We start from the raw sequence: 72,089 nt of genomic DNA on the forward strand, positions 1-72,089 counted from the left end.
AATATTTTTAAGTAGCTACTGCACACCAGTAGAACTCAAATACTGTATTTATCTTTTCCATGTTCTACTTCATTTAACAACAATTTTCAATCACTCCAAATTTGAAAAGATTGTCATCTCTCCACTGCCAACCCTGAAAAAAAGAGTGGTATTAAGCCCAAATTCATATCCTTAACAGCCAAATTCAGATTGCTTTTCACAGGCATCATAATTTTCTTTTTCATTGGTAGTTAAATATATATAAACACCTAAAACAGAGGTGTCCAACCTTGGCAATTTCAAAACTTGTGGATTTCAACTCCTAGAATTCCCTAGCCAGCATTGGCTAGGGAATTCTGGAAGTTGAAGTCCACAACTCTTGAAGTTGCCAAGGCTGAACACTCCTGACAAAAAAAAACCTAGATGCTCCTTACATTTACTGAAACTGACTCACAATGCTCTCATTAAAATACACAAATACACTCTTCTATCCAAATGTTGTTCCTGCTTGAAAAATGAGAGAGAGGTACATATTTCATTAAGGATTCTATTTTAACTGACAGAAAAGGAAATCTAATGGAAACTAAATGGTAATGAAGCCAGCGCAAAATGCAAACCAAAGAACGCAAATTGGTCGGCATTTCATTTATGTTTGTTTGAACTGGAAGCCCACTCAAATCCAGCAAATCAAAAAGGAGTAGCAATTCTTAAAAGTTTATACCAACTCTATGAAGAGGGCATAACAAGATATACTTAGAAAGGGTTATCATGGGACAAAAAGCATTTGCCCTATTATAGTATGAAGTAAAAATATCAAAAACTATTCCAAACAGGTTTGTTTCTTTAGAATTCATTTTATCCATGAAACTGAATATGCTGTGCTTGTTTCTGCTTCTAAGTTCATCGTTATTTCTCAATCTCATCATCAAATCTCTCAGCATGAATACCTTCATCTCTTCTTCATTTACATATTGCTAACGACTAATACAGATGGAGAATTATCTCTATTTTAGCTCTTTCCTGAAGTTTGCTGATTCCACAGTTCCCTGTCCAGTGAAGTAAAGATTGCAAGAGGTTGGAAAATAATTAAAGCTGTTGTTATTCGACAGAGGACGTAATAGAACAGATACTGAATTTCCTGTGGAAGAGTGATGATTTTTTTGCCAGAAAACAAAGCACATGTGAAGTAGATAAATAGTTGCCTCTTCGTGGGATTTCTTCCCAAAGAAACGTTAGGTCTCTCGGTCACTTCTTTAATGGCAAAAGGAAATTACCTCATTGAGGGTCTGCTGCAACACAGAAAACAAAAGGATGCATCTACTGAGGTTCCATTGACACAGACCACTTGCCACACACACATAAGAAACGGAAGAAATATCCTCCAGTTTACTCAGTCAAGGATACAGTAGAGATTCATGGCTCAGTACATTTTAGACTGGCAGTTTTTAATAGCATTCATCACAACTAGGTGGCTGGAGCTGCTCATTGTGGAATAAACAAAGGTGTGATGCTGTTTTAATCAGCTGAGAACTTAAAACTTCTCAGTCACCCATTTTCACATAGCTTTGAGTCCATGTGGGCCACATGGAGCCTTCTGAGAACTGTGGTTACCCACAAGATCTTGTGTGGGTTACGTTAAAGAGTTTTTACCAACTGGCTCGGACAGCTTCAATATCACTAACCAAGTTTTGAGCCAAGCATATGCCAAATATCTGGAAGAAAAGAAATGCACATGTTAAGCTGGAACTGACTTTCAAATGCAGAAATTTGAGTTAGCCAGACAAAAATTTAACACCCACAAAATTTAACATTGATGGCTACCATTTACCCATTAAAGTTGAAATGGCTTTCCCTTGTTAAACATGTTTCACTCAGGTTTTCTGGGACTCATAATACAAATTAACCATTGTGGCTGAGCGTGCAGAACATGTTGGCCTCAAGTATTGTATGGCTGGCCAGTCTGAAGTTGAGTGTACTATGCAAATACAATCACATTTACTGTGAAGTATTAAGTATTCCATCATGAAGTAATTGGAGGGAGGGGAGAACAATCTTTAATATGGGAGAGGAGTGTATAGTATTCTCAGAATTGTTCTGGGAACAGGAGCTCTGAAAATGCAGATGCAGGTGATACTTTTAAGTTTTTAAAATTAAGTTTTAAAGTTAAGTTTTAAGAGAGATTAGATTTCAACAGCGCAGGGTTTACAGAACAATAGAGAATACCTGGAGCAAAAGATTTTCCTACTGCTATGAATAAAAATAGGATACCAAATTGAGACTACTCACTACTCACCTAATTGGTCTTTCAGCTTACTTTGGAAGTCTACTAGAGAAACAGTCCCACTAGGTTTGGGCAAGCAAAAAGCAAGCAGCATCAGTTCCATCATAATTTGCAGCAAAATATGTATAATTTATTCTGCATTAACCAAGTTTATTACAAGGCTGAAATCAATAAAACCCAAATGTACTTTCTTTTTTAAAAAATAAATTAATTAATCAATTACTCTATACACAGAGATTCAATTTTCATTTCACCCTAGGGGGTCTTTCTTGAGTATGGATTATTCTCTGGAGTTTTTCAAAAGAACAGGTCACCTGTAATAATGCAATTCCAATGAATATGCCGGCTACTATGGTCAAGTTGTCCTGCAGCCATTTCTCAAACTGTGGGACACAGCCTTTTGTGTAAATAACAATCTGTTGATCCACTTCCTGCAACAACAACAAAAAAACATTCAACATTTTTTTAGCACTTCTTTCCCATTTCCTCTCCAAAAAGAAGTTTTGAAAACTTACTGGTTTTTGTCGGGCATCATAACCACACTGAGTATTAATGACATCTTCCTAAAAATAAAGACAAAGAATTTGCAATAGATGTCTTCTTTTATCAACAAAAATTCTATCTCCAACACAAGATTTTGTCTAAGTAGTCCTAATTGGAACTAAAAACTCTATCGCTGAGCATCACCATTGTAAAGCATGATGTCATATAACAGTGATGGCGAATCTTTTAGACACCGAGTGTCCAAAAATCGCCCCGCCCCCCTGCCTGTCACACTCTGCTGCCTGCCCCACCACTCACCCTCCCCCGCCCGCCCGCCCACAGGGCCTCCTGCTACCTGCATGGCCCACCACAGCAGTTCGCCCAGGCGGCCCTGCAGTGCCATGGCGGCCACACCCTCTTCCCGTGCCCCACAGTATCATCTGTGTGCAACGGGGCATGAGAGCAGAGTCTTGTCCCTGCTGCCTGGCTGCCATCCTTGGCTGCACTGCTCCACATGGGGCGTGCCCGGGGGCGGCTCTCCAGGGGGGCTGCTGGTGAGGGGGCCGTGGGGGGAGGTGGGGCTGGGGCGATGGCACACGTGCCCACAGAGAGGGTGTCAATGCTGCAAATACTCTGAGTGTCACCTCTGGCACGCGTGCCATAGGTTCGCCACTACTGTCATATAACCATGCCAACTTATGATGGCAGTTGCAACAGTCCCAGTTGCCATCTGTAAGTGAATCCCACAGTCTCACAAGTTCACAAATATAGATAAAAACATGATTCTTGCCAAACAGATACATTTTTCATGGATATGAAAACTAGGTATTCAAAATTAACTTTAGTTAATTAACTTTAACAGGTTTCATAATAAAAATTACATACTTTCTTCTCCATTCCAGAGGGATGGGCCAGGTTTGTCTGCCACAGCATTGGAAAAAAAAAACCTCCGTGATACCTTAAATTAAAAGCTAATATATTTTATGGTGGCACTAGCCTAGTGTAAGAGCAATCCCATTGTGATGGATGGCCTTTTCTGGATATAACAGTAGCTTTGCCAGGCTTCTGTTCTGACTTACAGCAGGATCTTTAGTGCAGCAAGAGAAAGGTACTCCACACCGTTCTCGACTAGCATTGGTGTCTGTGCAGTTGAAGTAAATGTTGAGGTTCCAGTCATCAGCCCCAAAGGCCCCACAGCACTGCCACTAGGGTAAGGAGGGGAAAAAAAGACAGAGGTATCACAGTTCTGGCAACATGGGCCAGGCCCAGCTGTTCTTCTAAGCTACCATTCCAAATCACTCTATGAATTTATTTTGTACTGGAAATACATGCAAAAGTTTTCAAGTCTTTACTGTAGTGCATGACTAGTTCCCCTACAATTAGGAATTGCAAAAAGCTCCCAAGACATTGTATCTGCCACAATGCTCCAAACAGATAGGATTTTTTCTCCTTAAACAGTGCTTTTCATTTAACCAAGTCTTTTAGAAAGTAGAGAAAATCCACCACCCTTTGTGGCAAAACATCACGTTACCAATGTGCAATATAGAGAGATATAATTAAAATGTGAGTCAATTATTTAATGCAACTTGCACATGGCGCTGATTTTGTGGGTCCTAAGGCTTGAAATAAGACTTCAGAGAGGATCCCCTCAAATCACCTTTGCTGTGCAAATTAGAAAAGCTTGTTCAAACTTTTCTGGAAATCTGTTCATACTCCTGCACCATTCAATGACACATCTTGTTCAAGCTTGTTCAGGGAGAAAAGGCTTAAGTTAACTCAGTCACAGCAGCAAAACAACTATATCAGTTCACTTATCCAAAACAGATTGTTCATTATTCTGTGTTGGCTCATGCCTTATAACTTTAGCTGAACACAAAAACTGTGGCCCCAAGATATTCAAAATGTTGTCCATTTCCTCCAGTTATGAGAATAATCATGTGAATCCATTTGCTATGAAATTTGCAAAATATTTCTCAATAAATACTGCTAATTTTTACATTAGTGATACTACAGTTCAATGAGAAACATGCCTACAATCATCCTGAAAATGTTTTCAGAAAACCTTTCAGAAATAAACAGATAAGAAATGAAACGCAAATAGTACAATGGGGAAAAGTTCTTAAGTCAAGCTGTGCTTGACTTGGAATGGCTTCATGGATAGTTTCATGTACTTTTCTTGCCAACAATGTGGTCATTGCCTTCTTCTAATCATAGACTGTATTCTAATCTACAACTCTGTATTTACTGAGGATACTTCATACAACTACTATATTGGTCTGACTTTCTTTGCCTTTCTGAAATCAGCCAAAATTAATGTTGCCACTGGCTGCAGATGAATAGCAAGAGTCACAGTCAAAGTGGGATATTTACCCTTATAGCAGAGTTGGCAGATCTGTGGTTCACCAGTTATATATTTAATTAATGGACAAATTATTTTTTTATCAAACTTATATGCCACCTATCTCAGTATCCAAATGACTAAGGGCAGCATTATAAATGGCCCATCAGATGTTGCAGAATTATAATTCCTAGTCATTCCTATCTAAATGAATAAAAGTGGCGGATGCTAGGGATTGTAGGATTTCACAACATCTGGTGGGCCGTGTAGGTTCCACAGTCATATCTTAAAGAAAGAAGAAGCTCTTACATATTCTTGGGTAAAGTCTATGAGATTTTGCAAATCAATGTCATCTCTGTATGCTCGGATATTGTTGTTGATAAAGAAATACAGCTGGTCTTTGATCCAGTCTTTGAAAACAAATGCCAGAACTCCCGCTGTGAGTTCCAGGAAGAAGATTATTCCAAGGAAGACTGAGAACTGCAAAGAAGTAAAATAATTTATTGGCTTCAATAAAACCTTGAGAACTAATGCAATTCCAAAGAATCAAATGGATAAAAACTGATAATATTACAGGTATTTTTACTCATTTTACAGCTCACTATTCTCAGTGAGGTTGGCAAAAATAACAAACCATACACATACTTTAAGCACAACACTTTCAGTTGTGCTTAAAGTATGTATGTGTATCGTTTCTTGTTTTTGCCAGCCTCATTGAGAAACAATTACAGCAAAAACCATATTAGAGGAATAATGAATTACACATGTATTATAGCAAAAAGTCTACCTTTTCAAACAGTTCCATATCCAGTTCCCTTTGGAATATCCAAGTTTTCAAACAACCAATGACTCTGTTTTACAGCAATATATTCATCTAAACCATGAGTGGCCAACTGCAGCCTTTGGTATTGCAGGGAACCAGATAGGCTTTTCAAATTTTGTTGGTTCCTTCCAAGATGATGACGACGATGACGACGATTATTATTATTATTATTATTATTATTATTATTATTATTATTATTATTATTATTATTATTATTATTATTATTATTATAATAGCAGGGAAATGGACTGCTAATGTCCTACGGCCAATTAATGGCAGAAAACTAACCAATCCATCTAACCGTTTGACCAACTGGTAGATATGAGCCAGTCTAAGATTTTTTTGCTGCCGATAAGTCATTATTGCTTTTTATACTCCCTGCAATTGTCAAAGGAAATCACTAATGACTAAAATGAACATTTACATCTCAGAATTGATGCTGAAGCATTACAAGGCTCGAGATTGTAAACACAAAGCATGAACAGAGCATGCATAAATTAACTAGAACTATAGGCAATGGCTCTATCTTCTCAGTGCCTCAGCTTGCCATAATATTAATTTATTCATGGTTGCACTTCTTATTAACAATAGATGACTTAAAATGAAGGTAAAATAGTAAGATTTAAAGAAAGAATTACCAGTGGTTCCATTTAAAGAAGAACTTATCAGTAGTTCCACTCAGCATTAAGCTAGTGAAACAAGATCATCCATTATTTTACATATGTTTAAACATCCCATTCAAGTTGATCACCCGAGCTGGATTTTAAGGTGTTTTTAAAAAATACAAATCTCTCCAAAAAAGCTTGAAGTAAATTTTTAAAAGAACTGAAGGAGCAATGTGGTAGTTACTTACAAACTTGAGAAGAAAAGTGTTCTCCCGCAGAGCACCGATGCATCCTGCAAAGCCCAATATGAACATCACTCCTCCAACCACAAGGAAGAGCCAAACTGGATCAAAGCCACCCAGGTCAGTAATGGAAGAGATGTTGGACAGCACCCCCTTTGGCAGTGAATGTAAAAGGAAGAAGAGGTGAGAGAGGACGAAACAAGAAATACAAATATATCACAGATGTATCCGGCTTTTACTGTCACTCCCCCTTCCTTTTCAAGGAAAAAATGAAAGAGTCACACTTAGCATTTGGCATTTCTGTCCAGAAGAGATTAATAACATTCTGTACAAAAGTGATTACTTCCTGTAAATTCTTTCTGCGTTGACACATATCAGTCTACCAATGCAATCAGGCCCACAGCCATATCCTTTGTGAAAAAGTCACGAAATGTCATTTAGCACACTTTTGCCAAAAATGGTTTGTCAAAAGGTTAGGAAAGCAATAACGAAGGAGAGAAACTAAGAATGGTGCAGCAAGGCTAATTTTTAGATGCTCACAGTCTGCCCTTTTATCTGCTAATTACATTCAAGTATGTCCATACAAATTGTTAAATTCCAATAAAATATTAATCTTCTGAAATACTGAAAAATGAAATAACTCTAACCCAACATGAAAGAAGGAATATTTTCTCCCTCTCATTATTATACTACACACACCAGAAGAGAACCAGGATATGCAATATCTGATAAACAGTCCCATCTGTAGTACTGTATTAATATTAACACTGTAATATTGGATCCCAGAAAAACAGGAGACATTATCTACACCCTGTGAGCCAACCTAAAGCAGAAAAACATACAAGTATTATTTAATGACTGCCTCTATATATTATCCTGGCATTCTAGGAAATAAAAGTTGATATTAGAGATTGAAAGTTGGATTTCCCCATCACACAGTGAACAACACACAGGAATATATTCAGGAATATTAAACTATATTCCAAACATTTGGATATCTTTTTATGAAAATCTTTGGATCTACTTCACCTAAATAATTACACAGTCACATGTTTTTGGAAACATGCTTCTGGACCAGATGATAAAAGTTGGCTGATTGATGAAATGTGTTTATTCTAAGTCTTTAGACTGGTTCCATATCAATTGGACCATCTGAATCTGTGTGTTTGATTTATTGTATAAAATCAGAGTTGTAGTAATTTTCATGTAGTTAAATAATTATTGCTGCATTTTATTTTTTCTATGTCTATATTTTTATTTGTATCCATGTTTTGTTTTTCTTTTTAAACTGTATTAGTACTACAGTATATAGTGTTCCAACCTAATCCCTTTTCAAAAGCCCTTTAAATTGGCTGTCATTGCTACAATTGCTGGCAGCAAATGCACTATGTAAAACAGTATTTTATTAGTCCTGAATTTCTGTATTTAATTTAATTTAAAGGAACAAAAATAACTTTTTTCTGTGCCATTAATGATTTTATGTAGTTCTTTGATCATACTGTAATAACCAGACAATTCTTAAAACAGGAATTCCTTCTCAAAAGAACGAAGCTACTATAGCTACATAAGCTATAGACCTGAACTCAACCAAATCCATTCAAGTGGCTTATTGTACTAACTGAGTCTTCTCCAACTGGTTTCTTCCAGTTTTGTTGGAGGGTGATCTCCTCTAATCCTCAAACAAGAGGATGAAAATCCATTTTGGCTAAGGATTACAGAGGAAGGTGACCTACAGGAGTTTTTAAACCTGGAAAACTTATGTATGGACTTAGTGCTAAGTCTTAGTGGGATTTGGAATCCACGCCTGTGGAAGTTGCCAGATCAAGAAACACTAATCTAGAAGGACATTAGTTGTTTAATCTATTTGGAGATTATCAATTACATCCGGGATAGACAACACAATCCCAATGTTCTCAGTTGCCACAGCATCCAACATCAGAAGGGCCACACATTGAATACCTCTAAATTAAACCAAGCCATCTTTCATACCTACTACAAGCTTTAGCATATATAAACAATTAATTACGTAATTTAAAAAATCCTGAACTGAACTCTTCCAAATTGCAAGAGAGGGATTTCAATGATACATGTAATTTTAACAGCTCCCTGCAATTCTTACTTTCTCACCAAGGACAGAACTAGGCTCTTCCCATTCTTTAAAATGTCTCTTTCCAACTTCATTTTCTCCTTTATATCTAAGACTGTCATCTCATTTACAGAAAAAAAAGGCAGCCAGGTTTTAATTATCTAAGTCTGAAAGCTGCCAAAATTAAGTGTAAAGATAAATGCATGTCATTTTTTGATAGCAGAGAAACAAGTCATAACAACCATCATTTTGAAGACGCTCCCTGTTTTCTCAAACAGGGCAGAATCACTCGGAGACACTGGCAATTTTAACCAGTTCTTTCATCTATATATTAACACTTTAAAGTATATTGCACAACATATTTCTGGAAGCAATTCAAAGTGCCAGTTTTTATTTTAAAAGCATTTTATCAACAGGACTGACTCCTCCAGCCTGTCCAAGGCAATTCTCTTGGGGTAAGTTGCAGATGATCCCCCATTTTTCTGGCATGATGAGGGATGAAGCAGAAAACCATATTTTTCTTATTTTGTGGAACAGCCAATTGTGGCTTTTCCAGAATTGAATCCTTGGGATCTTTCATTTTGTAGAGTATATTTATGTTATTTATTTTTATTACTGATTTGTTAAGAATACACTATTATTTTACATAATTTATCTGTTAAGATTTATTTATTTATTTTTGTTAGATGTATATCCTACCTTTCCTACAGGAGTTGAAACCACTACACATAATACTTCCCTCTTCCATTTTATTTCCCAACAATTATCTTGTGGACTGAGAGAGTGACTGGACCAAAGTCACTTAATTCTATTATTATGTCTGTTTTTCACTGCTGTAAACCACCAGGTGTCTAAAAGGATTTACAGTAATAAAGAAATCTAATAAAAAAATAAAGAGAAGATACAATTTGAGTAAGCCTGAGACTCTATTAAAGATGGCACTCTACATGCGTCTTCTAAAATCTTGGGTGCCTTTTCCCTACTGCAAAGATGTCAACTGGTTGCTTAGCAACCAGTTGAAGTTACAATGGACCCTCCCTCTGCAAAGACACTTAAAACCTGAATTCAAAGTTCTGATGGCCACCCCTCTCAGTCATGTGCCCACATTTCGGGTGCTAGCCAACCTGCTTGCATTTACGGCCATTTGCAACCTTGGTCAGGTGACTGCAATTTGCAACATTTTTGCCAGAAACCAGAGTTTACCTCTGGTTTCTGGCAAAACAAAAAACAAAAAAACCTGGCCATAGTGAACAATGGGTTCATTCAACAACTGCGACCCCCCCAAAAAATAATCATAAAATTGGGTGTGGTCACGTGATGACCCATTTAATGACCATTATGACTAACAACTCTAATTACAGGCTCAATCACTGTAGTAAATTGAGGACTACTTGCAGCAAAGTTTGTCAGATATAGAATATGCTTAACAAGGTATCTTTTAAAGAAGGAACTCTTTTTTTAAATATTGGGAGACCTATTTAAATGTACTTGGCTGTATAGATTGCTGTTGTCAACTTACTTTTTCATTCCATGCCCAAAGTCCTATTCCAAGAAATGCTATGCCCAGGAACTGCAAGAGAAAATGAGAAAGAGAGAGGGAAAAAACAAGAAGTAAGATTAGCAAGCATTTCAAGAGATTCCCCAAGTATATCCTCTATGAGCATCTTATAGTAAATCCAAATTAAGCTGAACCAAGACTGGTATATGTAAAACTTGAACCAACTGAAATACATTCCAATGGGCTCCCTAAAACAAGGTCTGCAACCTTGACAACTTTAAGACTTGTGGACTTCAGCTCCCAGAATTCCACAAGTCTTAAAGTTGTCAAGGTTGCAGACCCCTGCCCTAAAAGACTAAAACTGCTTCAAAAACAGATGGACCTTTACTCTTTAATTAGTAAGTTCTGATTTCTCAGTGCTCACAACTGAAGGGTAGGGACAATTTTCAAAAAGCAACATTCTGTTTTGAGTGTACAGGAAACATCTTACTAAAAATTAAGTTCATGGACATTTGTGAAAGTGAGCAAGACACCACCCAAGAAAAATACAGGGCAGCTCCCCTTCCCCAAACTGCTCCCAGCCGGCAGCTTCTCTCCCAGAAACCACATTTGGGGTACTTGGCACCAACATATGGATGGGTGTTTACTGCAGACTCTTATCCTCCAGCAGAAACCAAATCCGGCATTACTGAGTGTTCAAAATCACGAAGTGGCTTCAAGTTAGAGCTTCAGAGACAAATCCTTTGGGGAAGAATTTAAGTTCCACTTGTTGCTTTAAAGTGGAATTACAGTACTGGGAGATCCCCAGCCTCCCCTCTAATTTACTTTTTCTCATTTTCAGTGCCTAAAAAGACTTTTGATAGAGTATGGAGCCAGCAAATTAAGATCACAGAAAACATTCATGGAATATCAGATGATAAAAACGACAAAGTTGATGTACCTTCAGAAGCTGATGCTAGAAATGTTGCATTTGACTCAAAAAGAACATTTAGAAAAAATCGTATGGTTAGCCTCCAGACCTGAGGTCCCCTTTCTGCACTTGGAGAAACTTATACTGGCTTCCAGGTTCCTAATACTGTGACTATAATAAAAAAAATTACATTTATATGAGATCTGAGAAAGTTATTTGTAAATTATGGAAGCCATATTTTTAAGGAAAACTGTCAGGTTTTTTTCAAAGGATACTGTATTTTAAAATATACTTCCTGAATATGTAGTATTGATTTAGTAACAGTACAACTGAATTGAAATAAACATTCAAGCTAATTTTTCAAAAAGTATTTAAAACAAAGTGAAGTCAAAATCAGGATACTACTAGAAACCATTTGTTCAAATAATAATAGAAAGGAGCAGAAATAATAATTGTGTGAGGTCCTTGGTGCTTTCTGAGCTTTGTTGTTTTCTTGCAAACGTTTCACTGTCCAATCAGGTAACATCATTTCTTGGTGGTTCCCTGGTGGTTCCTTCCTCAGACAAATCAGCCGTCAACAGGCACACAGAGGTAACAACATGTACATATCATTCAAAAGAGACAACCATAAGCCAAAAAGGAAACAAAAAGACCAAAACACCTCCTCACCAGTAATCAACACCTAGATTAACACCAAGATTAATACCAGACCAACAATCAAGCAGTAAACAATACCCTAACTGAGGAACTACCAACTCATACAAATAAGCTATTGGTAGGACAAGCCACTAGTATATAAACAGAGAGCAAACACCATTCCTTTCTAGCACTTACGTTACCTAGTTGAGTAATGAAACATCTGCAAGAAAACAATCAAGAGAGTACCAAGGACCCCACAATTCAACCCTGAGCCACAAATATTTTCTTCCAATAACAACTGTAGCTATAGTAGTAAAGTATTCTTGTCCATAAAGAATTTTGTCATACAAGCTGCCCCAGGACAGATCTTGACAGCTTGCTAACAATTTCTTTTCCTAAAGTCTCAGGTTCCTCCACTTCTAACTATCTTAAGTGCAATACATAATACTTCACTATAGTTCCTATTCAGGCTGCCAAATCATCAAAATTTGGACCACCCTGAGATATTTGTGAATTCAATACACACTCTCTCTCTTTCTCTCATAGTTCTCCAAATTTTTGCAGTTAAGATCTGGAACCTTTTACCTTGATGTCCCTTAGCAAACAGCATTACAAAGCACCTACACTGAATATAATGTTTCCAGCGATAGCCAAAGAACGCCCCAAAATAAATGTATACATATGCAAATTTGCTAGTGAGAAGCAGAAATTTTTCAAGCAACTACTCTGAGCAACAGATATCCACTTCAATTCTCCTGTTGGCCTGAACAGATTTATAAATTTATTGTCAATAGTGGAACAAGCAGAAGGACAGCAAATCCTTACATTATACACTATTCTTATCTATACTCCAATACTCTGCACACCTATTACTGCTCTCTCCAAAAAGCAAAATAGTAGTGATGAAGTATTTCTTGTCACATATGTTAAATAATCACTGCAGTTGTTAAATTAAAACACAGTTGTTAAATGAATCTGGCTTCCCCATTAATTTTGCTTATCAGAAGGTCGCAAAAGGCAATCACATAATCTGGGACACTGCAATTGTCATAAATACATACCAACTGCCAACTGTCCAAATTTTGATCACGTGACCATCGGGATGCTACAACAGTAATAAGTATGAAAAATGGTCATAGGTCATTTTTTTGGGTGCTGTTATAACTTCAAATGGTCACTAAACGAATAGTAGTAAGTTGAGGACTATCTGTACTATACAGCATGACTTTCCAGAGAGGCTGGGAAGTATGACTCAGCAGCATCTAAGATAGTGTTTGACCAATCTTCCAAATATGTGAACTGGAGTCATAAAATTCTAGCAATATCATGCTACCTGAAGAATTCTGGGAAGTGAAGTCCATGTATCTGGAGGGCACCTAGCTGGGGAAGAGAAATCTAAAAAGTTACAGAACTGATCCTCCATAATGGAATCAAAGTATTTTCAGGATTAGCTTACCAAGACTGAGCATCACTCAATAAGTCAAGAATGCCTACATGGAATTAGCAACCAAAGGAAAAATATATTGATTTTATGGTATATTTAAGGTATATATATTTTCTCAGGGGCTGTATAAAATCAATCCTTTCACTAATCATTAGGTATAGTCCAGCTACTGGGAGAAGACAAGTGGCTTTCTAATCTTTTCTTTCAGATACCTTTCCTGATACTTTAACTGGTTTACCACAAGCTCAGTGGAGTTCAAATGAGTGAATTATTTTTGTTTCATTTTATATAATGTTTATAGTTTTTCAAACACATTTTTATGCCATGTTTCCTTATCCTTTTTTAAAAAAAAAAGTCAATGCCAATTTTGTATACCTTATTCCTTGATACAGCATGCTTACAAGCAATTTATATAGGCTTTTCTCTGTCCAATGGCATTTTTAGTGTAGGAATTCCAGTAAAAAATTCAGAGGAACACAAAAACAGAGGGATATAGATGTTCCTTGCCATGCATTCATTCAAAACGAACTAATGTCACTTCATTGGCAGTTCCTATTAAAGTGTAAGCTAAATAATTATGTTCTCGTCTGAGCTAGGACAATCTCAGGCCCCACAAAACGGTAGGTCTGCTTTTACCTAAGGTTAAAAAAAAATTAGTACAGTGTTAGAGCCTTCAATATCTAGTGTTGGACTGAGAGCAAAAGTATAGTTTGTAGTAATTCAGAAGCCATCATAAGTTCTAGTTCATCAACCAGAACAGGAAAGGAAAACCGTTCTGAGAAATGTTATGAATCCAGGAACATGGTTCTAGAATAACTATGATATAATAAAATGATGGGTTACTTTGAGGGTCCTCAAGTCCAGGTTGGTTTTGCTACAAATGCATAACAATGCTAGCCTCTAAAACTGTTTCAATTCAGACATCATTCTAAATTAAGTCTGTGTTTCCAAAGCTAGTCTCCCACTTAGTCACAAATCATATTTCATCAATAGATTCTGATAACATTTTCAATCAGTTTGCATTACACATGAACCAAGCTAATAGGTCTTTGCTTCAGTATTTTAATTTTCTTTTGAAGTATAAAGATGGTCTACCCTAATGTAGATTCTCTGAATTTCAATAAAAGATCTTAAGAATTACAGAGGACTCCAGAAATTCAGTATAAATCATACATTAAATAATGAGTCAACTATTACATTCAATGCAAGCAGAAAGCCAATACTGTGAAGATGAGATAGTCATGATATTAACTTTCAATTTTTTTCTATAATAATCTTTTGGAATTAAGATTAGTCCTTTAATGTAGAGGCTGCATCCATTTGCCCAGAATCTACTCTGTTCTAAAAATATATATCCTTTCCTTTTGCAATGTACTGTAAGCTCAGTTTACAATCAATAGCATCTTCCAAGTACTGAAATAAGAGAGATAGTAAGAACGTAAGAGTACCAAAGTAAAACTAATTCAGATAACTGTTTGAAAATCTGTGAAAGCACTCTTAACTAGGCACCAAAAAGATGAAAGATTGTATATTACACTCACTGACCTGGTTCACACATCACGCAATGGCACAAAATAGCCTTGTTTGATTTGACTTTGTGTATTGTACAAACCCAGCCAGCTGTGGTTTACTCAAGGAACACAATTATGCTTATTGGCTTTGCATAGTTTTTAAATTCTACAGCATTATGACCTCACCAACTGACAAGGATATTGTGTATTGTAGCTCAACAACATCAGGGAGGGCACAAACCTTGCTGACTTGCTCAACTTATGAAATGTTATTTCATTCAGGCTAGGGCTTAGCACAGAAGAAACATATTGCCCCTTGTCAGTAATTACCTTTAAGTACCTGGGCTGGATCCTTGCAAGACCACATATCAGCCTTCTCTGTGAAGACCTGACACAAATAGCAGACCTGCTCCACATGGGTATGCCACCAGTGTCCAGTACTGGACCCCTACAATATTGTACTGTATTGTGAGACCTCGTCTCTGTGCAAACAGCAATCCATTCTGGACTTCCGCAACTTGTAGGTACAATACATCAGACATTTGCCAAACTATACTTCAACCTTGCAATGGTAAATACTTGGCCAAGCAAAGAAGAAGCGAGTTCCAGCAGTCCATGCTCCCCAAAACACTTGGTTTAATCCAGGGGTAGGCAACCTTGGCTCTTTTATGACTCGTGGACTTCAACTCCCAGAATTCCTGAGCCAGCTGGCTCAGGAATTCTGGGAGTTGAAGTCCACGAGTCATAAAAGAGCCAAGGTTGCCTACCCCTGGTTTAGTCTATTATATAAACCTGTATCTATATTTACACACACACACAAACACCCAACCCATCTGATTCTTGGTAAGTATAGCTCAGGATCCTCACCACATGGAAGTACCATTTACACTATTCAGTATCCTACAAATCCTTGAACTGCTAGGAACCAATAACTGGAGTGTGTTAAGAAATTTGTACTCCCCAAATAAAAATATTTGGTATTATGCAGTAGAAATACCAAGATCTAGAAAACATGAATGTACTCTTACTGCCAGTCTGCTAATTATTGGACCATGGACAATTATTTCTTAGAAGATTGATCACAGCACTCTACCATGAAAAAACACGCTATGCATGGCATCGCTTGAATTTACAGACATTTACAAGCTAGCTTGGTATCCAGTTGTTTATCCTTGAACAGCTGCCTGTGAGAAGCCTCATTCTAGTCAATTAAGACACAGTAAGTATTTAGTTAACCCTTGCCTGAATTTATATCACCAAATAATTTTCCTAGGGAACATTAGTTTCTGGATGCTAAATCTACTCCCTGATATCATTTTATAGACATTAAAATAAATAAACATTGATTATTAGAAAAAAATATTCAAATTATTTTAATAGTAACAATTCTCACCTTGTTGAATAGCCCTTTTCAAAACCACTACATTACTGAATAACACAATTTGTTCCAGTTCTATGTAGCAAACTTTAATGTAGGGAAGCACACAGAGCATGATTTCTAAAATTCTGTGGGAAGTCAGCCCCCCAGAGAAGGAAATATTAAAAGGGCAGAAAAAATTATTTCCTCAAAAGGATTTTAAAAGCAGAAGCCAACCCTGCCCCCAAGTCTCTGTCCCAAGCAGAAGCCAGCTCTGTACAAATGCAGATGTAAATCAAAAAGGCCCCAGCTAGAAGCTTAGGAAGACAAAGACACCTAAAATCTGCATACCCCACCCAAACTCTGAGTCATTAGACCCAGCACCAGGGAAGCAGGATATGACCTTTGGGACATAATAGGACTAACCCATCACCATCAATACCAGAAAGGCACACCCAGACTCAGGTCAGAATACGTGACACAGGAAATACAAAGCCTAAAACAGGAACAAGAAACTACTCAAAACAAAAGGCTTCAGAGGGTATAAAAACCTACTCCCCACATGTGCTCAGCCCTTTTTTCTCTCCTCTTTCCTGCCAGAGCCATCTTTCTGTCTGGCTCTTCAATAAACTGCAACCTTCTTTCTAAAGCAGTCGCCATGTTGTTTATTTATCCCCGGCTTGGATGAACCAGGATGAAGACTTTTCTTCCCACAATTCTTTCCTACCCCTTTAACGTCAGTGGCCATATGTTGTGTTCATGTTGTGCATTGGGAAACATGAAACAGGCTGCATAGGCTATGCTCTGGATCACATTGATCCATTTGGCTTAGTTGGTGGAGTCGGTATCATTCTGAGACACATCCCATCTTCTTCTTCCATAGGAGTGTGTTAGAGAAAAACGGATCCAGAGAATTTTTCCTATGTGGTAGAAAAAGCACTCCAATAAATGCCAACAACAGAAGATCCAAACAATCATTTTATTAAGGGAAATAGCACTGAAACACTGGTTTCCTGCACCCAAATGATCCAAGATCAAACATCCCTACAGAGATTTTATATAAAATGCTGATCAAAGGCAATTGAAGCAGGTATGGAGCTAATTACCTCTCCTCCCAATTCTAGAGAAAACTTCTTTAAAACCAATGTAACTGTATGATAAGGGGAAGAAACAAAGGCATTCTACAAAGGCTGAAGAGACACTACAATAATCTTCTTTGAAATGCAAAATAGTAACTTTGAAATAGAAGAGGTGCCAGTGCTGTAATTATTTTATCACAGTGACCCTGAATTAACTGCAAGTAGAGAGAAGATAAAGAAACAACCTCTACACATCTTTTGAGTCTGGTATTTCTCACAAAGGACATAAACACCTTGAAGAATGCAAACAAATAATAAGACAGCTACAAAGCCCCAGAAAATAAAATTTACTCAGAATAATTTGTGGAAAGCTTATGCTATTTCTAAACCCTTATATAATTCATATAATAGTCAAGTTCTCCAAATTCTTGACCTGATCAGTCAGTCCACATATATCAAATTTGTTCCTGTTTTGTTCAGATTTTAGAAAACTGTTGTGCAGATAAGAGTCTCTCCGCACCCCCACACACAAACACCTCTTTTCATAATTTATTTGCAATATTTCAACATCACATGCCCAACCACATCCCAAAATCACAAGTCAGCTTTGTTTTATTTTGGACTCATGCAGCCAGAGGGAAAATTGGATGTGAAAGCAGAGAAGGTGTGTTTCAAACCATAAAACCTCAGAAGGTGGCCGTTTCTCCTCCTACCAATTATCTGTGTGACTTTATTTCCAGCTTCAGTGCCAAAATCAGAGTCAGATAATTTCATGTGTGATTTCTGGGTTCCTCTTCATTATCATTTGGTATATAATGACTACAAGAAGAGAGGAACTCAAACGCCGACTTCAAGACCCAAGACCGAAAGTCTCATATTTGCATTTAAATTCTTGAAGTCTGGTATAACAGAACACTGGCATTCATACTTTAAAATATAAATACAACATTCTAAATTTGCTTTAAAAACTTTGTGAAGCATTCAACATCTTATACTTTGTTACTTTGTCAGATGCGCTTACCCTGAGACAGATATATATCCTCCATGGTTGGGTGGAGGAGAAAGCAAGAGAAAAAAAAGTTAAGTTCAGCGATACGTCAAGCAGAAAGGCTTGTGGCGTCAGACTAATTCAGTTATTCCTCTGGGAACTGATTAAAAATATGTGTAATCAATTATGCTTTCTTCCTTCTTATTGTACTATAGATTAAAAACAAGTGAATTATTTAAAAAAGCAATAAAATTTGACCGGACACACACACAAATACTTAACTAATGTATGTAATAAACTTGCATGTAATTTTTAGGAATGCCAGAAGAGAGTGCAAAACTGATGGGCACTAGACTAGTGCACTGTGATAGCCATCAGATCTAGCAAACATAGCTTGCAATAAAGAGGATAGTTTAGTTTGTCAAGAGACCCCATGAATATTTTTTAAAGTATCAAAGGAATGTCTGAAGAGCACAACCATTAAGGAGGCTGGCAAGAACAAGGTCTTCCAAAAGGATATCAGAAATTCCTTTCCTTATCTGATCTTTCAACAGGGAGGGAGGGAGGGAGGGAGGGAGGGAGGGAGGAAGGAAGGAAGGAAGGAAGGAAGGAAGGAAGGAAGGAAGGAAGGAAGGAAGGAAGGAAGGAAGGAAGGAAGGAAGGAAGGAAGGAAGGAAGGAATCTTCTATTTACTTTACATCACATACCATAAAAAGTTTGCAACTGCCAAAAATGTATTTCTCCCAAGTTTCTGTAGGTTATCCTAGAGCAGGGGTCCCTAACCTGTGGGCTGGCCATCCCCTCACTTGCGCTAATGCCATGGCTGCAGGGCACAAAAACAGGATGCCGTGCCACGGGGCACAAAAATGGGCTGCCGCCGCACCTTGGGGCACAAAAATGGAACGCCAACACCACGCCTTGAGGCATAAAACGAACCGCCACCACGCAGGATGCAAAAATGGGCACTGCTGCACCACAGGGCACAAAAATGGGCCGCTGCCACACTGCAAGGCGCAGAAATGGCCACCGTGCCACAGGGCGCAGAAACAAGGCACTGCACCACGCAAGAACGGGGCAGGGCTAGTGAGTATCGCGTGGGCGCTTGTCCTGCCCTGTTTGTGGCGTGCATGTGCTCGCGGCCCCATGTACACACGTGCACACACATGTAAAATGCTTCCCCCTCCCTTTTCCTCCAGTCTGCCAACTGACAAAGGTTGGTGACCTCTGTCCTAGAGGATTCTGGAAGCTAAAGAAATGGAGCTGGGATTCCACTGCCATCTTTAAAAAAAGGGTAAAACAGTTCATATCGAAAATAGTTTTTAGGGGCAATTCATACATCCAAGCACTCAAATGGAGGGATTTGAAATATCACACAAGGACCTTAAAGAACAGATGGTTCACACTGACAACACAGAAGCAAACTAATGTACACATCAAGTAATTGGTGTCACCAAACAAAACAGCTGAAAAGGTGAAATAACCTATAGAAAGTATACATGACCAGACTGGGGATAAGCAGTTGGCTGACCAATTGCTTTCTGACATTAATATGGATAACAACAGGGACCTGACTTGATGAGGTGGGTCAATAGCAAGATTTGGCCTTTGCAACAGCTTTTTTGGGTTAGGGCCAGAATAACTAGCACTTACATCATGTTTTGTACAAGAGCATCAACAGCAAGAACAAGCGCTTGTCCTAGCTAATGAGGGGGAAAGTTACAGGAGAAATAAATGAAAGGGCATCTATTTATTATACTTGTGATTTGAAGAAACATCTTTTATTCCAGTTGGGTTAGAACTTTGCACATGCTCAAAAGGGCAAAACAAAGCAAAGGATAATGCTGCATATTGTGCTTTAAGATGAGGAGTGGAAGGAAAGAGAAATATGTATTCTGGATTCTGCACAAAGACTTTCTGCTGCTTCTGCCAGCAACGGGTTTTGTGTGCTAGTGCTTTCAATTGCTTTAATACTTTGGGAGAGAGGCTGTGCCATTTTGCCTACTGTAATTCCCTTCTCTGCACTCCACAGGTAAGCCCAGCTGCTGCTGATGGTGGACACCAGATCATAAACATGTCAGCAGATTAAACCAATTAAATTGAGATTTATTGACTTATGTATATTTAATTGAGATTGCAATCCCACTTCATTTTCAAAGCTTTCAGCTGGCATTGTAAGTTTATGTCTGTGAATGAGAGACTAATCCTGGAAATGGTTTTTCAGCCTTGAAGAGACAAGGCTGAAAAGGAGGAACCAAAAAAAAACCCAAGAAAGAAACTGTTTTCAGACTTGCTAAATATTCTGCATGACTGCACTGGTGAAGACTGCAGACTTTCATCCTTTTCCGGCTGAAGAACTGAGAAAATGATCTGATCTTATAATACAATTTACAAGGGAGACTACGGAAGTCAAGGGTCACCAACCCCCGGTCCATGGACCAGCATCAGTCCACAGCATGCCAAAATCAGGTCACACAAACAACCAAAGCCCCATTCGCAGGATGCAAGTAGCATGTGAAACCCTGCTCCCTCCGGTCCGTGGAAAAACCTCTCTCCGTGGAACCGGTCCCTGGTGCCCAAAAGGTTAAGGGCCGCTGACGTAAGTCATATAAGCTTACTTGCATATATGCATATACCACCCACATATAGATCAGACAACTTTATTCTATCACAGCTACAAGTTTTACCTTACAAATAAAAGATCTTCCATTGTACTGGTGCAAAACAGTGCCATTAAGAGCAACAACCATACATTCATTCGAGTTTAAAGTTCCAAAGGTTTGTTATTATGTATGAAATGAAAAAAAAACTGAGAAAAAGAAACTAAACTAAGAAGTCTCTAACAGCAAGGCAACAGAAGACTCCTAACGCCCTGATGATCTTTTTTGCCTTTCTCAAAACCTAGACCAGCTTCCTTTTTATTATAGTCTGATGCTCAGAACTGGACCCAAAAGCAGAGGTAAGACCTAATTAGAAGAGATCATAATGGAATGATTACTTCTTCGATTCTCAAGGCAAGAAACTCTGTCCAGAAAGTGTTTTAGACTAGAGCATAAGAAGGTGTTGTGGAAGTGGAATGGGGGAATTCTAAAATTGTGATGCCATTCTGGAAAAAGCTCTTTGGCAAATAATCAGGCAGGATGCTGACAAGGGCATTCCTAGGTAAGGTGTGGGTCAGTACTTCCAAAACACTAACAGGAAAAAGCAGCTACAGGGGGTATTTGCCAAAAGTGAATCAGAAAGCGCAGGAAGGGTGAAAAATTTTCTTTTACAGCTTGCCAAATTAAACCGGTTGTTTAAAGAAGAACAATATCAAATATGTAACCGTCAATAGAAAAGGCAAGTATTTTTAGGATACGATTGACCAACTTGCCAAATAGGATTCTATCCTTCCAGTCTCAATACCGAGGAAGAGCTTGTTGAAGATTCCACCCCTTCATGAAGTCAAGTCAAGGGGACCTGCACTAGGAAACAGGCCTTCTGACGACACGTAGTCCTCAATTTAGGACAGTAATTGAGTTCAGAATTATACGTAAGTTGTGCCACTTGTTAAATAGGTCACCATGTGACTGTGACTGATTTTATGACCTTTTCTGGTCATAAGTAGTCCTGAGGACATCTGCTGCAACTTCAGTGATTAAGCGACTGGTCGTAAGTTGAGGATTATCTATAGTAGCTGAAGCTCCCACATTGATCTCATTTAGGAAGGCCCTTAAAAGCACTCTGTTTCAAAAGGTCTCTGCATCCCAGGATGAGAAGGAATTCTTATGTATTATTTATAATAATGTTTGATTGATTACTGTATTATTTTTAACAGTTGAGATATTCTGTTTCTTGCTGTGCCCTTATAAGCTGCCCAGGATTTAGTAAACTGAAATGGTTTTTAAACACTGTGAAATAGATAAAAATAAACCTGCTGTGATTCCCTGTTATGTGAACTATCTGAATCACAGTTAACACATCTGCAGTGATAGCTTTTGATGCAATATATAGACTGGAATAAAAAGGTAACTTCACACATTGTGCTAAACCAAGAGGTTTTCACTGAAAAAGGCAAAATGCTCGGAAATGGACGAGTTATATGTGGGCAATTTGGAAATAAACCTCCGTTTGACCTTGTGTGAGAAATAAGCGGGGATAGCGACGCCCGTCCTATGGCTCTGTGCACAGTGGTTCAGTAGGCAGTTAGGAGTGGAAGAAGGTTGTGTTGTAGTTGACTCGTCCGCTAGATCAATTGAAAATGAACCCTGCCATAGAAAATCCTGCTGAATGTGAAATGCGTGCAACAGTATTCTGGGATGCCAAAGGAGTACTGCTAGTGAAGTTCATGGAGCGTGGTTCAACCATCAATTCAGAAGTCTACTGTGAAACATTACGAAAACTCAGATGAGCCATCCATAACAAGCATCGGGTCATGCTGACTTCCAGTGTGGGGTTGGTTCACGATAATGCTCGTCCACACACAGATACACACCCAAGAACTTTTGAAGCAGTTCCGTTGGGATGTTTTTGATCACCACCCTATAGCCCAGATTTGGTGCCGAGTGTCTACCACCTTTTCAGGCACATGAAACAGTGGCTTGCATCGCACCACTTCGACGGTGACAATGTCCTTCACGATGCTGTTACATGGTGGCTTCATTCCCAGGCGGGAGATTTTTTTGCAGAAGGAATAACAACAACAACAACAACAACAACAACAACAACAACAACAACAACAACAATAATAATAATAATAATAATAATAATAATAATAATAATAATAATAATAAAGATCATCTAGTCCAACCTCCTGCTCAGAGTGGAAATCCTATTCTATTTCAGACAAATGGCTGTCCAATCTCTTCTTAAAAACTTCTAGTGTTGGAGCATTCATGGCTTCTGGAGGCAGGTTGTTCCACTGATTAATTGTTCTAACTGTCAGGACATTTCTCCTTAGTTCTAGGTTGCTTGTCTCCTTGATTAGTTTCCATCCGTTACTTCTTGTCCTGCCTTCAGGTGCTTTGGAGAATAGCTTGACTCCCTCTTCTTTGTGGCAGGCCCTGAGATATTGGAACACTGCTATCATGTCCTTCTCGTCCTTCTCTTCATTAAACTAGACATACCCAATAAAAGTTCTGTATCTGTGACTGTGTGTCATTGATAACCAAACAGTGGTTTATTTTTCTATTGCCCTCGTAGCAAAATCAAATAAACTACATCATGGTTAAAGTTAAGGCTCTATATTTGGGCTGCAAGAATGTAGATGCCTACCAGATTGCAGCAAGAAGATATAAAACTAATTCCTGTAGCTCAAATAGGCATTATATATAAGGCAGTATAAAAACCCAGTCATGAAAGACAAGAATCAATAATTTCATATGATGCTCAATGGCATGCATTTTGAAAGAGATAACATCAAAATATATAGAAGACAAATATATAATATTTGGTGTCCTCCAAATGTGTTTGGCCAGCAACTGGCAGAATCTCCAAGAGCCAAGGTCTTTGGATATGTTGTCTGAAAAACTCTGGGAGTTGCAACTCCAAAACATCTGGACCCCACGTTAGGAAAACTTTTCATAAGGCTCATATTTATGACAGTTGCAATATCCGGAGTTCATATGATCACCTTTTGCGACAAGCAAAGTCAATGGGGAAGCCAGATTCACTTAAAAACCATGTTACTAATTTAACTATAATGATTCACTTAACAACTGTGACAAGAAAGATTGTAAAATGGGGCAAAACTCACTTAACAACTGTCTCGCTTAGCCACAGAAATTTTGGGCTCAATGGTGGTTGTAAGTCCAGGACTACCTGTATCTCTTTGTAAACCATAGATACGTATCTCCCCCCTTGTAAGTTCATTTATCATTTTCTTTTCTATTTCTCTTCACAGTTTATAAGCCAACTTTTTCCCTGTGTTTTTCACAAATTCAAATTTTCTTTGCTTTGCATAATTTAATTTTATTTCCATTTCTTTTACTGTTAACACAGATAACCGTTGCTATAAAATTTTAATGTGTTGGGAGATAACTTGTAAGAACAGGGTTAAAAGTTTTGTTTTACTACAGCTTTGTTTACAGGTACAAGTTCTTCTGCAAACTGAACAATGTGTCCATTGTCATCCACTTTCAAATGAAAACATGACTAGCAAAATATGGATTTTAATGAAGTATTTATAGCGCATTTAATTCCTATGTCACCTTCAATGGGTCAAATTGAATCACTTGAAGAGCTAATTAACAAGGGAGTTTATTAGTTTCTTTGTCAGTGAAAATCGAAAAATGATTTTTAGAAAGTGCTATAGTCTTCTATTTTAGAATATATCTTGGAACAGATTGTCTTAGAATAGATATCATCACTACATGCAATCATCTGCTTTCCAGCATATGGGAATAAAGAAAAGAATTACATTTATAGGAAGTAGAATATTTCTAATGTCATCATTTCATTGCACAGAATTTGTTCTTCTTGAAAAATAAGTGCAACATATGTAATCTTCTCTATGAAAGGCATTCTTGAAGTTTGTTCTTGTGCCCAAAAAGACACACCACGGGAATGACTGCACATTTCTGCCTAGAGGAAAATGCAGCAGTATCATCCAGAAATGGTAAGTGTAACAAATCATTCCTGAAGAACAAGGGCATGCAGTAGATAGTCCAGGAGTTAACATTCCATCCTCATAAATTAATTTGTCATGTCCTCCATCCTTTTCTCATGCTTATAATGCATAGTTGCCTTCCTTTCCCTTGGGACTCAAAGCCTTCTTTTTTACCAAGTTTAAGATCTGTATAGAAAGAAAAGAAATGCCTATTCTGATGGCCTCTAAATTCACTCCATAGTGAGATCATGGGTGGATTGGGTGGATTGACTTAACATAATTTTAAAAAAATGGTTTTACAATCCTTTATGTGTGCATGCATACACTGGTCATGAGGCTAAGAATTAATGGAGCTGTAGCTGAAAACGTCAGGCGGACGGAAGGTACCAAGCTATCTTTAATGGCACAGGTTTAAGAAGATACCATGGTTGCTCTTGATTTGACCATTTGCAATGGCAATCCTATCTCACTGCATGAGGAAGCAGTGTGACAAGCCAACATATTCATCTTAAAACAATCCAAGCACTTTGTCTTTTATCAGAGCAATACAATGGTCCTGTTGTGCAAAGGCAGGCAACTGTATGTTCAACTGCTGCTGAATGAATTTTCATGGTGTGTAAATCACATTTCCCCACCTGCCACTTGGAGACTTTTTTCTCACGAACCTTATTCCCTCCTCACAATGGCACAAACCAAAACATAGAACATTTTGAAAATAACTGAATATGATACAAGGCAAAAGCCTACTTCTTATTCTAATTTATAGCTACCATTTCCAATATATTTCTCCAGTGTAAGAATGAAATACAGGATGAAAGAGATAATTACAAAGAGTTTGGATTTAAGATATATTTCAAGCATACAGATTTCCATCTTAATGGGATAAAAGCCACAATGATTGCTTGGGATTTTCACATGTAAGTCAACCTCCCATGAAATTGTTAAAACTGGTCTTTTTGTACTTTTTCCTTCCTTACAATCATTTGCACACAATGTTTCACATAACATGGAAGAATGTCTAAATCCTTCTCTATCTTGATTTAACAAATAAGTGATTTCATAAGACAAAAATGCATGTGGAAAGTCATTTAGGTACCAGATGGGAAAGCTGAAGTGTCAATCCATGCCAAACATTTGTTACTTGATATATGCCAAATCAAGGTCCAAAACATATAATAATACAACAGCTTCCAAAAGTTTGTTTTATCCTAGTACAACAATCCTGAAAAAAATTGGGAGAGCTAAATGACTAAGCAGCTGTTCTGCAAAAACAGTTCTGCAATTGAAACTGGTTCCAAGATATACCTAACAAAATAGAATCTGTTCTTATACCAGACCATTGTATTGGTTTCTTCTCAATCAGTTCTGTTTACTTTGTTGATGCTGTTACTCTGATTCAAGCTCCAGATACAAAAGGCTGCATTTTAGACTGTGATAGTAGGGTACGATCTTGGGGACGATTGTTCCAATCTATCCAAAGTTACTGTACTTTATTAGATACACTGCAGATATAAATATAACCAGTAAAAGTATCAAAATGAAGATAAGGCAACAGAACCAAGAAGATCCAAAAGTCATGTTCACACTTAACATTGAAGTTCACTGGCTTACCTCAGGCCAGTCTGGGCACTTCCTAGATCAGGAGTCTTCAAACTTGGCAATTTTAAGACTTGTGGACTTCAACTCCCAGATTTCCTCAGCCAAGAATCTCCCAGGAACCAGGGCCGCAGTTGGGGGATCCCTGTTTTGAAAGATTCCAGGTTGGAGGATGATGTTTCAAAGGGCAGGTGCCACAGCAGGTAATGCTCATCTCCAGGTCCCTCATATAATGTGTTCCCAGACCATCTATTGGCACCAGAAAGCTCATGCTCAGGTACACAGACTATCAACAGAATATCCAATGTCCTGCTTTAGTTTTGGTGTGAATAATGTAATTCCAGATAGCTGTAGGGAAAGATTCACATGACTCTCAAGTTTGTGGTAAAAATAGAGAGATGCTATTCATGCAGTGAGTCCTGATAAAGTAATAGTGTTCTAGAATAGTTTGAAACCAGTGTACTAGATTATTGTATTAGAAACACTGGTTCAAAGTAATTTCAACCAATGCAAAAAAGGAAAAAAAGCAACATGAAACACACAGTTGCTAAAAATGTCTTCTGTTACAACAATCTGCATGCATATATACTGCATGTTGCTAAAATCTGCAGAACATCTTGCAAAACTATGTTGTATATCATTTTAGTTTTTGGCACTTTCAATAGTGAAAAAGTGCATGGGAATGCACACCAAAACACTTAAATTCTAATGGTGTGAATTAATTACAATGTCAAAACAAAGAAAAAGTGCTAAAGGCAGGTTCAAGTGATCATCTATTGTGATCATTACACTGGTGTGCAGTCAAATTTTGACCATGCCACCACCTTTATATTTTCTGGCCTCCCTTCCAATCTGAAAACAATGGCTCAATTTTTGCCAAACACAGACCAGCTACATGTACAACAAAGGCTACTGATGAAATGTCACCAACTAGTGCATTAGGCACACAATGTTCACGCTGGTTAAAGTTAATCTGGAGAAAATTGTTAAGTTACAGTTCCGAGAACTGTTCAATTCATTCTTAGGGGCTGGGAGTAATGAGAAGATCCTTCCTTTTCTTTCTCCTAGTCAAGTTAAGTGGTTGCTGGGAACAGAGAGAGAGAGAGAGAGGAGGAGCACCAAACTCATTTGGCAATTCATGAACGACTCATTCATTTACAATCTGAGTACTTTCTGCACAAAAGGAGCAACATGATCTTAACCAATTGGCTAAAGATGAACCTGAATGTTTCTCTTTGCTGAAAAGCAACATTCATTATTGCTCTCAAAACTGTTTTTTTCCAAAGCTTATGAGACAGAGGATGCAGACACAAGGATTTCTTTTGCCATCGTATTGCTCAGGAAAGGTCTTTTATTCATTTTCATAATGTAGCCATATATTTGACTTTTGAGGGGATTCATTTTCAGAACTTCCACCGATCATTCTAATTCCACCCCAAAAATATAAACAGGTATGAATGAAGAAAGAAAACATGAAATAACATGAAATAGTATCAAACAACAATGAATCTATTATTTTCCAGAATCACTGAGCAATCAAACCAACAAACTGATCAGCAAGAGGGATACAAACTCACCAAATATTCTTTATATAGTGGTAAAGTCTCCCTAAAGTCAAACTTGAACTTCTACTGAAGTTGCCTTGGCAACAATATAAAACCAGGTTGTCGTTGCCTTTTTCCAAATTTATTTTTTAATTTCTCAGTCCAGCTACAATTCCCATATTTCCTAAGGATCACTCACCCAAGTTCTAGCCAAGACTAACCCTCTTTATTCCGAGCTCAACATTGCCACATGAGGTGAGGTTACAACTGATTTTCATGAATTGAGCACAACTTCTGATGATGGTATCAATTAAAGTCTGGAGTAGCATTTCAGAAGTAGTTTAATTTGCCTTCTTCCAAGATATTATTCTTCCAAGTTTAGTCCATAGATGTGAAATTCTCCAAAGGACTTTCATTCAAATACTAACCAGAATGAATGCTGCTTAGCTTCCAAGATCAACTAAAGTCTTTTTTGGTACAGTACTGTCACCTGCAGAAACTTATTATTAGAAGCTATCAAACATCATCTAATCCTCAAAAACAATTATCAAGTCTCACAAAGAGCCAATGCTTCTCATACATTTTGCACTACTCTTTCAAAAAACACATATTACCATGAAACAATATGGTATCCAACCTACCATTAGGCTAATATAAACTAGCAGCAAATGTTAAATATTCTTGTTAGGAGATAAAGAAAGAAGAAGAGTATTCCACCAGATTGCACAGCCCCAGGACCAACTCTTTTGTACTCCTGGTTTAAGCTCTTTCCTATCATGAAAACCATAATTTATCTTAATACCTAATTACAGCCAATTATTTATTAGGGTAGTTTCCACTTTTACTTCAGTGTCTCTGGTCTAGGGTCCTCTAGCAGCATCAAGTACTGTGCAGAAATTAAGGAAGTTCTTATTCAAAACACAGATATACTGACACACAATGTTTAAATCATCAAACTGGCTCTGAATTTAACAATGATGCAATTAATCACCAGTAATTTTTTAAAAAATAGAAATTTTGAAATAAACCATTTTGACTGGTCTGATGTGAATAAATGTGTGTGTGTGTGTATGCATGTGTGTGCACGCACAGATAGCAGCTGAAAATGTGAACATTTGCTTCAGTTCATTTAATCTCTTATATAGTTCCCCCCATTTCGAGGTGGGAGTACTTTTCCTTTATGTTCAGTTCAGCTTTAGTCTAATACCTCAATACTAAGTTGATTGTCTTTCTAAAAAGATTTGTTTTTGCAATTTATTTTGCAAAAGCGGCTTTATTAATAGCACATGGGAAAACAGGACATCTAATGTCCTAGCAAAATAAAAGCGTCAGCCTGCTTTGTTAGAAACCACCCTCCCCCCCTACTTTTTCTGCCTTTTGTCCACAAATGAACAATGCGTCACACACACAGCAGTCTCCATATAATTCCTAGCTGACATGAAGACAGGGGTTTCCTAGGAAACCAACATTTAAAAAAATAATACAAACATAGAAATGTCTGGCAGAATTAGTATGTAAATGAACTCAAGCCAGTCATATATTTTTCACTGAGATCCACATTATCCTTTGACAGGGGCTTCTACAATTTGATTTAGACTTCATATAGATGGCAATGTCATCTATATGGCTCCAGAACTTTCATGAAAAGATTTGGAAACTCTTTTGTGGAAAATATTATTGTTCTTTATTACATTAATAAACCACTTTTCTACTTCTATAAGCATTCGACTTGGCTTACAATATTAAATCAAAACAAAAATTAGAATCAAATCCATTAAAATTAGCTTAACCAGTAAAACGTTATAGAATCAGATGCATTTTGGCCCTGTTCCTAATACTGGATTTTAATATTTCAAAAAGGCAAAACAAGAAAGAGCATATAAATGGAATTTGTCATGGCTATTGTAATTACCAGAAGATTTACAATAAATACCGTGCAAAAATGAATACAGAGATCCTGAAACTCTCATCTTTCATACACATTTTTAGTGCCAAACACTAACAAGAATTGAGATGCAGGACTCACTAGTCACATTCGGTTTCCATCACTGGTTACACGTAGTGGAAAGCTCTTTTCCAAGGTTTCAGGCTCAGATTGCGGACTCAGCAATACCTTACCTGCTGCTGATCTAAAGATGGAACAAGTCCTACAGTGGATATTTTCACACATTGCATTAAGCCATTAAGAAAAACATAACATAATTGGATCAAGTGCTAGATCAAGTTGGATAGCCTCTTTAAGAAAAGGCATTTCATTGCCCACACTGACAAAACCTCATCCTTCCTCATACAGTACCATCTCCCAATCCAGCTTCATATAACCACCCAAAAGAGCCAGGTTGGTATAGGTCCAACCCAGTGATGGTAGAGCTTGTATTATATAGTACAAGTCTGTATAGACTTGATCTATATGCTTCAACTCTGTAAGATCTATCGATCTATTTCTTTCAGCTCTGTAAGATCAAAAGAATCCCAAATCACGTTGTAAGATGCTGCCCCAAGTTCTTTAATCCATTCTACCCAACTGTCATCAAAGCTCATTATCAAGACCTAAGCAAATGTGAGCCAATTTTTGTACAATCCTACATACCTCACAGTTGTCTGTACACATATGATTTCATCCTTAATTCTTTAATACATTCAGGCAATTCTAAACAGGGCAGCTGGGCAAGAATCTACAGACACAACAATAGCAGAGAAGTCTTCATGCATTATCGTTATTATGTTCAGTACAGGCACAAATCAGATCTGTTGTCAATGTCACTCTAGGAATCACTGTCTTCTTCATTTCCTGGAGTTCCCCTGTAAGTCAAGGTACCACCCTAGGATTGATGACTGGAGAAAAGGCTACACCAGCACACTCTTACAATGATGCTGTAATCTCCAGGCACCAAACAGAGATGCCTAGCATACTTCAAGATCAAACAGATGTCAAGAATGGATGATTGCCCAGGTGGTTTTCAATTTGTCGATTGTAATGGAACACATTAAAATCATAAATTGTGACAGCTATAAAGTAAGCGACCAACCTGGTTTTATGATCTTTCTTGCAGCAGTCATTAAGTGAATGCCATGGTTGTTATGCAAACCTATTGTTTGCTATGGGGTGTTTTTGCCCAAAACCAGATGACTGGTTTTCAGCAAAATCATCATAAATCAAGGTCATGTGATAACAAGACTCTGCAAATGGCTGTAAATGGAAGTCAGATACCAAGCATCTGAAATGCAGTCATGTCACTGTTGAGGGGACAGCTGTTGGACATTTGGAACTAAGTTATAAGTAGCTTTCGGAGGGTCTGTTGTAATTTCAGTCATTAAGTGACCAGTGGTAAGTTGAGGACTGTTTAAGTTGCCTCCTCCACAAAGGCCAAAGGAATCAATTATCCAGAGTTTGCCTAGAAAGTGATCTGGGCACGATAAAAAAACTGGTAATTCTTCCCTCCATCTTCAGTTCACACACCATGTACTTCAAAGTACAATCATATGCAAAAACAATTTACCGTGCAGAAGATAACAATTCAGAGCTGTTGAAATCACAGATGGCATTTTTATAGAACTTCCACTAAAAAATATAAAATTCTGGCAGACCACAAAATAAGGCTGATTTGCTTCTAGTTACTGCCTAGAAGCAAAGCAAAGAGGTAGCAAGCTGCACAAAAACACAGTACGGTCAGTGAGCTGTATAGAGAGACTGGGAACAATAAAACATTCACTAATAGACAAAAAAAAAAAACAAGACAAAATTGTTAGGTAGTTTTTTCATTCTCTTCTAGAGAACAGATGACTGTTGGAATAGTATCTATTCTAAATGTTACTCAGAGCCAATGTGTTACCTGGGAAATATTTCTTCCTGCAAATTCCAGTTTAAATATGAGGCTGAGGGGAGATGTTAAATCCCACTAGTTCTCACATTTCAGCCAACATCTGCTTTGTTTTTAAAAAGAGCAAAAGATGTCCTAACTAGCAGAAAAGGAGAAGTTAGGGAGGGATCTACTTATTGCATATATGCTAATATTTTATGCTTCTGCCTGACATATACGTGTGTCTTTGCTGTTTGAAGATACCCCTCAATCTTGAGAATGCCTGGCAATATCACAAGAAGGATTTTGATTTGACAGCAACTCAAACTAACAAGTCGTCGAAAAAGGAAACTTCAAAATTCTAAAAAAAGAAATGTGACAATTATTTCCTAGGCAAGAAACATAACATGGGACAGAATAATCCATGCAATTCCTAATATTCTGTGATGAACCAGTATTGTATTTATAACAATATATGTTTTTAAAACAGATTCGAAATTGCCTGTTGGACCTTGTCAGGTCTTGTACTGCATATAATAAGGCACAATCAAGGAAATCAGAATCACATGCAGTCCAATAAGTAATGGTATTAATCTCTTGCCTTCTTTTATCAATTAGTTTATTGGAGCAGAGTATCTTTGAGCATATTGAATCTCTTCTTCCGGAGGTTTTTTCACCTTGGACCAAGTTACTGCTTATGAGATAAGATGCTAAGAAACTCCCATCAAATGGTGGTTTATATCTCTCACCCTCCTCACTGTCCTTCAAAACCACCTGTGAAACTCTCTATATTCCTGGTCCTTGTAAGTCCTGGATATCTCATCGAGATAAAGTTTGCCCTGGTAAGGGTAAAAATCCCCTCAATATAAGATGCTGGTGGGAAGGATCAGGAAAAAAACCTTCTCAGTAGCAGCCCTTTTGCTCAGGAACAACCTGGGTTCACAAAATTATGATGGCTCTGTTCATACTAAGATTTCAAAAGACAATGAGTTTTCCAGGGCAGAAAGTGCCACTTAAGTAAGAAGAACTGTTCAAGAAGATCATAATTAGGCAACTTTGCATACTATGTAGTCTATTGCTTTGTTTTTACTGTTTGGAATGTACGCAACCTGAAATCCATGGAATAGGCAACATACAGATGTACAAATAAATATAAATAAATCCAACCCACCAAATCTATGGCTTAGCATTTGACAGGGCCTCCCCCACCCACATGCATGTAATCAATCTAAGAATGTCCTACTACAGTATGATGTTACCTTCATCTTAACCATAGTCCACGAGTGACATAGACGTAAGTCACTCTTAGTTGTACCCGAGTTGTATTTTTCCTATAGTCTAATACTATCAAAGGGCAGTCTAAAAATGTATAAAATCTGTTATGCTTTGTTGCTCATTACTTTGTTGATTGCAATTGCTTGAAAGAAGCAAATTAGAAAGACAGGGATCAGGAGTGGGGATAGCAAATATGGCATTTAGAAATTCAACATACCTTGTTACATGTGAACCAAGTTGCATATATTATTCTGGATGTACAGATGTTATGTCCTATAATTTAACTTGCATTCATTTCTTCCTGGATGACACATTTATTTAAAGAACATTTCCTCCAGGTTGCTTTTCTTCCTTTTCTCATTGTTACAGGGGTGTTTATAGCCAAAGTGTTCCAGGTTCTCTGCTTTTCTTTTACTTACTACCATTGCCAACCCCAGCAAACCTTTGATCTTGGACAACAGAATCTCAGTTCTGATGTGTTATGTTTATACAATTATGAAGAGGAAAAAGGATACTTATGCACATCTCTAGCCATATCATTTCCTTCCATTCATCCTCTGAACAAAAGGCATGTTTGCCAGAAACTAAGATAAATGCTTAAGCAAATGAGGTGATGATTGCAATTATATTTTTAAAGAGCGGGAGACTCACTCTTGGAAGATATCCATGACAGCTACATGGTATTAAATGATCCAAGATATTCCTGAATATCAGATGGGAAGAGCAATAATACAGTATTATTTGGGGGAATCTTGATGGTGCCTCCAGAGACACCTGACTGCAATAAACGGCTAAACTAAATTGATGTCCTGTTGAGTCAGCATTATACTTATATTTCCTCAATGTGTTATTCAGCTAAGTTTGTTGAAATGTTTAAAAAGAAATTAGAACAAAATATGAATTCAGGATTTATAATGATAGATAATCTTATCCAAGTGGCATATATTCTTGTGGATCAGCCAAGTTCCAAAACATATCCCAAAATTGGATTCGGCTTATCCATAGATGGGCATCAATTTATTACATTCATTTATTTATTATATTTTTATCTTGACTTTATTATTTTATAAGTCAAAATGGCCAATATACCTAACTCCTCCTTCTATTTTCCCCATAACGATAACCGGATGAGGGGCGTTGGGCTGAGAGAAACCGGCCCAAAGTCACCCAGTCAGCTTTCATGCCTCACAGTCTCCTGGTTTCTAGGCAGTGGTGGGATTCAGCTGGTTTGCACCACTTCGGAAGAAACGGTAGCTAATTTTTTGTTGCCCAGGCCCAGAATGGAATTCCGGAAGCGGCACCCACACAGAGAACCGGTTATTCACATATTTGAATCCCACCACTGTTTCTAGGTCAGCATCTTAACCATTATACCAAACTGCATATACATACAAACATACACATATCCAGCTATATATGTGATAATACTTTCTAAAAGCACCATATATACTCATGGATGTCCATCCACAGATAAACTGACCTTCACATTTTTAAGTACAATGAAAAAGTACCACCCACAAATAAGCAAATTGTGAAAATTAAAACATATGACAATCTGGAGAGTCAGTTTATCAATAGGTTGCACATTTATCCATAAAAACAGTTAACATATTACCCAGCTGATTCATTAGATTATTTGCTTTATATGTTGTGTAAAGGATTGATTAACTATTGTACTGTAGGCAAAACAACTATGCAAAATTTGGTTACTCTATGAAAGACATCAAGAAAAGATCTGTCAGCTGATATAAAACAATAGAACCAGTCTTTACTAAAGTGTTCCTAAATGATGTATATATAACAATGAGTGTGAAAAAAACAGGAGCAATAACCATAAACATGGCAATGCAATAAGATGCATTCTACTGCCTCACTTTCTCCTCATAAAACCAAAAACATCGTTCATAAGGAATTGTCAAATATTTGCATGATATTAAAATCTGCCACTGGAATTCACACAAATTATATTAAAAAGCCAAACACTTGGATAAGCATTCATTTAGAAAGCAATACTGAAGATTCTCTCTACTATAAACAATGTTTTTAGAGGGCTCATCAACATATCACTCGACCCTATTCAAGTTGATTCAAAAACAAGCCCTGTAGTGGGTTTTATTAGCAATACTCATGCATAGGATTACCGTGATAATGCGGATGCACAGGACCTTTAATCATTTGATTGTTAGCCTGAGATAATGAATACTGAAGGAATTTTTTGTGGCATGTGATTGTATTGTCACAAGGAATAGCAACAGGGAAACTGACTCAATCCAGAACTACTCAATAAATAAACATAGAACTAAACCTACAAGGAATCTATATGCCACTAGAACTCTTTATGTTTATCAACTTTAATTGGCAAAAGGGAACATCATAGGGCAAAGGTTTTTCAACCAAGGTTACCCCAAATGTGCTAACTGATAGAATGCTCCCATGGGAATGAAATCTGGGGAAGCTGTGACTGCTTCAGCACTGCCAGGCTGCTCCTGCTTTGGTGTCCCCGTGGCACTGTTGTGGTCAAGTGATTTGCCATTTTAACTTCCCTGATAGCTTCTGAGCCATTAACACAATACCTGCCCCCCCCCCAGCAGCAGCATCCACTTACCTGGCTGCTGGGAGGAGGAAGTAAAGGGAGAACAGGCTGGAGAGGGGAGGGGAAAGGGGAAAGGGAAGGGAAGGGAAGGAGAAAGGAAGATTTCTGATGCTCATTGGCAGTTTCCCACAAGAAAGTTCAATGGGGAAATCAGCCCTGTTCTCCCTGCTTTTTTGCCTGTCTGTGGTCCTTCTGTTTCTCTGCTTATTAACAAAGATTTATTATCATTTCAGAGATATTAAGGCAGTGGTTCTCAACCTGTGGGTCGGGACCCCATTTGGGGTCGATCGACCATTTCACGGGGGTCGCCAAGCAAGGCTGTCCGCCATTTGTTTTGTCCGCCATTTGTTTTGTCCGCCATTTTTTTCCCCCTTTTCCGGCAGGTGCCTTACCTCCCTTGGGCTGGGCCAGCTGGTGGTCGGCCCGCTCCGTCTCTGCCGCTTGCCAGCTACGCCTCGGCCGGCGCAGGGGGCGGAACCACGCATGCGCAGAACTTCCAGACAGGGAAAGTCTTCGACTTACGGCCGGTTGGGTAGTCCTCGACTTACGACCAGTTTAGTCCTCGACTTATGACCGGTTTACTCCTCGACTTACGACCGGTTGGGGTCGCGGCATTAAAAAGGTTGAGAACCACTGTATTAAGGCAATATCTCTGAAATAATAATCCAATGGGTCACAAGTTGTCTAGTGACTTGTTAAAATTTCTCTAGCTGCAAACAGGAAAAAAAGCTACTATGGAAAACTTCTACAATTTGCATGTGTAGCCTGAGCAAGCATCTTAGCATTCTCTGTTTTTAATGTTGTTTTTGGCCAAAATTCTTTTTTATTTCTCCTAACTAGACCGATGTAAACAGTAAAGACATGGAATGACATGCTATAAGCATTGCTTGGATCCATGAATACATTATACTGGCTTCCCTGGGAAATGAATAAAGAGAGCATCTTCCATGTGGGTGTATGCATCATTCATTTATTGTGATGAAAAATAAGGTAGATCTGATGCTTCTGACTTCAGTGCTCACTTTAATTCTTAAAACACTTCTTGGACATGAAAATCAGAGGTCAAAACAAGTTCAGCTACTGTTTTTCTCTCACAATGACATTACTAAAAAAGGCCCAGACTTTCTATAGTCAATCAAAATTCAAAATGAAAATAATTCTTGTTTAATAATTTAGTGTAATATTACATTGGGATTATACTATGGGATTATCTGCAGTAAATAATCCCATTCCCTTGTCATTCTGCTTTCTGATAGCTCAGAAACATGAAACTGAGTGAAAAAAAAGTTTCCTCAGATGTATTTTTTATTCATTTGTAATTCTTTTGGGAATTACATACGTTCGGGTAGAAATTATGACCTAAACTATCATACCTATCCATGTACAAGATTGTTGAAATAAAGAGAGATAGAATAATGAACAAACATTATTTAAATTACAAACTCTGAAGCCATGTGTTAAATCTATACCTATTCACATTTCTTCAGATTCTTCTTACTGAAAAGTTAAAAGATGTTCTTCAGATTCTTCTTATTGAAAAGTGTTGTTTTTTGACACTTCCAAGTCTGAAGAAGATGGGAGTACTGTATGGCATTTACTAGAACAGATTGGAAATTTAAGCACAAGAACAAATTCAGAAATGCTGCCACAGCAAACCTTTATTACTTTCATAACTTTTGCAGGAGATGAACATTCTTCAAATACAATGCAAAAAAATCCACAGCAAATGATGTGTGGAAATGCTCCAACCCTTGATTCATTAACTCTGCTGTAACTCTGCTGTAACTCTGCTGCTGTTAAATAAATATCCTTTATTTTGTGCTCTGTCTTTTGTTAAATTAAGAGTTTCCATCCTATTTTTTTCCTTAATAGCTTTTGGACATTTTTCAAATCTCATTAAAAAGTTAATGTAAAGAGACTTGATATTTTGAAGAGGAAGGGTAAAACAACATAAGAGACATGTTGGTGAAACTTTCAGGAAGAGATTTATTGCCATGACCTGGGTGAAGTTCTGACAGGAGTCCGCTGTAATTCTTCCCTGCCCTTCGGGAACTTAGAAGAAAAGTCATCTCCTTGTCACCAAAGTCATAATTCCATGAATACGGCCCATAGATTTATAACAGCATATGTTGCCTTGTAATTCAGAAAGATTTGTATGAGGCGAGATTTGCATTAGCTTCCTATTATGTTCTAGGACATAGAATCTGAAAATCTAAATCAGTAATATGATGACTGCCAACTTCTTGATGGTGTATAACAAGTCTTTCTTCTTCCAGAAATCTTAAGAATGGCAGCTTTTCAAGCTGGCTTTAAGAACATATTGCTTAAGCCTTAGGCTACCCAACTTTAATCATCCACCATGTGTTTGGAAGAGACTGAAGGCTGCTACAAAAATCAAATATTTGAACTGTGTCAGAATCCTGTAAAAAAAAAACCTCTGTTTTCTTATCAGTGTCCAAATTAAAACATCACAATTGGCCAGAACTGCCAGGTAACTCCCATCTAAAATTTGAAAGGGAATCATATGCTTATCAAGAGCAAAGCCAGCTTTATCCTTTGAGTATGCAGACAAAGAGTTTCTGGCTTGCAGAAAGTTAATTTAAATATGAAACAGGAAGGTCCACAGGGTGCACAGAGTTGAAAGCAACAGTCTTTCTTCTAAACCATGTAATATCCAAGCAATACATTTGATTGTTTTTAAATGGAACAAGATGCTCAGTTGGTTTTATTCCATCTGGAATCTGTACAAATATATAAAGATTATCAAGATGTATAATTTTTTGTTTGAGAGAAAAATCTGCCCTATAAAATAGTTATATTTATTTACGTAGCTCATTCTTCTTTCAAACAATATAGTACTTGATTCTCTTTTCATATACTTTATTCTCAGTGAGGTAGTTTAAGAGGTGAGATATTTTAGTCAGCGTAGAAAATGATCTTGAAAGAAAGAAGATCCATTAAAAAAGGCAAAATCAGATAACCAAAACCTGAACCTAGGATGAGAAAATGGTTTATGAAAATGTCTCGACTTTGCTACTGGAAGCTGTCTGGGAAGGTCACAAATGACAATCATATGGCCTCAGGATATTGCAATCATTGTAAATACATGCCAGTTGACAAGCACCAAATTTTGATCATGTGACCACAGGAATGCTGCAATGCTTGTAAGGACCGATCCTAAGTCATTTTTTTCAGCACCACTGTCACTAAATTAATGGTCATATGTATGTTTTATAAAATGTTTGCATTAAATAATTGTATATAATTATAATTGTTTCCTGTTGTAATGACCAATTACTCTCTATTTTTTGTTGCATGTTTCTTTGCTTATTTTGCAATTATGTTATGTATTTTTTGAAATGTATGTATGTGTTTTGTTCCCTTTGTTTCCTTCTTTTTCTGTTATTATTTTCAAAGTAATTAAGAATTATTTTTAGAAATCTGCAGTGTCCTGTAAAGTTCCTAAAAGTTAGCAAAAGAGAAATAAGGGGACTGTTCAGCTTTGTTTCTAAACAGGGACACCCAACAGTGAAAAATAATAATACTGTACTAAAAAGTTAAGTTATTGAAGCTGACTTGTGACTTGAAGCTAATTGTTTTTGTATGCAGGAATTAAATCATTTGGATGTAAGAAAACAAGTTGACAGCCTTACAACTTAAAGATTCCTGCAAAATAAATTCAAGGTAATCTAAATCAAAACATGCTTTGCCTGCCAGATATGGTAACTAGGGCAAAGAAACATTTAATCTTTATGTATTAAGATGTATAAGTTACCAGAACATCAGTGTTCTCTTACTTCCAAGCAGCCATAAATCCAAATAAGTGCAACAAGAGATTCTATAATAGGGATTTTGTATTATGAACACATATTCTGCCTAGAAATAAGTTTTCTCTAGGAGAAGCAAGCTGGAGAAGACTTTGTTGGCTCATCATTCTCTCAAATCACTGTTTCTCAATCCTGGCAATTTTAAAATGAGTGGACGTCAACTCCCAGAATTCCCCAACCAGCCATTCTGACTAAGGAATTCTGGGAGTTGACGTCCATACATCTTATAGTTGTCAAGGTTAATAAACATTGTCTGAAATAATTCTTAGTAGGATTGCAAGATGGAACAGCCAGCTGAAAGCAGATCTCTTCTGTCTTTGTGAAGCACACCACATGAGACTGCCAAGCATATCCACACTTCTATGACTTGAGCCAGCCAAGAGATATGAACCCAGAAGAAAGAATGCTTGGTTCAGGGATTCTTTTACAATCATTTACTGTGAGGGTGTTTGTTAATTTTCACTGGCTCACCAGAGTGAGAAGTTAGGAATATCACCTCCTTCACCATGTCACTAGCCAAGGCCAGGAAGAGTAGCCATGGCTGGACGAGTATGGAATTGTGGGGTTGTATATGCTAACTTTCGAGAGCTATCTCAACTTGTGGTAAGAAGGCACAACCTAAAATTTAGGCTCAGCTTTCCTTGTGACTGTGACTATTCTTAGGTCTTTTATATCAGATGATCATATCCATGCTCTCAATCTTCTTCCACAACATCCAATGGTTGACTCTTCTTTTTTTGGCAGGCATACTGATCTTCATTAGGTGAGCTATATCTCCACCATAGGAGAGTAGAAATGATTGGAGAAAGGAGAATTATGAGGATGATGGTCTGGAAGTGAAGGAGAAAACTATCATGCCTAAGACATGGTCATACCATTACCATTTTTAGTTTTTCAGGCCTAGGTTTTTTCCCCCTGGAATTTGTAGGTTTATTTTGTAGATAAGTCTTCTACACTCACATTTTAAACTATAATTTAAGTGTTGTTTTTTACTATTTTTTCTCATACTTTTTGTTCTCCCAAAGAGGTTCAAAATGATTGAATGAAAGAAGAGTTTGCTGGATCAGACTAAAAATAAATTTAGTCCAGCAATCTGTATTTGCTGCTCCTAAGCAGTATTACTAGGCCTTCATTGTTCTTTCATCTATCCTATTAATGGCTTTTTAATGAATTTTTATAACAGTCCCAAGGCTGATAAGTAATGGGCTGACTCCCATATATCCCACTGTGCCAGTATCAAACTACCAGTTTTTGGAGATAGCAGTAGTTCCATCATCATGAAGACTACTCTCCCGCCAAAGTACTAGAGCAGGCATGTCAAACTGCTGGCCCGCAGGCCAGATGCGTCACGCCGAAACTGCACCCACTGCGTTGCCGGCAATGGGGAAAAAGTCCCGATATGTCACCCGATGTCACGTGATGTTGTGAGTTTGAAATGTCTGTACTAGAGGGTCACCAGAAATATTTGGAGTACATTATTTGAATTCCATATCTGAAGGGGGGAAAACAGAATATTAGTTGTTTGACAATTGTTCTGTTTTTTTAAATTGGTATGCTTGGTGCCATAGAATTTAGAAAAATTAGGCTTCAGTTCTTTCATTTCAAACAAAAACCTCTTTAAAGAACATCCTTCATTGGAATTTCAAACAATGGCACAAAAGCCCCAAGTTATTTTTTTTTCCAATTAACATTCATTTTGTTTAGACTTAGAAGGCAGACTTTCAATATAGCTTATTTGTAGTTTACTTTATATGGTCAGCAAGCTTGAATGTCTCCCGCTTGCCAACATCTGCCTATTTCTGAAGCTTTTGTAGTCTTTATTTCACTGGATTATATAACATGTTTTGCTACACACAACAAATGGGCATTAGTCCTATGAATATCTGGGGGTCAGTTCTAAAATCAGCCCTACTTCAAAGAAAAGAAAAGAGAATAAATCAAAGTACTGGGAATACTTTATAGGGCAGACATGTCAAACACAAGGCCCGGGGGCCGAATGAGGCCTTCAAAGTGGTTTCATGTGGCCCACAAAGCCATCCTGGAAACAGTGAGGGAACGGCCCCTGCTGCCTTGGCCCTGGCCCAGGCCAGCCGGGAGCCAATGTACAATTTTATGGTGGCCATCTATGCTGAAACGCATTCAGTCTTAGCTCCACAAGGCCGTCTGGAAACAGGAGGAACCAGCCCCTGCTGCGTCAGCCCCACCCCCTGGGTGCATGCTGGGGAGGTGTCGCCCTTTGTGAGGAATGAAGAAATGCACCATCGCCTGGAAGTGGCCAGCAAATGGCCCTCGCCTACTTCACATATCCGGCTTGATGGGCTCGGGGGGGAGGTGTTTGTCAGGCAACGGGGCGCTCTCCTCACAGGGTCGAGAGGCTGAGCTGGGCGGTGCAAATCCAAAAAGAAACATGAGGCTGCCCAGTTCCCACCCTGCCCGGTTTCAGCAGGCAGCAGGGCGCTCTCCTCACAGCGCCAAGAGCTGAGCTGGGTGGCGCAAATCTGATGAGAAGTGCAATGTTGCCTAGCCCCCAGTCTGCTCAGTTTCAGCAGGCAGCAAGGTGCAAAGCTGACAAGCTTCGCACTGCTCGGCTCAATCTCTCGACGCTCTGAGGAGAGCGCCCCGCTGCCTGCTGAAACCAGGCAGGCTGGGGGCTGGGCGGCATCACGCTTCTTTTGGATTTGCGCCACCCAGTTCAGCCTCTTGGCGTTGTGAGGAAAGCGTCCTGCTGCCTGCCGAAATCGGGCAGGCTGTGGGCTGGGCAGCATTGCGCAGGTAACGTTGACTCTCACGCTGCTCATGGCATCCCCTCCCCCAGAGCCTGCCAAGCCAGATATGTGAAGTAGGTGAAACCATGTGCTGGCCACTTCCAGGCAATGGTGCATTTCTTCATTCCTCACGAAGGGTGACACCTCCCCAGCTGCGTTTCTTGCCTATTTTTCTCCCTCCCTCATCTCAAATATTTTCCCACCACTCTGTACCTAGGAAGGAAGGAAGGAAGGAAGGAAGGAAGGAAGGAAGGAAAGGAAAGAAGGAGAGGGAGGGTCTGAGGGAAGTCCTGCCTTAGTCCTGCCCTGCTGCCCTTTCACCATCCCCTTGCCCCCTCCTCCTGCCTATCCTGGGGGTCTCCCATCCTATTCCTATTATAGGGGAAGGAGTTTTACGTATTTGCTGCTGCTGTGATTCCTATCTCAAATTCGTTTCCCACCCTGACTCCCAAAAAATATTTTGATTTCTTTCGCATAGCACCCAGTCCCTATTTAATTCGTTTATTTATATGTGATATGGTACTTTATCAAATGCTTTTCTGAAATCAAGATATATTAAGTCCATAATACTGTAGTCCCAAAATCTACTAAGAAAGTTATTTGATCAAATAATGAAGCATGAGTAGCTTAGCAAGGCTTGTTCCTGGAAAATTCATACAGGTTGTTACAATAGTTCTAAATTACTGGTAAATCGTTGTCTATAAAACCCGAATTAACACCAACATTCAGTTCCTGATGAACATAATGAAGACCATTATGTCGTAACAGTTCCACGAAGGTTATTAACGAAATATAAGGCAGAACCTTATAAGGGTCTATGGTAACGTTCCGATTAACCAAGATCGAAGAACCCGGGTAGAAAAAAAAAAGTGGACATATTATGTTTGCTCTCCTCTGATCTATTGCTAGTTCTCGAAGATTTTTAAAAAATAAATAGTTTGATAAGTAGACCATATCTGCAAATCCTTTTACTACCCAGACTGCAATCTATCTCACACTGGAGACTGAAATTCATACAACAGCAGTAAATATTCTTTATGTTTTTCTCAAACCTAAATTGTACTTCTTTAATCAGCTCTTTAACAACTGGCAAGAGGATTGTATATCCTCCTCCCTAATAGAAACAAAGAAGAAAATTAGCAGTTCAGCTTTTGTTTATTTGTTGCCCTTTGCCTCCTTCACTAAACTTTGGCATACTATTATTCTTTTTTCACCCAGTCTTTTCTACTCTTTTAAACATCCTTCATTAACCTCAATTCATTCTCAATATTAGTTTTCCTGATACCATCTCTACAAATGTAGGCTATCGCATTTTCTCCTCCTCAGTGATTTCCATCTTCTGTGTATATCTTAAAATTTTAATAAGTTTTAGGATACCCATATTCTTCCATTTTTGACTTAACTGAAATTGTGCTTTCAAATTCCTTTTTGAAGAATTTCCACCTATCATGCTTCTCTTCTTCCTGGTTCCTTTTGAGACAGAATCCTTACACATTAGCACACCGCTTATTAACATTGATTTTACTTTTGCTTACTATCAAATTCTAATCTAGGAGTACACTGCCACTCATCTGTTCTTGGGGGAATTAGCTGAAGAAATCTGGTTCAAAGCTATAATCAACGTGTACCTTTAGTAAGAGTATCCTCTCCAAAATCATGTTATCATCCACTACACTAGAAACCTCTGAATCTATTATCAATTTCTTACTCCTGTTTACAGCAGTACACAAGTACAGCATCAAGAAAACATGCAAATTAGATTGACTAAGAACTTTTAACCCCATTAAGTTGCAGTTGGGGAAAATAAAGAGTTAAAACAAATTCTTCTTCCCTCAGTAGGCTTCTCCACGGTCATCTGACTTCTCTTGATTTATTTGTTATTCTTATTTGTAATTCCCAATTTTATTTCAATTTTTTTGCATCAACTTCTGGAAGTCATTTTGTGAGGAGAGAGTTCTCTAGGGCAAAGTATAAGAAAGAACAGATATGAGAAGCCCGGTAGTTTAGGGAGATATTAGTAAAGACACAAGAAACCTCTTAATAGTTTTCAGTCCAAGAAAACCTTCCTAACATTTAGTTAAAGCCAGTATCAGAGGCAGCATTATGCTTTTCCCCAGAGTTTATAATAGTGCCTGGCAGGAATAGAAAACAGAGGTATCTGAAGACTGGTAGGGGCTGATTGATTAGAAAGAAGACATTCTTTTCCTCCATGGATAGCCAAATTGAGACAAGAGACCTATTATGTACGGCTGCTCTCCATGTATACCATGTATGGATTTCTTAAGATACCAACAATCCTAGTTGTGTTTCTTCTCCCAGCCTTTTCCGCAAAGTATCTGGGACTCTGTAGTTTTCTAATGAAGCCCAAATGGGTTGATTTCACATGCCACACTAGGTTGGACTATGGTTGTTTGATTTTGATTTAGTACAGTCTGTGAATTCAGACCAAAATCCTGAGCCAGGATTTCTGGCTCAGCCCTATAACCTAAATCAAACAACATTCTAAATCAAATACACCGAACTAATGAAGACCATATGGTATAACACGTTTCGGTAGGTTCATAATAAAGAAGTCATGAGACACCGATCGTTTAGGTCCTAATGTTCAGTGACACATTTACATCCCTTAAAATATGGTTAAAATGTTTATAACTTGTCTCCGAGTTTCAACAGAATAATTTTCATGATCGTTTTAAGGTTTAATTTTCCTCTTCCTGATTCATAGCATTTGTGCACATTTCATTTATTGGTGGAAAAACAACTCCTTTATTGTATTTTATTTTCTTTTGGATTTCCCTTCACATCAGAAACATTAGCTGTATACAGGGCATTATCTGCCAAAGCAAACAACTGCCTCCTCCTTCAGCAAGAAAATCAAACTCATTCCACTGATTCCCAAAAAACAGGAAGATGAATCCTTTCAGGAACCCCTTATCTGGCAACACTTCTCTACTGTGCTGCCTCCACATCCACCGTTTGTTCTTCATCTATTTCAGCAAATTGTAAAGAATCGGCTATGCCACTTTTGAGGCCTTTCCACATTTTTTTCACACTGGATGAAAACTAAATCAACCTGAAAGTGTAAGCTGTCACACCAAGAAACTCACATTAACATCAGTGGGTGCTGCCTGCAAATAAAGACTGCACGGATGAGGCCCTGAATGCTACAGAAAGTGGGGAGGGTGAACTTTTTGAGAAGTAAAAGTGCTGCCAAAGCCAAGCATGAAGCACACTTATAGATTTGCACACTGCTAATATTCTTGTCTGTGGTGATTCTCAGTCATCCACATGATGGTTATTCCAAAGTTGCTTTTTTGGGGGGGGGAGGCAACTGGACTTTCTTGGGGTTTTTTTTTTGAAGACATTTTGCTTCTCATCCAGAAGCTTCTTCAGCTCTGACTGGATGGTGGGGAATGGAAGGATTAGACATTTCTTGGATGAGAAGCGAAACGTCTTCAAAGAAAAACAAGAAAGTCCATTTGCCTCTTGAAAAAGCGCCTTTGGGTGCTAATATTCTTCTGGGTTTTTTTAGGATACAGAAACAGCAGTCAAGAGATATGGAGCAAACTAGCCCTTGATAGAGTAGCAATGATGGCCTTGGAAATGATATTCAAATGCCACAGTATGTCTATACCTACAAAGAACAGGACTATGCAGATTCTTTTTTTTTAAAACACTCCATAGAAGTGAAAGTTCGATTCTGAAGCAGCAGCAGTATATATTGACTATTGGAGCTTTTGAAATCTGGTGTTTGAGGAGACTCCCAAGAGTACTGTGGACAACCAAGAAAAGAAGGATCAATCAAGACTTTGTACTTGAGGTACAAATGACTAGGCTCAAATATCATATTTTGGACAGATTATGCAAATACCTATTTCTATTGAGAAGCCTACAATGCTGGAGAACAAGAGGAGGAGAAGAAAAATAGCAGCCAGGTGAATAGACTCAATTATAGCAGTGATGGGTGCACTTCAGGTGGAAGAGCTGAAGGACAAATTTGGGAACAGTATGCCTTGAAAAATTTCTAACCCAATCAGTGTGGCTTTAAAGTTATGATTTAGTGGGTAGGAAAAACCCACTCATTTTTGTGGATATGGAAGAAGGGGAATTGGGTGGTTTATCATGAAAATGACATGCACAGGATCATTTGGGGAGAGAGTTTAAGAATTTTAATGGACAAAATCAATGTGTTAAGGATCTAAAAGGCTTTAGAATTTGTATGTCCTTTAAAATTCCCCGAACCCCACAACATGTTTAAGAAAAGAAGTCCATATTTGGTCCTACCTACTTAGGAGAAAAATACAGTAAATGCTGACAAGCCAGTAATAAACCATGACTTAATATTAATCCACCTACAAAATGTAAAAATGGTATCATTTGATCTTTAGAATCATTTCTATTAATGAAGTCATCTTTATCATAGACAGGAGCCAAACTAGGAACTTCAGATCTATACCAAGAATGTGCCTTCATACTTTTGTATACCTCCTGTGGGATCTGTGCAAGAAAATTCAAGAAAGGTAGAAGGGATTTAACTCCAGAACTTCTGCAAGATCATTTCAGAGTATTTTCCTATGCTGCCCTAAGAGTAGCAGTTGAATGTTAAAATCCTCTAAGGAAGCTTTCAATGTGCGAGAACCTAAAATCACAATAAAGAATGGCAGACAAATTAGGATATGCACTTGTAAATCTTCAGATTTCAGCCATTGCATTTCCCAGCTCTTAAAATCCAGGGCACATAAATCTTACACCAGGGAAGCTGCCAAGTAAACTGCTGTTACCATAGATTCCCATTTGCCACTAATGAATTGCCTCCAGTCGCCATCTAAGTCCAGCACGCAGTTTATAACTAGAGATAAATATACCAGCTGCCACTCCATACAACAACCAAACCAGGAGAAATTAACATGTGCATCCTCCACGATCATAACAAAGTGACAGGTTGGACCTTTCAGTATGCTTTGAATAATATAACATTGGACTGTATATATCTTGCACTAAAGAATAACATTAGTTGTTTTTCCCCACTCTCTGCATTTAAATGTTGTACCAAGAGACATTTAGCACCCTGCCCTGCTAAACTATGCACACTGCATAATTCAGTTCACTGCATGATTTAATCTTAATAATTTTGCTACTGCACTTTAAGGCTATTAAGCAAATCTCCAAAGCTATGCACACAGTGTTTTGTTATAGATCCTTAAGTTATTGACTTGGACAAACTGATGCCTTGCAGATGTGTGGTGAGGCTACATTAGAGTTTTAACCATTGTATCCTCTTTTATGGATATATTCCAGAAGTCACTATGTGCTATAACAGGTACAGAAGTTCATGAATTTATCAAAAAGACCCACTTCTTTCTAATGAGCGGTTCAGAGGATGAGCTTGGTTCCCCATAGGAATAGGAGAAGGTAGGGCTGCTAGGCTGGCAAAAGAAGACACCGCCATAGAAAACAAGGCACATCTATGAGAGAATGGAGGAAATGCAATGGCTGGCAACCTTAAAATGGATCTAGATAAGCTGTTGAAGATTAGGTGTTTTACTAATGAGCAATGCTGGCTGGTGATTCTGAGATGTGCTGAGGAATTTTGATCCATGTCAGGAATGTCAGGAGAATCTAGAGAAGCAAACTGAAGAGGACTAGCATGTCATACATCTACCTGGTGGAGTATGACCCCAGTGAATTCAAAAGAGGGAGGAGAGACCATGTTCTATCAGCAAAAAAAATACTTCTGTCAGCCTAAAGGAGGTGTGCCAGTCGATACCTTTAAATAATTTCTCAACTCAAAACAGAAAAAGTTAAGAGCAGCATACACTCATATTAAACCCAAATTACAAAGTACATACTATGCCATTAGAGATCATTCAAACTGCATAACATTAACTGAGAAATAAAGGACTCTTTACCATTCATTTTAAATTTCAAACTGTAGGGTTTTGTTTTTCTCCTTTCCTGCTGTTTATCAGTAAAACAATTATGAGAAGAGTGGACAGCTAGACTTGGCTTCTTAAATGTAAGTCACCTTGCTAAGGAATGTTACTGAAATGGAAAATAGATGCGGTTTGTCTTAACTAAACAGCAAAATATATATTCAAGAAGTGTTCTGCACTATGTCTTTCATCAAATCCTGAAAGCTAATAAAAAAAAACCTGTAACCATGTTATTTTTCACAGAAGGGCAGACAACCTATTTTCCAAAGCACCTGAGGGAAAGACAAGATGTAAAGGATGGAAATTTATCAAAGAGAGAAGCAACCTAGAACTAAGGAGAAATTTTCTGACAGAACAATTAATCAGTGGAACAACCTGCCTCCAGAAGCTGTGAATGCTCCATCAGTAGAAGTTTTTCAGAAGAGATTGGACAGCAATTTGTCTGGAATGGTATAGGGTTTCCTGCTTGAGCAGGGGGTTGGACTAGATGACCTCCAAGGTCCCTTCCAACTCTGCTATTCTGTATTCCTTATTTTTATTTCATGGTTTACGCAATTCAGCTAAAATTTACAAAGTAGGTGAGCAACTGCATTGCCACTAAGAATGTCAACTGCAACTTCCCAAATCAAATGTAATTATCATTCTAATCTCTTTTATTAAAATATATTTCAATTTAAGCAAGTACTATTATTAACTGATCTACAGAAAAGCATTAGGATTTTTTCCCAATTAGTTTCTCTAAGGTAAAGTTGTTTTTTTGCTAGAAAAGGCAGAAAGAAAACCCATATTAGCTTCTGAAAATATTTGGCTGGTACAAAAATGCAAGTCTTCTGCAGTGACCCTTTAAAAAATTTCTAACCTTCTGCAGAGCCTCTTAAGCTAACATCCTACAAATAGTCCTTAACTTACAACCATTCAAATGGGTTGTATAGTTACAACAACACTTTAAAAAATTACTTATGAATGGTCCTCAGATTTACAACTATCGCCGCTTCCCCCAGTCATGTGATCAACATTTGGGCACTTGGCAACTGGCATGTTCTACAACAGTTGCAGTATCCCAAGGTCACATGATCAACCATTTTCAACCTTCCCAGCAAGTTTAGACAAGCAAAGTCAATGGGGGAAGCTGGGTTCACTTATCAACCACATGATTCACTTTACTGGGACAAAAAAAGGGTCATAAAGTTGGCTGTGACTCATTTAACCACCACCTTGCTTAGCAACAGAAATTCTGGTGCCAACTGTGGTTAGAAGACATGCCCGTTTTTCAGCAGTCAGCCTTGACTGACATGGGAAATGACAATTACAATTAAACTCCTCCCTTTCCCAAACAGGTCTATGCTTGGTCTTCCTCTCCATTATAAATGCAACCTTTTTCTCTAAGCAAATTTTAAACATAATGCACTAAAAATATAAAATACAAAGGTTCAAATTCTACGTTAAATATATTATGCACTTACAAAGAAAATTTAATTTAAATTAAAAGGGCAACCTACTTCAATCACTAGAAAACACGTAAACTAGAAAATGCAATTGTGATTCAATCCACACACCATGGACATGTCACCTGATTCTGCTGCCAAAATAAAACCCTTTCCTGCTTTTAGATAGGTTTCTAATCACAAAATTTATTCCTTGTACATACCAGTCTAATTTTTCTAGTAGTTGGACATACAAATAAAACCTCTAATTATGTTTTCAGCATGGAGGCAAGTAAATTGAAGTGAATGCAATCCTCTCACTAATGCAATTATTTTAAGGCTTTAAAGGGAGTATTATTAATACAAGCATAGCATGTTCCAACTTGTGAAGCCTACACAAGCATTTCAGTTTAGGATTAAATGTACCTATTCAAATGTGTCATTGCCCCTACAGATATAATCATCCTAGGATTTTCAAGACAAGCCAAATGCAGGAAGACAGCTCAGGCCACAGTCATGGCCTGAGCTGTCTCTAACTCATAAGTTACAGTGTCAGATTCATAAGTTTACATGCTAATAATGCTCAAGCAAATGATACATGTAAAAGTAAATCTAAATATTTACACTAGCCTTAGGTTAAATGCAAATAAAATTTGCATATAAAATGTGTTGTGCGTTTAGCAAGCCTGCAGAATGCAGACGAAATTTATGTTGATATAACGGAGACTCTTCGTTAACTTTGTAATTTACATTCTCATCCATTCCCTGACATGAAACAGCTAAGCCAATTAGAAAGTGATTTTGCAGCCTATCAGTAACATTTTACCAGATTAGGAACTATAAATAGCCAGATGATTTTTCCCCCCCTTCCATTCAATCATGTCTGATTCTTGGAAACCATCTGGATATATCCCTGTTTTTTTGGCAAGGTTTTTTTTGCAAGGTTTTTCAGAAATGGTTTGCTATTGCCTCATTCCCAGGACTAAGAGAGAGTGACTGGCCCAAAGTCACCCAGCTGGCTTTGTGCCTAAGACGGACTAGAACTCCATAGTCTCCCAGTTTCTAGCCTGATGCCTTAAATAAATGCTACACCAAACTGGCTCTCAGATGGTACTTGCTGATCATGTATTAATGGAGTACAAGTGTAAGATTTAGAAGTATAGGTGGTCCTTGTTTAATGTCCATTTGCTCAGTGACTGTTCCACCTTGCAACAATGCTGAATAAGTGAAAATCATGATCAGTCTTCAAAAATCCGGCCAGTGCAGAGCCCAGATTAATACTAGTTAAGGACAGGATCATCATGGAGAAAAATCCATTTCTGTGGTTGCTAAGAGTCAACAACACCAAGTTGATGACACATAATCAAAATTCAAGAGTATTTTCTCAGAATGGTCTAGGTTTCTTCTAAATTCACCACTTTCTTCAGAATGCAATTGCACAGATACATACACTTACAAGGCTACAACCAATGATCCAGATGTCCTTTAAAAATAATTTCAGACTCAATCTAGGACATTTTTAAATACAGTCATATCAGAATACTAATTTAAGGCAGGGTTGATAGCATAGCTAATACTATTCTTCAAAGCTGATGTAAACAGTAACAACAAAACTTTTACACATTTGGAAATCTTTAGATAAATCCAGTGTGGTTTTCACAAGACAAGAGTCCCAGGCTTCTAGCAAAACCACGTATTTATCTGCCTTTATAGGAGCATTAGGCTTCCTAGAAAGGACTTATACAAACTTGGCCTTTATTTTCCAGGATGAGACCACTAACAAGCAAGAATCTTGCAATATCAAAATGTTCACATTTACAAAAGCAAAAGCTTTTCTGGACAAGAGCCCAGATTGTTACATGATTGAAGGTTTTTTCTCAATGGACAGACTGAATAACAACATTAGCACCTTTCTCTTGTCTTAGGCCACTGGCCACATTTCCATTAACTTTTGACCAGAATGCCAAAACTAATCAAAGCTTGGCACTTCCTTCATTTCAATATATAATAACAGAGGGGAACGGTTTTTAATGAATTTTCTCATACAGCAGTGGAAGACTTTGTCCAGATTGCTTTCACAGTCATTCAAATGCAATTCTGTGTACCTTTACTATGTATGATTACTTAATGCAAAATCTATTTCCTTTATGTAATGCACCAACCACTAGCAGATTTCATGGAATATGGTCTTCTACAAGCCAAGTACCCTGAACAAAACAACATTATTTACTAACAATTGATTTTGGCACACATTCCCAACCTAAGGGTCTCCAGATATGGTGGTGTACATTCTTATCCCCCGCAGGAGTATTTTCAGTCCAGCCCACCCAAAATTCAAAAGCTAAAAAAATGGTCCGATATGTATACCATCAACCAACATCCAAGTTCTGACATTTTGCATGAACTGTCTCTTCTCCTAGCAACCCAATTTAGGAAACAATAATGGGAAAATATGTTTTTAATTTTATTTTTGATAAATCAAGAACAAGCAGGGGAGAAAGTAGGGAAGAAGTATTGTGGTATTTCAGCACACAGCACCAATTTATCATACAGCCAGAAAGCCAATTAAAGGAGGTCAGACAGGAGGGTAATAAGCTTGGCATACATCTAATTTCCCAACCTGGCATTCTCTAGATATACGGTAATAACACTAGTTTAAACTTATGGCTGCCCAACTCTCAATGACTCTGATCAACTACAAATCTCAGATTCACAATTTCCAACCAACATAATTTTCCAGACGTTCAATAAGATTATCCATGTGAAGTCCTTAGTGGTCTCCGAGACTGATAATGTTTGCTTGCATTATCATTATCCAACAAGGTAAGATCATCAATGCTAAGATTATCAAGCACATCTGGAGGGTGCCAGGTGGATAGATACCCCCTGCCTGAAAAAATGTTTACTCTCCAAAAAAATGCTACCTCTAATCTTGCCTTATTCTAGACACACATAAAAACATGCAGTGGCTTGGTAAGTTCCCTTCTAGGGCTCTTCCATGGAATTAGAAGAAACCCAACAAAACCTCTTTTTCACTTCTCTATGCATTGCATAATCCTTTTTTTTAAGACCACAGCTTCTGGGGCTTCTTGATAAAGTAGAACAGTTGCTTTCTACAGGCCTATTTTTAAATAAATAATAACTGGAAGCAAGGAAGGCCTAAAATTGGGGAGAAGGCCCACACCTTACCACCAGGTCTACCTGGTCAAAAGCAGGACAAAAAGCACAGCCCGGGCATTGCTTTCCCAAAAAACCTCAGGGAAGAGGAGACGAGGCAGTCAGGAAAAGCAAATCCAGGGTTTCGAAGGGAATAAAAGGCTCCACGAAACTGTCCAGATTTCCTAGGGCGACCTTAGCCCCTCTCTGCCTATAGACAAAGACCCCCCCAAACGCCTTCAACCTGCCGGGGGCGATTCATCGTGCTCCACGGCCACGCGCGTTCGCTCCCGGCTCTCCCTCCGCGCAGATCTACCCCTCCACGCAGAAACCGCACCATCACGCACAGCTGCCTCGACCCGAAGCAAAATAAAAACAAAAACAAAAACGACCGCCTTACCCAGAAGATGACGTTGAAGCCGAAGATGAAATATTTGATGCAGCAGCTCACTTCGGGGCCTTTATAATGCTTTCCGGACATCCTCGGGGCTCATGAAGACAGTTGACTGGCGAGCAGCACCGTTGGCCGGGAGGGGCGGGGAGAAAGGCGAGGGGGCAGCGCGGGCGAGGGCGCAGAGCAGCCGGGAGCGCGGGCAGCGCTGGGGGGGCAGATTAGAGGCAGCCGGCCGACGGCTGGCGTGCCCGCTCGGCTGCTCGCCGCCCGGAGCGCGCAGGCAGCGAACGAAACCCGCGTCGTGGTCGCCGCCGCCGCCGCCGCCTGCCTCCGCGCATCGAGGAGGCCGAGCAGCAGCGGGAGAGCGCGGACCTCCTCAGCCGCGGGAAGCGGCGGCCAGCGGTGCCCTCCGGCGAAGATGTTGCGAGCGGAGGCTCGACCCCCCCTCAGGAGCCGCGAAACGCTCGCCGCCCCTTTGACACCGCCGAGCCTCCTCCCACCGCGAGCGCCTCTTCCTCCTCGCCAGAAGCGGCCGCACGCCCAGGGGGAAGGGGAAGGGGGAGGCTGGCGACTGGCTGGGCCCGCTTTAATGGAGAGGCGCTCTCGCCAATCCGGCGCGGCACGGAGGTCCAGCTGGCGGCGGAGCAGCTGAATTGGGGTCTCTCCGCCCCGCGGTTGAACGAGATGGCGGCGGGAGGCGGTGGCGGGAGGCGGGGGTGGGGGGGAAAGCTGCTGGAATCCCGGGCCGGCGTAGCCTTGCTGCGGATAGGTTGGTGCAACGGGCCGAGCCGTAGCTTGCTTGAACGCGCTTGCGGTTTAAGCCAGGATTAGCTCTGTTCATTGGCACGCTGAGGCACCAAGCAGGGTTTCTCAGTTCTCAAAAAGAGGGTCCGCTCCACGCAGGGCGTTCAAAGCGACACGCACCGCAGCCTTCCGGACGGTCGCGCTCTTCCTTTCCTAGCCGAGCAACGCTACGCATGGCGCACAAAGGGAGCCAGAAACGGAATAATTAAAGGCGTGAAATGAGGAAAACGTAGCTAAAGAAGAGCCGGATCGTCTTCTATGTACCTTTTCTATCGGCAAAGGTGCTTGTTTCCAACGCGGCCATACACGCCTCATGTCCTGCATTTTATTATTTGCGTCTCGGTCCTTTTTATTTCTTCAGGATCTCATCAGTTCCATCTAGTCCAGTCGGGTTTTCGTCGAGGTCTCTTTTCTCCCGGATCGTTTAGATAGATTCGCTTTGTGATTTAATCATCATTCATTTGGTTTGTAAGTAAACCACTTCGGCGTTCTGGTAACTAGGTTTTTGTATTCAGTCCACATTTATGCGGCGTCCAATTCATTTTTGGAGAACCCCCTTCCTACAATGTTGGTTAGGCGTGTTTCTCCTGAAATCACTCCCGTGTAACAAAGTGAACAGAAGCTTGCTCTAATACACACCTATTCAGTTTATTTTAACAAATGTTCCTCTTTCGTAACATTGTATGAGGGAGAGGGGCGGTTTTAAAATTTAATAAAATGAAATAAATTATCATTAACTTGCATATTTCCCCATTTCTCCAACTTTAGTTAACATTCTAAAAATAGTTTAGCATGAAGTGCAAATAAATCCAAATCGCCCTCACCTGGACATTGTTATGTGGACAAGAGGGCCAAATCAGCTTGAAGAGTTGGGGGGACCTTTTGGGAAATAATAATTTGGGTTTTAATGATGGGATGTTCGTCCTGCCTTTTCAAAAATATTTCAAATATATTCTCAAAGCAGTTACTCTATCAAAAATAAAATCATAACATTTTGAATGCATTCAGGAGAAATGGATAGGATTGTGCTATCAGAAAATAAAAAAACACATTAAGGTCTGGAAGAAAAGAGCATGTCCAATTAAGATTACAATAGTGGTACTTACATCTCAACTTGACTCAAGTTAGTCCTGACGAAGTAAATAATAAGAAAATAATACTTTTTAGGGCATGTTGAGGCAGAAATCCCTCATCCTGGTTCAGGGAGATACTTCTAATTTGGTATGCAAACCTTACTCTTCACCAAATTATGAAGCATGTTTCCCAAATATCTAAAATATTTGTTTTGGCTCACTTATTTTTATAACTACCTTAAAATATAGACAAGTATTTTTATTTCTGTATCTAATTTACATAGCTGCCCATCTCATGATAAGTGACATAATATTATTACTGTGAAGTTTTGATTAACTAGTACAGCGGTTCTCAACCTATGGGTCGCGACCCCATTTGGGGTCGATCGACCATTTCACGGGGGTCGCCAAGCAAGGCTGTCCGCCATTTTTCCCCCTTTTCCGGCGGGTGCCTTACCTCCCTTGAGCTGGGCCAGCTGGTGGTCGGCCTGCTCCGTCTCTGCCACTTGCCAGCTACACCTCAGCCGGCACAGGGGGCGGAACCATGCATGCGCGGTGCTCCCGGGCAGGGAAAGTCCTCAACTTACGACCGGTTGGGTAGTCCTCAATTTACGACCGGTTTAGTCCTCGACTTATGACCAGTTGGGGGTCGTGGCATTAAAAAGGTTGAGAACCACTGAACTAGTAACATTAAAATATTTAAGTATTTGGTAGGGCTATCAGAGTTGGGCTGCAAAAAAGTCCAGGCAACCATTAAGTAGCATTAAAGAGAAACAAAACTTCTTTGCTTGTCTCAATATTTGTAACTGTGATCTTATAGCGTTTCTTGATAAAATATTTTTATAGTATTGTTATTAGTTTTGTTAATGTATAATATAATCAGTGACCATCTTGGTCAAAGCGGTTACATAAGATGGCTGACATGCAAATAGTTGTAGGGATTATGTCTTTGCAGAAGTCCTGCCAGGGTTGAATTCCTACATCATTAAGTGATATTGAAGTTCATTAGTTTTGGATTTAGCATGTTGTGTGAGTTCAGTCACTGTGACTTGTAAACCATGAGTTTAGCTTAGACTAAGCCAAAATTCTTTTTCAATATGCCACAGTTAGATTGTGGCTTAGTGCAGTGTGTGAACACATCAATGGCTACATTTACATAAAACACAATTTCTACTTTAAACATGATTTTTTGAATCAACCATAATGGTCTGGTTTGTACAACAGTATTGTAAGCCATATCTCTTGATGGCTGAGTGTGATACTATCAGCTGAAATATAAACAAGAATCTTCTCATACCTGTTTCTTTTAAGAACTGACTCAACTGTCACCAGTATAGCATTTGGCAATTGCACACTGAAATACATATTGAAGCTATATTCAAAATGTATTCACAAATATATTCATAAATTTAAACCATGATGCAGTGAAAAAAATCCCAGCCATCTGGTCTTGTAAATGCTAAGCTATATCCATGGTTTAAATTCACAAGGCTAGGTTTGTGCAACATACTAAGCCAAACTCAACCATCCATAGCATACATATGCCACATAAAAGCAGCCTGCAAGTCATGCTACAAAATGAGTCATTTAAATGCAGCTATTCAGCATTTGGATTTTTGTTACTCTGCTGGTACCAAGTAGTCTCTAGCTCAGGGGTAGTCAACCTTGGCTCTTTTATGACTCGTGGACTTCAATTCCCAGAATTCCTGAGCCAGCTTAGCTGGCTCAGGAATTCTGGGAGTTGAAGTCCACGAGTCATAAAAGTGCCAAGGTTGACTACCCCTGCTCTAGCTTCTATTGCCTTGTAGCAAGGAATCCTGTAATGATCATAAACAATGTTGAAAATGACTGATTCCAATATAATTCTGCAGTCCAAAACATGCTTGTTTGGAAATAACTCCATCAAGTAGGAGCAATGGAAGATGCAGTCCAACTCATCTGGAAGACACTAATAGTCAGCTACTTAAAGATGCCTTTGGTGTCTATGATTGTAAATCCCAGATATTTTACAAACAAACAGCCTACCAGATTCCCACTTTGTTAGGCTCCCATTTCTTGTTAGGCTCCCATGTTCAGTCCAGCTATTTCTGGACTGTTGGTGTTGGTGGGCAGGGTGAATATGTGAAGCATGATAGAATTATTAAATGCAATGAACTAATGCAGTGTTTCTCTACCTTGGCAACTTTAAAATGTGTGGACTTCAACTCCCAGAATTCTCCAGTCAGCATGTTGGCTACAGAATTCTGACAGTTGAGGTCCACACATCTTACAGTTGCTAAGGTTGAGAAAGACTGCACTAAAAGGTGGAGTTTTGACTCATATTGCAGCCACCATCTTGACTTTTTTTAAATGGTCCTACCCTCCACCTTTCCTCATGAATCTGCTGCAAAGCAGCTGTAACAAGGACTGCATTGGGAACAAGTGCTGGACCTCTGGAAGTATTTTCAGGGTGCAAGACTCTTCTCTGGAGACTTAAAGAAGACAACAATTAACATGTTAGAACCATATGTTCCACATGCATATATGTGATATTAAACCATCAAGCATAAAAATGCCATACCAATGCCATTAACACTGGTGGATAACAATTTCATGGACAACAAAGCTCTATATTGTGTGCTCCTTGAGATCTCTTTGCCCAAACAGTAGGGTACAAGGTCACAATAACATAATACTGCTATAATGCTATTATACTGTTGCTACTAGTACTAATACTGTAATACACTACATTGCTAAATGTAGCATAGCACAGCTATCACTGAGTTTGTTTTGTACACTTCACTTGAAAGTTCCTTTGAGAATAGTTTGTAGATTGCAGCTAGTGCTGTATGAATAGTAGAGTCCTTTACTAAAGCCAGATATTCATATGTTCCATTTTGTTTGCCTATTCACTAATAGGGCTGTGCAGTGCTTCAGATTTCAGTTGGAAAAGATGCACAGAAATATGAATGCAACTGCTACATGTGACTATCGTGACTATGTGATGTTTCATTATACCTAACATAATTATTGAAACATGCTTTGCTCTTTCATAAAGGAAATACAGTACCCCAATGTCTACAAATAAATAGTACAATTAAAAAAATAAATGATACGGGAGCCCTATCCTTACTGCAGCCGGCCAGTCAACCTCAGAAGTAAAGAAAAGTTGTTGGCTTCTGTTATCTTAGTTCCTCTTTTTCTGTTTAGTTAACAAATGCAGACCAGTTGTAAAGAGAAAAAAACTTGTCATGAAGTCATGAAGAATCCTGGGCCCCTTTCTTTATCTATTATGCATTTTGTGTATATTCTGTCCACACAAATGTTTATTAATTTTGTTGTATGTTTTACATTTTACTTTGTGATAATCCTAATAACTGAATAAATAGACAGTTTTTATAGATCAGTTGGATCTGTTAAGACCAATCCAATGAGCATAACACATAACCATGACCTTCTTTTTCAACATTCTGTAGATGATTATTGATTGATTGATTGATTGATTGATTGATTGATTGATTTTGTATAGCCACCCATTTTATCTAAGCCAGAGGTCCCCAACCTTTTGGGCACCAGGGACGGGTTACGTGGAGAGAGATTTTTCCACGGACCGGAGGGAGCGTGGTTTTGTGTGCTGCCTGTATCCCATGGATGAGGCTTTGCTTGTTTGTGCAGCCTGGTTGCTGGCATGCCGCGGCCCAGTACTGGTCCATGGACCGGGGGTTGGGGACCCCTGATCTAAGCAACTGAGCAGCTCACAACTAGTAAAAAAAGCAATTCAATAAAACAAATTAAAAACCAGCATACGAAAATATGAAAACCAATCATAAACAATTTAAATCAGAAAATCATGATCCACTACAGAAATCATCTTATATCTGTTCAACACAGCCATTGTAAGAGCTCCATTTCATTGCTGGTTGTTCACACACTATATTTTACAGCTATTTTATAGCACATGCACACACTTGCTTATATTTACTGGGGTTTTTTTCCACAATGGAAGGAGTCTTTAACCATGACAGAAATGCAACCTGTATCCCACTAGTCCCCTTTCATATATCCTCCTATAAAGGACTTTGGGTTGGGGGGTGTCAGTGGATTCCAGAGCAAATTAAAACCATTATGGAAGTAGATCACAATGGATCCTCCAAGAATCACTGTATTTCCTCATGAGCCAAGGCTACAAGAAGAGACTGCCAACAGGGCAGGACTGGTTCTATGAAACCTGGGTTGAGTAAACCATAGCAATGTTAATTGTGTGCAAGCAAATTGTGCAAATACAATCTGTGATAGTTCTGCTGCTGGTTTATTTTGTTTCATCAGTCCTGAATATATCATTTAATTGTGCCTTTAATTGTAATACATTAAATATATCATTTAATTTCAATGTGATTATAAAGTCTCATAGCAAGAGGGAACTGTGTCATTTCTATGTGGATTGTGCTTATTTAAATTATACTACTAGTTCCAGCATTTGACCAAAGACAGCAATGTGGACATGAATTGATAAAACAGTCATACAAAAAGCATTTATACAATCTTTACTATTCCTATCAATAGAAAATGAATTATATTTTTTTTCAGGTAAAAGTTGAAACAATTACTTTGTCCAAAGGCATACCAAGCGCAGATTGTTTAGTCTGTAACTGAACTGATTGCATAGAAGAATTTGTGCTGCTACGTGACAAATTGGAGTCAGTTACAGCCACAACTGGGAACATATCAATTGACTCATTCAAGGAAGTACACTGCAGTTTTATTAAATTCCATAAGCCATTCATTCTTGTACTGATGCCATGCTAAGCAAAGATGTTTGGCCAACAAGTATGTGTATTGCCATTTTATTCTCCCTTTTGCAACGTTTTAAATCAAAACTGTGGCTTGTTTGGGGACATGATAATAGCAACATCAGGAGGAACAGAGCAGGAAAAAGAGAGTGCCAGGATATGATAATGCCCTGTTTAAGTTCAAGTGGGGAGATGCCTTCAGACTTGCAAAACAATTAATTCTCTGGCCGAGTCTAAAGAATATGATCCATGGGTTCACATAACAAAACATGATACCTCTGAACATTTCATACTCTTCTTTGTCACTATATCACACTGTTTTAAAAAAATATTGTTTTCTTCAGCTTTTCTTTGGTCACTCATGAGTTACAAGAGTAGCAGTATCTGTGAAAAATCTTAGAAAAGGTATGTATTATCACAGCTCTTGTAGACTGCATACTCATATGGCAAAGGTGATTTGAGGCATCTCATCATCAAGAATATTGAGAAATGTATTTTCCGTATGGCTGTCCAGTACCAAACTATGAACTTCACTATCAATCTGACTAAGTAGCAATTGTATGGTTAAAATATCACAATAGCCCATTTGATCGAAAGATGCAATTACTGGATGCAAGTAGTTTGCTAAGCCAGAGTTTAAGCATCATCTGTTAAGTAAGTTGCAATGGTTGCTGTATGTATGGTTGCTGTATGTATAATGCAGCATGTTCAGCTATTGGGGCTTATTTAATGAACCATAGTTAGCCTAATATGATGCAGTCAGTGAATTAAGCTGGTTTTTATTATTTTTAAATGGCAGCTATGCCACTGGGATAGGTTAGGATTTAATCAAGACTATTATCTGGTTTGAGGGGATAGAAAATCGTTTCACAATTTTTAATGCAATTATATGCATCATAATTTTATGATGTGAGATTTTCAGTGCAATTGTTTGCATGTTTATAAATCTAAAATATAAATTTATCTAGAACGTTGCTGACATTTACACACAAAAATCTTATTTTTCCTTATGGATGCTTTAGAGGGGGGAGATGAGGTTCTATTCTATGGCAAATAGCTACACGAAAATCAATAAGATATGAGCAAACAGCTACACCAATTACATAGTAAACGTTAAGTAAAATTACCCAGTCTACTCTGTTCAGTATTTAATCTATTTTGACAAACATCCACATATATATATCATTATTTACACATATATTTCCTACTTCCCAGAAACCACAGGTTATTTTTTGGATGTAACAAACATGCAGGTTTATTTGTTTCATTTGTCACTAAGACCAACTCAAGAAAAACCTCCAATGCAGCTCTGCCTTCATAAAACACTCCAGATTTGAAACTGTGGGATAATCCAACCTGGTTCTTCAGGTCTTCCAAATGTACCATTGCCTACCATCCTTGTAAATAGGTCCAAATGCTTTACTGTGATTGTCATTGTGTTCTCCTTCTTGTAATGATGATTACAATTCATGTACTGTATGAAGCTAGATTACAAGTGCTCATTGTTGCATTACACTGTTAGTATTAATATACTTAGTCCTTGATTTACAAACACAACTGAGCCCAAAATTTCTATGGCTAAGTGAGACATTTGGTCAGTGAGTTTTGCCCTATTTTTTTTACCTTTCTTGCCACCGTTGTTAAGTAAATTACAGCAGGTGTAAAGCTAGTAACACAGTTGTTAAGTGAATATGGCTTCCTCATTGACTTTGCTTCTCAGAAGGCTGCAAAAGGTGATCACATGACCCCAGAACTCTGTGATTGTCATAAATCTGAGTCAGTTGGCAAGCGTCTGAATGTTGATCATGTGACCATGGGGATGCCACAACAGTTGTGTGAAATACGGTCATAAGTCATTTTTTTCAGTGCTGTTGTAACTTTGAACGGTCACTAAATAAATTGTCGAGGACTATCTGTAGTGTCATAGGAATTTTGGTTGTTATGCTCTCAGATGGTAATTCCTCAAAAGTAATGGTTATAGCATGTATTAAATCTCATTAAGTCCCAAATTTTCTCCAGTGATCAGAGTGAGAACTTAAATTACCAGCCCATTTTCTGTGATCAGTAGCTTGAATACTTCTTGTGGTTGGAACAGGACTTCGGTTCGTGCAAAGCTTTGCAATGAAGGTGCCGGTTTCCTCTTTCTTCTGAGTACAGTAGAGGTTTCTGTGTATACGATTACAAAAGCAATTAAAGAATTGGAAGGCCACCAAAGAATCATTTGTGGTTCGAGAAGGAAGACAGAATCTTTCCAAGTTTAGAAAGGTTTGTCCAAATTCCAAGGAAATGCTAAACCTTATAAGATCAGTAATTTAATTTTTTTTTTAAAGGGAAGAAGAAATACTAGGAGAAAAGAAGCGATCTAAACTGTAGTTAGCTAAATGCAAGAGCCAAGAACTTTTATTATTCTGCCATAAGTAGAGTTTACAAACAGAAAAGAAGAAACATGAGCCACCTAGTGGATAAGCTCACTGGAATGTGAAGTGCTCTGTGATCTTTTTGCTCTGTGCATGAAAAAGACAAGGAAAAATACATTTTTCTCGAACCTTCGTTTTGTTCAATATTAGAAGGGCAGTAAGACATCTGAGTCTGATTTTGTCCCTAAGCAGAGCAAAGGAAGAGGACCAAGAGAAGAATGAAAGAAAATTTCCCTGTACTAGATATAGTAGAGGCAAAAAGAAGTAAAGATGCTTCTTGTGAGATGAAAACTGTCAGAATAGAACAAATAATTAAGTATTGGTAAGTATGGGAATCTGAGGCACTCCAAATCTTACTGAATGGCAGGTCCCAGTTACTATAATGGAAAGTGAACAATGCTGGGAACTATAGTTTAGCTGTTGTGAAGGCCAAGTTTCCATCCTTACGTCTACTTGTAGTTGTACTGTACTCGGGAAGAAACCACTCTGGATGTTCAGGGAAAGCTTCATTCTCTTGAACCTATCCATAGACACAACTAATAGAGATGTGATCAGTATCATTCTGAAATTGATCTTTCTATGCCATCTGGATTTCTTCATGAGGGTGGAAGCCATAGTGAAAAGCAAGGTTCTTATTTCCCATGGAACAGAAGGCGACTAATATGTACCATCAAATGTGAGCATACAAGGTCAGAAAATACAGTACACAAATTAACTAGTTATAGTATTTAATACTGTATGTTTAATGTGATGTAATTCGGAAATATTTGATATAGGTAAAATGAAGGAATTATCAACTAAAGGTGTGCTAGGTTAATGTTACGTATAATAGTACAACAACTTTTGGTTAACCGTTACTTTCTCTTTATACTAAGATGGAATCACCCTATAGTGATTGTAAGAGTCAGTCTCCAAATTTATGCCAAGAAGTACTATCAAAAGGTAGTTACTGGAAAGCTAATTATAAATTTCTGGCAAAGTACAGAATGAAGCTTTTTTATGTAAAATAACTTTGTAAAAATAAATTACTCTCTAGTATGATAAGGTTCTTCTTGTTGTCATACAATCTGAATTGTCATCTTTTCAATATACTGAACAAATCAATAATTAGCTTGATCTGTAGCCAAAAATGACCACATAGCTACATAACTAAAGGATACACCTTTAAATCATAGGATTGAATTAGGAGAGGCACATGTGAAAAGTATCACTAATCTACAGCATTCTCAATTCTAGATGATCAAGGTTACATGGGTAAATTGGGTTGGTTGTATTATCCATTTTTTTCTGATTTGCCAGGAAAAAAAAGCAAAATAATTTAGGAATCAGGTATGCAGACCTTTTATTTCTCTTAGAAAAGAATCCACTCAATTAATTTTACAAATTAATTAACAAAAAAGCCAGTAGGAGATTACATTGTTCAATTATGGTCAACAAAATAAACAAAATGAACAACTGCTCAGTATCAAACACATAAGAAAAAAACCCTCATCCAATGAGGGCCCTCCATCCATTCTAACCCAAGTTTTAGGAGAATGGCCATGTCTTCATGATCTTCTGCATTGCCATCAAGATGGGAGTCATAGATGGGACCTAATTCTAGAGGGCAGGTGCCATGACAGAAAGAGCATGCTACTTGGGTTCTCATAGATAGCATTGTTCAGTCAGAGGAATTCTGAGCCAATTCTACCAACATGTATCAACTGGGCAGAAACCATGGCAATAAGCAAATCACATTTTAACTGTGTTTATTTGTTTTAGGAGGCATATACAGTGCTCCCTCCTCCTATTTTTTCCCCTGCAAAACCAATTATGTGAGGTAGCTTGATCTGAGAGACCCTAACCAGAAGTAAAAGAAAAATAGACAACAATGTATGCAGATAAAATAACAACAAAACAATGCAGCAGAAAAATAACTGAAAATGTTATCCACACACACAAAGTAAATAGGTATGTTCTAACATCTTTATTTATTTATTTAAAAACCTTGAAGGAATAAAATAAATGACTACATAAAGAAAAAAATGAGAAAGGGCATATTTATTTTTTATTTATTTATAATTTAATTTATACCCCGCCCTTCTCCTCATGGGACTCAGGGCGGCTAACAGCCTCATAAAACTACAATACAAATACAATAATTAAAAGCCGAATTAAAAAGAAATATTTAAATAGGCCGATCAATTAAAATTATCCTTAAAAATCCCCTGAAACTTTAAAATCATTAACAATTATCNCATAGTAGATGGAGAATAAAATATCAGTAAGTAAAGAATTTACAATTTTCATAAAGTTTAAAAATCATTATTTCATTAAATAATTAATTGAATATATAAAACTAGACTCGTCTTGAGAAAAAATTACAATTGCAAGACTCTAAACATTAATATTGATATTGATATCACCAATGTTTATCATTATCCAAAATAATTGTACAAGATCTTATGAAAAACAATAGAAAATAGATGCTAAAAACTATCAATAAAAATAATATTAAGTTCTAGATTACTTCCCATTGGGTATTGACTTAGGTTTACTTCAAATTATTAATAACCATTAAAATTGTTTCAGGTTACTATCTTTATATCAAATCCTTTTTCTTTAAAAATTCTCATTATCTGAGTTTGCCTTTTTTTGTGATATGTAATAAACAGGGAAGCCATTTTGTCTTAAATTTAGACAAACTTCTATTCTTGATGTCAACGCTGCTAACATCATATGTTTTTGCTTTGACAACAGATGGAGATGCAACCACTTTCTTCTTATGTTTTACTCTTAGAGTTAGAGTTAGAGTTAGATGATGCTGGGGGGAGGAATGTGCATGAGAGTTTAGCTAGACATAATAATACTGAACCTAGGGTGTGAACCAAGGTTATTGAAATAAGAGATGATAAGAATTGGAGGGCTGGAGATCTGGAGGGAAAGCCTGCATTTCAAACTAATTGGAAAATGTGGTTTATGACTGTTAATTGGAGGAGGGAATTGTGCTTTGATACTATGTATTCAGGGGAGGGGAATCCAGTTTTTGACTTCAATTGTGTTAGTGCTGATGCTATGCTTCTCAAATAAAGATTCTTTAAGGTAAACAATGCTTCGAAGTTCTTTGAAGAATTTCATCTGTCGGAAACATGACACTTGATGCATATTGTTAATTTTGCCATATATATTCCTCATTTTTTTTAAAAAATAAACCTTATTCAAAAGCAAACCTATTTTTAAAAATCTAAGAATAAATCAGGATCCCATCTTTTGTACATATTAGGATAATCAGAAAGAATCCTTTGTTATTGTTTGTTGTACAATCAGCCAGATGTTCATTTTTATCCATCTATTGACCTGGAATAGGCAGATGTTGATGTTTGATGGTCTTAACGGTATTGTCACAAGATGTAAGCCAGGGGTGTCAAACTGCCGGCCTGCAGGCTGGATGCATCATAGCAAAACCGCGCCCACCCCATTGCCGGCAATGGAAAAAAAGTCGCGATACGTCGTGACATGTCATGTGACGTTGCGAGTTTGACACCCCTGATAGTAAGCTGTTCTGAGCAAAGCTGACATTTGCAATTGACTGGTGCAATTGCCAATGGTGTTCAAGTGGTGCTCAAGTGGATTGCACCCAAAATGCCTATTACTATTGGTACTATTTTTGCCATAATCGTTCTATCTCTATTTGCAAATTTTTGCATTTGTTATCTTGTCCAGTACTTTTTTATTCTCCAGATACTGCCACATCCACTATCCAGATTTCTTTGACTTTCTTATCAACAATTTTTAAGTCTGGCATGTTATGTGGCAGGTACCTGTCAGTTCAAATTCTAAACTCCCATAGCTTTTTAGTTCCTTCATTTTTTATAACTTTCTCTATTTTATGGGCCCACCAATTCTTGCTTGCAGGTAAATTATATTTCTTGCAGATCTTCCAATGCACTGTTATTGCTACTTTGTCATGTCCTTGTTTGTAGTCAGTCTGTGTGATCTTCTTGCAACAGCTAACCAGATGTTCCACTGTTTCTTCAGCTTCTTTGCAGAGGCAACACTTGCTGTCTATTGCTGTCTTCTCAATTCTGTCCTTGTATGCATTTGTTCTTAAGGCTTGCTCTTATGCAACAAGAATTAGCCCATCTGTCTCTTTCTTCAACTTTCCTGTTCTTAGCCATTGCCAGATCTTGATATCTGCTTTGCCTGCTATTTTGTTTATACTGTATAGGGGCCATATAATACTTTGTATTCCTCTGTTTCTTTTCAGTTCTTCATTTGTTCTTTCTTGTAGGCCAGTTTGGTCTCCCAAGTAGTAGTAAGCCTTCCTGATATACTAGCTTCACCTCATCTTCTTTACTATCCTTCAGATATTCTTCCAGTGCCCTTTTTTCCCCCTTCAACTATCTGATGAACTTGCAATATTCCATGACCACCTGCTTTCCTTGGTAAGGAGAGTCTGTCAACATTGCTGCGAGGATCTCTGCAAGAAAGAAGGGCATGATACATTGTTGTTATTTTTCTGTTTTTCCTATCCAGGGCTTTTAATTATGCTTGAGTCCAGTCCTATTCCAGATGTGTATCTAATGACAGGTGTTAATTGCCCTGACTGTATTTCCTCCACCGAGTTTAGACTTTAAGATCTTCATTCTCTTAATGCATTCACTTCTAACCTTTTCCTTCACTTCAATGTGCTTGATGTTGTCAAGTTAATAGATTGGAAGAGGTTAATATCAAGAGAGGAATCTTTCAAGGAGACTCACTATCACCACTACTTTTTGTCATTGCACTGATTCCTTTGTCAACAATGCTGAATAATTTAGGTCATGGCTATCAAACGTCAAAACATCTGCCAAGCTATCCCACCTTCTTTACACGGACAATCTAAAGCTGTATGGAAAAACACCCACTGAAATTGAATTGCTGTTCAACACTGTCTGTGTATATAGTAAGTTATTGCAATGAAGTTTGGACTGTCACACTCACCATCAAATGGGGAAAAATAGTAAAAACTGTAGGGATCAAGATACCCTATGGCAATAACATTGAGAGTCTGGATGAAGATGATCACTGCAAATGTATTATTTATTATTAAATGTATTACAATCAGCCAGGACCGGATTTGGCATTTTTAACCACCTATTGAGTCCTTCCAGATATTATTGTCTGATGATGTTAAAGGTATTGCCACAGTTTATAAGTTGTCACAAGTAAAGCTGCCTTTTGCAAATGACTGATGGTGAGTTTGTTAATGCTGAAATTTAATGCTTAATGTTGATGCTGTTCAAATGGTGCTCCAGATATTTTGGGATTGCACCCAAGGTATTCCACTTCTATTTGCAAATCTTTGTATTTTGCAATTTTCTCAAGTTCTTTCTCTTCTCTTTTGCAACATCCACTATCCAGACTTCTTTGCCTTTCTTATTATTATTATACTCTGCAAAATGGATATCTTTTTTCTTCAAAACTGAATTAAAGATACCTTTTGGTATATCCCAACACCTCCAACTTTTTATATGTCAATTTTTCCATTACAATTTTTTTTTCATATTTTTTAATACTAGAGAGCTAACAATGGAGGCCTCTGCATTTTCTACAATAGGTAACCTTGCAACAACCATCACGAATTGAACAGTTATATTTTCAGTTCTTTGAATTGTCTCATTAAATTATCATGGAAACATAACTAAATTTTCCAATATCCATTCTTATAATCTCTCTAATTATCTCAGTCCAGGATATTTGTACAACCTTACAAGACAACCATTCCTGCATGTATCTTTTGCTTCACAACGCTTCAACATTGGTATGGCCTTATCCCAGTAATTTTAGTAACTCTACATGGGAATTATACTTTTTATGAAACATTTTTAAGTAATCTTGTCAGATATTTCCTAATATAGGTTTTTCCTATATTGTGAAGTTTTTCCAAAGTGTAGCCCATTGTGTCTGAGGTACTAATTCTTAAATCTGATTCCTGTGTTTCTTTGAGAGATGTCAATCCCATTCCAGCAACTTCTAATAGGATATTATATATTTTGGATATTCAACCTTTAGAAGACTTAGAAAGTTATAAGATTTTCAAAGGCTGTTAATAGTCACAGCGCTATCATCTTACTAGAGACTATACAGGTAGACTTCAGCTTACGACCCCAATTGAGCCTACTTTCCATTGATAAGCAAGACAGTTGTTGAATGAGTTTTGCCCCATTTTATGTTTCTTGTCACAGTTGTTAAATGAATTACTGAAGTTGTTAAATGAATTATCCATTGACTTTGCCTGTCAGTAGCAGCTGAGAAAGTTATAGCTGGTTATCACATGACCCCAGGACAGTCCAGCTGTCATAAATACATCCCAGTAGACCAATTTTAATCATGTGACCACGGGGATGCCATATGAACACCGGTCATAACTCACTTTTTTCAGTGCTGTTGTAACTTTGAATGGCATTGGCATATTTTGACCTAGTATAACAACTCTCAAGAAATCAGTAACAGTCCTAGAGGAGATGAACCCTGACTGCTCTTTAGAAGGCCAGATCCTGAAGTTGAAACTCAAGTACTTTGGCCACCTAATGAGAAGGAAGGACTCACTGGAGAAGAGCCTAATGCTGGGAAAGATTGAGGGCAATAGAAGAAGGGGACGACAGAGAATGAGGTGGCTGGATGGAGTCATTGAAGCAGTAGGCGTGAGTTTAAATGAACTACAGAAGATGGTAGAGGACAGGAAGGCCTGGAGGAACGTTGTCCATGGGGTCGTGATGGGTCGGACACGACTTCGCAACTAACAACAAGATAAAATAATGACTGTTTCCTAAGTTGTTTTTTTATTGATTGCAACAGCAGGTTATAGCTTAGCATTCCTTATTAATTCCTAGTATTTCATTAACATTTGACAGATTTTGATGCCATATTGCCTGCACTCTCTTGTTTGGAGCTGTTGTGTATTAGAATGAGGTGGTCACATTCACACATCAAGCTTAATATGATCAAATAAAAATCTATCATTGAATTTAGGTAATCTGGTAAATTTGACTTATACATGTGGAGAAACTTTCTGTTTGGTCTTTGGTTCTGTATATTATGCAATCCTTCCAAAATTCAGTAAATTGGATACTCATGGCATATAACCTCAGGCAATATATAAGGAAAAAATGTTTTTGTTGAGATTAGCACAAAAATTAGTCTTTAATTAGTTTAGACTTTAGTTTAGTACTAGCATAAAAGTAAATTTCGCACTCTTTGTACAATTCTAACCTTCCTATCACACCATGTTTACAGATGTTCTGGATCAGACAGAACAAAAAATTAAACTTTATAACTCTGACCTTGTAATAATCAAACCCTGGAGCTCAAATCACTTGAGAAAAAAGAAACACAAGATTTTGAGGTTCAAATATAAGGGTTGTTGAGGCATTGCTGGCCTTCAAAGGTGATGTTTATCCTACAACAATTTACTTTCGGAAGACAGCAATGTGGGAAAACATCGTATTTGGGAAACAGGGTGTTTATTTTGCTATGAACAGATAGACTAGGCGGCTTCTCACTTTCCTAGTTTCCTCAGAAGTCACATCCCAGCAGAGCAGAAAATAATTAACACAAGAGCTTGCACACACCCCATGTGATAGTAAAATAGAGTGTGCTGCATTTTACCATTATTAAGAAGTTGGAGAAGTCACCTTGCTTCCAGCAAGTTTTTTTCCAAACAGCTGGGTAATTTGCTACCCTCTAACACAGAAGCACAAAACCTGAAACTTCATGAGTGTACAAGGCCTCTGGAATAGTTGGGAGCAACTCTCATAATTTTGCCTCTGTTTAGAGGCATACAGGAGGGTATAAGTCAAAAAGGTCAGCATGGTGACTACAACCATGCGATCGAAGAAGCCCTGTCTTACTTTTTTACCTGCATGGCAAATAATTTTGTGTGTTTTTGGACATTTTAACTTTTTTGATCTCTACTCGCACCGTTTTGATAACTCTGTGTGACAGATGAGGAAGAAGCTACACAAGCAACATTAAAATTTTACATATAAATGACATTATGCATCTATAATTGACCCACTTTGGGGTCTTTTTCTTTTGTCCCACTTATTTTTCTTTGGAGCACTTCCATCATCTAGCACAAGGGGATCAAACTGCCGGCCCACAGGCCGGTTGCATCATGCGGAGGCCGTGTGCCCACCCCAGCTCCGGCAATGCAAAAAAAGTTGCGATACATTGTGACACGTCACATGATGCAGCAAATTTGACACCCGTGATCTAGCACAACTTCAAAATGTAACTCTCATGTTAATTTTACCCTATTTTATTTATCATCTTTTTATTGCACTTTTCCAATTTGGTAAGGCATGTCCCATACTATAGTTTTTGCTCTACGATGATCCTAAAAGGTAGGTTATTCTAATTTTCTTCGGCGAATCTTAAAGAAAGTCATGGATTAAATAAATTTAGATATGAAAACAGTTTATTTTCTTCTAGGCTGTATGTATATGAGAATGTGGCAGGTACATCATCAGAGCCATATTGTATGAATATGTGTGGATTTGTTCAAAGGCAAAATAGACATACTAAGCCTTTGTTATTTTTATATACCTATTTTAGTCTTATTAGAAGAAACATGCAAAACATCACACCCTGTAATGAATACTAGTAGCATGATTCTGGATGCTTCTGGGGTTAACAGGTATCTAGCTAAAAGCCATATACAATCTGTGAGTCACCTACCCTTTGCTTTAGATTTAGTCAAGATTAAGGTTTTCTCTCTACTGACTAATGTTAAATTAGCAGATGGCTTTGTGACAAATATCAGCAAGAGCATAATTTTGATTTTAAATTACACAGCTAAAATCTCTGGGAACAGCAGTCATTTAAAAAGCAGGTGAACATAATATATTATGTGACTGACTGGATAGAGAGAGAAGGAGTGGTTGGACAGCTCAGCTTCTGAACAGCCAGCATTTTCTATAACCTCCTGAGAAACTGGTATGCCAACTCAAAGGTCTCAAGAAGAAGAAAAAAATGGCACACAGGCTATTAATCACAGATCACCTCCTAATTATAGACGGTGATACCAACTTTCAGGCTAGCTAGGCGTCAAGGAAGGGAAAAAAATAACTCAGGAACCCTCTGTACAACACCCGGGGTATAAAAGGTGTAGGATTATTCTAGGTTATATCAAGGATGGCTCATGTTCCTGGCATTCACCTCCAGGCTAAGAGGAAGGAAAACTGCTGAATAGTCTGTTTCAGTAGTTAACTAATAATTTCATAAGTCTGATAATTTTTTCATTCCTGAGTTTGATGTGGCATTGGTATTTTCACATGTTTGGAGGGGCTTTTGTTCAGCTGCCCTTTCTATGATGATAGCATGATTAAGGTGGATTTATTTACAATTAATTAATGTCTGAATTTTGGAAGCTGGCCTAGTCCTCTGCTCTGACTAAAGTTGCAATCCTAAACACACACTCACAGTAGTCCTCATATACATCATCAGTTTATGTCTGCTGATTCCCCATGTACGGTCACGAAGGAATGAGCATCACAGAGACATACAATTTTCTGAAGCAGAGGGAAATGATAAACACGAGCTTAGATTACTTGACCATTTGTGTGATATTTTACGAAGTACTTGAATAATGTTATTCCTCCCAATCTTCTCAAGTCTAAATATCCCCAATTCCTTCGTTTCTAGTTCCTAGCTCCTTCTCGAAAAATATTCCAGTTTATCTTATTTCTTTGAGATCGAGAGCCCCAAACTGGACACAATATACGAAGTGTGATCTGATCAGTGTACAACAAAGCAGAACAATTTGTTTTATGATTTGGAAATGTTGCTTACACTGATGCAGTCTCAAGTGGCATTTGTCTTTTTTGCAGCCGGATCAAACTGCAAATTCAT

General features: G+C 38.1%; 1 protein-coding gene across 2 annotated transcripts; it reads right to left on the reverse strand.

The window, feature by feature from the left end:
- Positions 1–836: 836 nt before the first annotated feature.
- TSPAN5 (tetraspanin 5) lies at positions 837–53,240 on the reverse strand. Of its 2 annotated transcripts, none has more exons than XM_015817401.1 (8): positions 53,160–53,240; positions 10,357–10,407; positions 6,758–6,904; positions 5,391–5,561; positions 3,823–3,948; positions 2,776–2,823; positions 2,575–2,691; positions 837–1,691 (listed from the first exon to the last, which is right to left on the reverse strand). In XM_015817401.1, the coding sequence occupies exons 1-8, from the start codon at positions 53,238–53,240 to the stop codon at positions 1,626–1,628; spliced, it is 807 nt and encodes a 268-aa protein (XP_015672887.1). In that variant the 3' UTR covers positions 837–1,625. The 2 variants fall into 2 exon arrangements, with proteins under 2 accessions (XP_015672887.1, XP_029140263.1); XM_029284430.1 differs by having other exon boundaries at positions 2,575–2,695; positions 2,771–2,823.
- Between the last annotated feature and the right edge of the window lie 18,849 nt (positions 53,241–72,089).

The sequence above is a fragment of the Protobothrops mucrosquamatus genome, unplaced genomic scaffold (assembly GCF_001527695.2).
Source record: "Protobothrops mucrosquamatus isolate PMUCROS unplaced genomic scaffold, P.Mucros_1.0 scaffold585, whole genome shotgun sequence".
Classification (NCBI taxonomy): domain Eukaryota; kingdom Metazoa; phylum Chordata; class Lepidosauria; order Squamata; family Viperidae; genus Protobothrops; species Protobothrops mucrosquamatus.

What these genes read in the sequence shown, in the direction of transcription:
- TSPAN5 (XM_029284430.1), bottom strand. Translation starts at nt 53,240, where the DNA reads ATGTCCGGAAAGCATTATAAAGGCCCCGAAGTGAGCTGCTGCATCAAA. An exon ending in TTTGGGCATGGAATGAAAAA is followed by an intron (nt 6,905 to 10,356) that starts GTAAGTTGACAA and finishes TCACTGCCAAAG; the next exon opens with GGGGTGCTGTCCAACATCTC. An exon ending in ACACTTTTCTTCTCAAGTTT is followed by an intron (nt 5,562 to 6,757) that starts GTAAGTAACTAC and finishes ACTTCTTTGCAG; the next exon opens with TTCTCAGTCTTCCTTGGAAT.